The sequence below is a fragment of the Ochlerotatus camptorhynchus genome, unplaced genomic scaffold, assembly GCF_037179485.1.
Source record: "Ochlerotatus camptorhynchus isolate MF236.1 unplaced genomic scaffold, CSIRO-AGI_Acam_v1.1 ptg000443l, whole genome shotgun sequence".
Classification (NCBI taxonomy): Eukaryota; Metazoa; Arthropoda; class Insecta; order Diptera; family Culicidae; genus Ochlerotatus; species Ochlerotatus camptorhynchus.
The window spans coordinates 5,017,018-5,089,106 of NW_027040929.1; the positions used below are offsets into that span (position 1 = coordinate 5,017,018).

A 72,089-nucleotide genomic window follows, 5' to 3' on the forward strand; every position below is an offset into this window, starting at 1 on the left:
GAAATGGCTTTCATCCAGAAAAAAGGGGAACGAGTGATGTGCGCTAAGTGGCATATTCTATCACAATATAATCGTCCCCATGGAAGAGGGAATCTAGCGCTAAGCACTCTAGAGAAACCCATTCCCATAGCAAATACCCGAAATCAATCATGCGATCAATCATCGTTTAGTAGAAGAAACCCGAATGCGTGTACCATTTATCGGTGTTCCGATTCAGAAACCGAAAGCCAATGTTACAATTTTCACTGATCTGGCACCGTGTGCTGTCGTATGAGTGGTAGGCAAATCGTGCATTGCTTATATGGTAAGGCTATGTTATTTTAAAGACCGAAATCAATTTGAATTTGATCGTTCCGACAAAGTGAGCTGCCATCATGGTATGTGCTTTTACCATTTTACGGAAGGAGAATGCACGTGATTGATGGCATCTTTCACAGCCGAGGGCGAAGAAGGCTTTCAGGTTGATTTTATCGCTGACAGATTTGAACTTGTGTAGTTCTTAAGGGATTTACGTTGAAGGGTTTTTGTTTCGAGGGATGTAAGGCTGATTTTCCCATTAATTCTTTTTTGGAAGAGGATGGAAATGGATTCATACCGATATTTCAATCTTTCAGAGTGTATCAAAGAAAATTTATCAATTTTTATTATAAATAATTCCTGAAAGTCAATATTTTTCATTTGTCTCCAGAATTAACAAAATTCTATCAACACTCAAATTGGATAATTTTCATGCCAATCCTAAGAAATAACCACTCAAACTGAGTTCCAATTTTGACAAACAATGCGTTCGTTGATTTGACAGTTCTCTAATGTATGTAAATAATAACCACTTTTTGAGAAGATTCACTGTTCAAGCATTCGCCGAATCAACAGTGCATAAAGATGCACAGCTGAGAAAACCTCCCTTTCATCGAGTTTGATTACCCGGATCAGTAATTCCCTGATTCCAGATTTCCTTTCCGGAACGGGAAGTTATAGCACCAAAACTAACCGGGGAAAAAAACGACCGATGCGTGAAAAATTAAAAGTTATTAGGAGTCAAATTATCGCCAACCTTCTTCTCATCTTTTCCACACCAAAGAAAGTGCTGCTGGAGGTCGGATCCTTCCATCCGGAATCCCTCGAGCGAGCGGGGTGCAATAAATCGTTGAATTCGATTCGCATGGTAGGAATTTTAATTGAAATTAAATAACTCGAATATAGTGGAAAATTAATTCTGAAGATTTTCCACTGGGTATATGAACGGGGAATGGGGGTTGCAGAACAGAGGAAGTCACTTCAGCTATTGGTTGTGTCTTGGGTATTGTTGTTCGGGGGTGTGTGTATCTTTGTAGGAAGGTGACACAGTTGAGCACGGAATGGGATGTTCTGTGCGTTTGAATTAATGAGACGATCCAACCATCGAAAGAGGCTGTGTGCTGGGAGGTTTGCAGGAGGGATAATTAATAGGAGTGGTTGAAAGTTCGTCTTCTGCTTTGGAACGACAAAGGAGCTGAGGAACCTTCACCGTCGGCGGAGAAAGCTTTTGTGTGTTAGGATCAATTACTTTTCGATTGGAATTTATTTGTTAAACATGTACCCTTATTTTCCTTTTCATTTAACCGTTTTAGCTTCAATACCTTGGTTAATTGACTTTTTATTATGTGATGCAAATGGATCGTTGGTTGAGGGGGAAAAGATGTTACTTGAATATAAAATTAGTAAAATGTTACATACTGTATATAAAAACGATCGGTACACAAAACCCTATTAGCTGATTAATGACGTTGCACATCCATCAGATAATTGATCTGCTATTTGGTTTTCCTCTCTCGCACACGACCGAAAGATGTCTTGATTTCTGTCATGGAGCTTACACAGAAAAGTGGACGTAAATTTATTACCAGAACAAATATTATTTATTTACATTTCCCATTTCCCTCTCAGCAGCAGCAGCAGCAATTGTTGAGGTTAGTCTGTCTCATCCTCATTTCTTTCCTTTTACCAACTTCCGGCCCAACCGATTGAACAATGATAATCAATTCAATTAGGAAGAAAGGAACCATCCACACAGTTCCAAATAGGCGACAAACAATACGATTGGATCCTCCAGCAAATGCCATTTCTCTGAAACATGTGAGAACCGAACAATCTGCACTGCATCCTTATGGTCGTCGTCGTCGTCGTCGTCGTCGTGTTTGGTTGAGATTTTGACTGATGGGAGAGATTCCCATTCATTCCAATACCTACACTTATAGTAAAGGTCCTGCTGCAAAGCGAGACAATAAGAGCACAGAGCTTTTCATGCCGTCACCGGCGTCCGTTATTGTTGCCGTCGTTGTCATCTGTCTCATGGGAGCTGTTTACAGTCACTCCAAGATGCTAGTGCTTGTGCGGTGAAAGAAATTCCATTCTATCCATATTTTGATTGAAATCGCTCTCCTCGATTGGGATGTGTGTTTGTATGAGCTATTTGTAAAAGTGCTTCCTGTTTGTCTATTGTTCATCTCAAAATGCCAGAAACATTCGGAAACTATCGTTAAGGTTGTTGGTTCTGGGTGGTTGGATGGCTGGCTGGATTGATGGTCACCATAGTCTATGGGTTTGTAGTTGAAAGCTAGGGGTAAATAAGAAATCAGTGTTTTATTTTTGAAAAGTGCAATTGTGTTAAGCGTAAGCTGAAGATGGTTTTTGTTTTTCAAATATAGTTAAGTTCATTTAACAAGTTTTTACATTGCACTAGTGGATTTTAATAATAGCTTACATTCCAACTGGATGTCTGTTGAATACATAGAGAAGCAAGTATCATAGACCAGTCAGATTTCCTTCCTTCCTTCCTACTTACTCAATTTTTTATTTTTGGTACACGGCCCAACATCTTTTCCACGAGCCCTGTTCCCACTTGTTTGGCTGCCAAATTCCATTTCTGCTTCAGGTCCTTCAAGTCAATTGAAGTTTCCCCCTTTTTCTTCAGTATGTGGTTCACAATTGACTAGTATTCCTCAATTGGCCTTAGTTCCGGAGTATTTGCCGGATTAATCTCCTTGGGAACCATTGTGACGCCATTTTCGCTGTACCACTGTTTGGTGGAATTTGAGTAGTGCCAGCTTGTCAAGTCCGGCCAGAATAGACAATCGACCTCATGATGCTTCAGAAAAGGCAATAGTCGCTTCCGTAGGCACTTCTGCTGGTAAATTTTCTGGTCCCAGAAGTTATGAAAGTTTCGTTTTTCAGCTCACAACTGCAGCTGCTTGCCAGACAAGGAACTTTTTAGTTGATTTCGACTTCTTTTTGATTTTAATTGACTAAAATTAAGATCAAGAATCATAGAAATATTGTTTATATAAACAGTAGCAGCTTTATGAGCTCTAAAATTAAGTAAACATGTTGAAGTTGGATATCTCGAAATATTTCCCAGGCCTCATGAAACTAAAAAAATTTCCGAGCTACAGAATCATCAAAATTAAACGAAGGCTATTATGCTGAGCGCCTTTTGAAAAGTGACAGATTGTAGTGAATTTTTTTTTTAGAAACCTTGAACTTGAAACAAAATTGAGCTCTGTCTTGAACTTGGATGAAATCACAGGAAAAAATAAAAACTGAATGTCGATGATGACAATTTCAAAGAAATTGTGGTACAAATTATAACAAGAATTTTATGATAAATTCGAGCAAACTTTAGAAAAAAATTATGAGGAATTCTGAAAATAATTCTTAAGATGAAAAAGAAGAAGTTCCCAAAGGAGTTCCGAATTTTGATAAAAGATAGTGTCCACGATGAAATTGCCACACACAAAATTGATTCGCAAAATTCGAGTTTTCATCCGATTGCGATCAAATTTTCAGGGATTGAGAAATAACTATTAAACTTCATTTTACCATTTTACTCGTATTTTATTTACAGTCCATACGCAAATGCCCGCACCTTGGCCTTAACCCCGGCCATAAGATTCTGCACAACCTGTGAATCAACCGTTTTTTGCATGTAAACCCATACTTTCTTCAATTCCTCGACTGTCTTCACTACCTTAGGTCGTTTAAGAAGGTGCTGCTTCATAATCGCCCAGTACTTCTCGATGGGGTGGAGCTCCGGAGTGTTGGGAGGGTTGAACATTTTCGGCACGAAATTGACCTTATTGTCCGCATACCACTTCAGCACGTCCTTGGAGTAGTGGCATGAGGCCAAATCCGGCCAGAAGATTGTTGGGACGTTGTGGGCCTTCAGGAGAGGAAGCAGCCGCTTCTGGAGGCACTCTTTTATGTACACCTGTCCGTTCATCGTGTCCTGGGTCACGAAAGTTGCACTCCGCTTCCCGCACGTGCAGATGGCTTGCCAAACCAGGAATTTCTTCGCAAATTTGGACATCTTCTGAGTGCGGACATGCTCCGGAACGCTGAACTTATCCTTGGCCGTGAAAAACAGGTTGCCGGGGATCTGTTTGAAGTCGGCCTTCACATATGTTTCGTCGTCCATGATGCAGCATTCAACTTTCGTCAGCATGTTGAGGTACAACTTCCTGGCACGGGTTTTGGCGGACTTGTTCTGCTTCTAGTCACGATTAGGGGCCTTTTGTACCTTGAACGTTCGAAGCCCAGCCTTAGTTTTGGCCTTCTGGACAAAACTTCGGCTTAGGTGCAGCTTCTTAGCCACATCCCTAACGGAGGCGTTCGGATTTCGGTTGAAGGCCCCAACTACGCGGTTGTGATTTTTGGTGTTGTACGGAATACTTTTTCCTTCACTTCTGGGCTTCCGATCGGTGGTCAACCGTTCCTCGAACCGCTTAATCACTCGCGACACCGTGGAATTCGCGATTCCCAACGTTTTAGCGATGGAACGATGCGAGAGATCCTTGTTCTCGTGATGAATGCGCAAGATTTTATCATGCACGAGCTGTTCTTTCGACTCCATTTCCGCGAGTTTTGATCACAGAACTTTAAAACTGTAAATAATGCACTATGAACTAAATCCACCCAAATTTTCATTAAATTCTACCCAACGGTTAAAAAGTTAGAGCAATTTCATAGTGTGGCAATTTCATCGTGGACACCCTTTAGCCGCACAATCTCAGTCGGTGGGCTATCGAATGTGCACTACTGATCTTTAGATATAGAATAATTTCCTCCGAACGAGTGAATCATGAATTCTGATCAGAATCGAGTACGGTTTTCCACATTTTTCCGTACCACCGTTATCACTATTCCACATCAACACTGACGACGCTACCTGAAAATTACGTCACGCCATCTAGACCACAATTATTATTGAGTGACATATAGTGTTTATCTTTTGCATAGCCCGATATATACAAAGTCCTTCAACAACAAGTTCATAATAGATGTTGAGCTACTAGAAGAGTGCACATTATTAATTATATTTTACACTATCCCGATAATTTACTTCGATTCGTTAAATGCCGGCCAAGCCCAAACACTACATGCTCGATTATGATAGTACACGTCATCAAACCTTGTATTGACTGAGTTACCTGCATCTACCCAAGAAAAAAATTGAATAAAGGAGCTCGTATCAATTTTGTAACCTACTCTGATCACGCCTCATAAACCGGGGAAGTAAAGCCGTTGGTCCCCGGTTCATGAGTTGATGGGTCGATAGGTAGGGTAAAAGTTTGGGAGCTGCCTCCCTGGCGTCGGTAGCATTAGTGCTCAGTACGGAAAACAAGATCGACGGAAAACAAATAAAAAAATTGTAACCTTGCAATTAACTTCACCAGCATACGTATACCGCAGAAGCAAAACGTATGCAATAAACTATTTTAATTTAATTATCGCTAGTGCAGCTTGGATGGATTTCAAATACTTTCTTGCTTTTCACAATGAACTAGTGCATGGCGAGCTGTAGATAGAGTAACTACACTGCGCACTATTTATCCTGATTCACTATTCCATCGAACACTATTCTATATGGGTAGCACTTTGATCGTCACTCCCGGATATTCACCCTGATCCCAATCAGCAAAGTAGTAAGTCCAAACATTTAACGTTCGATCACAATCATCACATCTAAAAATGCACCACACGCGCACGACCTAACATCTGGCTCATCACACCATCCGAACAATAGATCACGTGCGATCGTGGTCATACCAGACAACAAAATCAAATGCAGGAGCACACATGCCTTTTGTTGTCAAGTACATATATCACTGCCGGGACTTCAGACTGATAAAAACTGTTCACACAACACTCACAGAGGAGTTGATTCATTTGGACATGATAACTATAGAAACCTTATGTAAATGATACAATACAAGTTTGGTGTTGACTTACTTGTCCTCTTTAATTGACTCATTAGATCTCTAACCATAGCTACAGATGATGAAGGTGATGGTCCCACCTCTTACCCCTAAAAACGTTTGAGCTGAACGAATTATCTTTAACATAATTAAGTATAACATTTTAACCACATTTTAACATTTTAGCAAACAAATACGAACTGATTACATTTACAGATATAAATTCATTTTAGATTTTACAGTAGCGTAAAAGCGATATAAAGGCTGCAACGTGCAAAAATTGGTCGACAAAATAATCGTTTCTTTCAGTCAAAATTCATGTCACAAAAATCTTCTTATTTTTCTTTTGGTAGTTCAATTCATATATTTAAAGGAAAAAATGTTCGTTTATTCTTTTGGTTTGCCAAATCCAAACTGCCATGCATTCCGCTTAACCCCTTCCATTAAATTTTGCACAGTGGTTTCATAGACCTTATTCGCTGCCGAACGCCAGTTAGATTCAAACTGCTGCTCGTTTTTCTTGGATTTATTAGTTTTTTTTTTCAGATTCCGTTTGACCAAGGCCCAATACCGTTCGATAGGGCAAAGTTCTGGGCTGTTGGGAGGGTTGTGGTATTTGGGTACCACAACCCCGTTGTTCACATCGTACAACTCGATTGCCTTTTTTCCATAGTGGCAGCTCGCCAAGTCCGGCCAGATCAGCACAGGTATATTATGTTGCTCTAGGAACGGTAGCAGCCGCTTTTCCAGGCACTCCTGAACGTAGATCTCTTGATTGATGGTTCCAGTAGTAATGAAAATGCCGGTTTTTAGACCACACGTGCATATGGCCTGCCAGAAGAGATATTTTTTCGGGAACTTCGATAGTTTGATGGTTTTGAAATTTTCAGCCACCTTCTATTTTCCTGATGCGGTATAAAACTCCTGTCCCGGAAGCTGCTTGAAATCCGCCTTCACATAAGTTTCGTCGTCCATGATGACACTATCGAACTTTGTGAGCAGATTCGTATACAGCTTTCGGGACCGCTGCTTTGCCGACGTGTTTTGTTCGCCACCTTCATCTTCTTAAACGTCGACAACCTGGATTGTTTCTTGGCCCACAGTTGTATGGGGAGACATTGAGCTTGCCAGTGACGTCCCGAATGAAGAGGTTAGGATTCCGCTTATATTTCACCGCCACTTTCTTCGCCGTCGCTGCCACGTCCGGATTACGATTGCCGTCGCTTCCAGGCTTCCTGGCGGTCAACAGGCCCTCCCGAACACTTTTAAAACGTTTGTCACGGTCTATTTGGCCATATCCAGCAATTTTGCCTACTTGGCGTGTGAGAACGTCGGATTCGCTTGCTGCGCGAGCAAAACTTTGACACGCTGCTCCTCTTGCTTGGACGTCATTGTGAAAACTGGAGAGCAAACTGTGAAAGCTCATCATAGCAACCATTGTATATACACTCAAATTTCAAATGCAGCATGCAATTAAAAAAAGTTATAGAAAAAAATTATGTTCCACTAAAATGAAGAAATCTAAAAAAAACACCAAAATATACCTCTCTCAAATTTTGATATTTTGTTTATCGAATATTGCTTAATTTTTGCTGAAAATGTCAAAATTGCGTTTTTTTATCGTTTTTTCAACAATGTCTTTGAAATTTGAAGCTTAATCCAGTATGTTTCTTTACAAAAGCTATTTATTTAATGTATTTGCATAAGAGAAAAATATAACATTATAAAGCTGTAAGCAAAAAAACCGAAACAGAAAGAAAAACCATATTTTCGACATTTTTTTCTTTAACTACATATAACTTGGAACCAGTAGACAGTTGAAATTTAACGTCTTTGAAAGAGCTGTTCATTTTGTCAAGATAAACAACTTTGCCCAAGACATTAAGTTTCCAAAACGTCAGAGAAAGAAGTTAGATTGTGGCACCATCTTTGTGGAAGAGTTTTGAACTATTTGTTTATGTCAATAGATGGTCCTTATTATGATGAGAAATTTTGCCGAAGACACCAAGTCGCGGAAATGCTTCGTTTCGGAGTTATTAATTTTGCTCCGCTAGGTTGTATTTTTGACCCAGTGTGCAATGTAAGCATCAGACATTTAAAGAAATTGCGCTTGGTGTTTTTCTTGCCTGCTGTCCTGTGTCGCCATATTGTCATTATGAAAATGCCATTAGCCTTGGAATAAAATCCAAGAAATTTCTATAAAATAATGGCTAAATAAGAGATCCGAAATGATTTCCAGTATGCATTGGTATGAATTTATGTATTGAGATCTATTTTCTGTAAAATTAAGGTGATTCCATCAAATTCATTTGATTTCTGAAACAATCTTTTTTGTTAACTTGAATTATTTTGGAGGCGCATTTATTTAACGCTCATATTATCTCAATATACACGATAACATTTCAAGCGCATATGTTTTGGAACTTCTAAAAAGTAGTATATTTTCTTTAAGATTTTCACTAATGTCGCCATGAAACAAAATTGATTGCATGGTGATCTTGACACCAACACTCAAACCTATTTTTACCGCTAAAGATTTCCATTTGAAAAAAAAAAAGTTTCAGCAGAACAGAACAACAACAAGCTAATTTATGGCGGTTGCTTTGAAGCCAATACAAATTAAATTGGCTTTATTGGAGGCGAACCAGCCTAAGGCTGAAAGCCACCTAAATAAAGCTAAATAATAATAATAATAAATTGGCTTTATAACTGATTTTCACCAAAGCGTAATAAAACTGTTTGGATACAATATTACTCTTATAGAGGCTATGAGAACCTTTTGTATGAGGCTTCCTGACAAAAGGTTTTAAGACAGCTTTATTGTGATTCTCAAACATGCTTTATAAACCTTATCAAGAGTGGTCCACTAAGCTGTATGACGATCTTATAGCGGTTATCAAAAGGTTGTACTGGAGCTATTAATTTTATTGGCGGTTTTATGAAATTGATCTCAATAACCACTAATAGAGTGTCATAAAACAAGAAATGCTACTTGGGCTATCACTTTAAAAACAATTATAACAGATACGTATTTCGTTTACTACTAGCAAACTTCTTCGGTGTCTAGTCAGTGTCTAGTACACATCCCGGGATAAAATGTGTGATCATTTTAGGAGATCAGCTCTCCCAAAAGAGATTTTTTTTCACACTCACATCTCAGGATTCGAGGACTGAGTATCTCCAAGCTAAGTTTTCAACTGAACAAAAAATCAAAAGAAATATTACCAAATCAATGATTATAATAGATTTCATTTATTTGAGACTTTGCAGCTATGCAAAAATGATACGTTTCGTTGGATATCAAAATAATATAACGAATTTTTATGCAGGGTAAACACAATTTTTGCGGAGTGAAAACATAAAAATAATACGTTTTACAATTTGACGCAAATGTTTATAAAATTACCTACCATCTAGATGAAACATTGTGGAAACATTCACGAAAAAAAAATCCTTTCTGGATTTCAAGAAAACAGAGGAGAGGGATCTGAAGTCTCAAAAGATCCAGTGTGTCCAGCCCAACGAACAATTCAGAGTCACAAATAAGCATACATATTGAATAAATGCTGTATAACAGTGTACAATGCTGAATAAAACAGGATGTCGCATTATGTGCTGAAAAATCCTCATTGAGAGCGATAGATACGCCTTTATTCCGTTGTTTGCTCTGATCTGATTAATTTACTATTTAAAAGCTATATAAACGTTGACTGTCTTCCAGATTCCACACCAGAAGTTTAATCTAATAACAAACTGAATAAGTGATATTTGTACATGAATTGACGCTTTAAATCAACTGTTTTCAATGTATTAATAACATGTAGTTGAAGGAGCTAATTTCAAATAACAGACTAAAGTAGTAATTTTCATACGATTGATGAAGAGATGAAAATATAGAATTGATAGTTCCGTTTAGAGTACGGCAGTGTGAAAATTGCATATACAAGTAGAAAACGAGCTAGACAACTTTTAGGAAGGTACAATTTTAGTTTTATCATCTCTCTTTACCAAACTCCCCCTTTGGAGAGGGATGGTGAGAGGTGTGTCCCCCCGCCACCACTGGCTACTTCAATCTGTCCATTTTTGTGTAAATTATAATTTGAAAAAAAGTTTCCTACAACCCTCTCCACTAACACTTTAAAGATGACATCAATCAAATAACCCTAACTTCATATTTTGCTAACACAATTTCTCATCAACCGTGCAATTATTGCAAAAATGCTATTCACCCTTGATGCCGGTCTAAATCTCTCAGTCCTGTCCAAATTACCATCTCCCTCAAGCACCACCCAGTGTGACCAGATTGCTCTCGTCCAACCCTGAAATAGTTTCCTTCCTGTGACGAAAAAACGATCCCCCACAAATCCCGCCCTAATGAAAGTGCATTTTCCCTAAATCCTCATAAACGGATAAAAAAAGGACCGACCTAGCTAAAACGGTTCCAATAAAAATTTAAATTAAACTTTTCCCATTTCTCCAACACCCCGGGCTGTAAAATTGCAACCCCTCGTGGCTTCCAGCAGGATATCATCGGAGAAAGCAAAGCATTTCACCCCTTGCTTACTCTTCAATTCAGAGCTAACCTGTTTACCATTTGCTACACCCCCTGTCCCTGGCAACCCAAAATTCATTTGTATTCATTTTCTTGATTTGTCAAATCGTCAAAAAGTCCAATCTTTTTCGCTTTATGTCATTTAACGGAACCATTAATCACCGCGTGGGGAGTCCCGCTTTCTTCGTCCTTTGTTCAATCTCATTCTCATTCCGGAATAAATAGTTTAGTCCCGCACTTGGAAGCAGGCTGGCCATGATAGAATTATAAACATGACAACCTTCCAAACGGTTCCAATGAAATGCAATTTTATTTACAACGAAATCATGGTAAAAGTACACACTCTTGCATCCAAAAAGAAAGCCAAACCCGAAACAGACACTCAATTTGTCAAACAACGACACTTTTGGTCAATTGCATATGTTGTTTGTGCCCTACCTTCCTTCCTTCGTCCATTCTGCATCTCTGCATTCGTCAGAAGAACGCTTTGTGTGCTCTGCTATTCTGTTTGACCGTTTCTCGTTGAAGTACCTTCCTATCCTCAGACTGTTTCTGTTTGTTCGATTCCGATGGGATGGCGGGTGGCCCCAAACTCTACCGTAGTCCACCTACAATATCTCCTGAAGATGATGACGACCCACAGCGATGAGAGTGACAGCGTGAAGTAGACGGACGATGATGGCCAATGTTTGCGATGCATTCGAAATAGACAGAAATAAAAATATCATCACTGTCGTCGGTTTGCAGCAATCGCAGGAATGATGCCGCCCCGGTTGATGGCTTGGAAATGTTTCCGCACCTGGGATAGGAAACGGTTTCAATATGAAGGAAGACAATCGGAAGTGCGCTTTTCAAAATCGGTAGAACACGTGGTACGTTCAATGTGGATGAGTGGAAGTTGTATGATGCGAGGCAGGGATGGAAGGTAAAGTGAGGTCCTATTATAAGGGACAGATGTCTCCGGTGCAAACAGTCGAAGTGGTATTTCATATATTGCTATTTGTAAGATTTGCACACATTCTGGCCACTGGAGATGATTATCATAAAAGCACTTCTCCCGACTACGTGTCAAAACTTGAAATTTCCATGACAAATGGCGATTGCAATTCATGATGATCCGATTTTGGATCGGAATAAACACTTGAGTGTGAGTGGAAAAGTTTTGATTTTAAAAGAGATTTATTGTTGACCAGTTGAAAATTCTCAATAATATACCTTTGCAAGTAATGTTATTTAATTTATCCCGAGCAATCCTTTCGCAAACCAGCCACCGGAAAGGAAAGCAAATCAATTCCATCGAAATTTAATTTCACGACGAATATCCTCCCAATGGAGCGTACCAATCACTTTGGGCAACGCTTAATTGTTTGTTTAGGAACCGGAATAAGTGAGTATTAATAACCTCTCTTCCTCTTTCACGGATGTCTGCTCTTTTGCCACTGTGCCTTCCGGAACGAACTAGGATCGAAGCCCGTAGCAATCGTCCGTCTCACAGACTGGGATCGTCTATTACAAACGAAATTCAGTAGCTTCTCTTACCGGGTCGATAGGCAATTCATTCACTCAAGAGGTTTGATATTTGACTTTTGTTTCTTCGTATCTACCTACATCCACTGCAGCCGTAGTTTCGGTTAATTTGGAAAGAATTTGTTCTTTCGCTCCCTGACTGTATGTTTGTTTGTTCTAGCTACCTCCTTTGGGTGTTGCTGCTGTTGGTTGATGGAGATGAAATGGTTCGAAGTTTGTTTGAGCTACCTACCTTTGAGGTGAGCGAGTAGCGATTAGGTGCAGGTCCAAGCTTGTAGGTTTGATCAAACAATTTGTCAGCGTAGGAATCTCATCAAGCGGCATGCAACTAGTCTTTGACTAGAATAAACAAAGGGTTTATTGTTTAATTAACTTGAAGAATAGGATCGTGTAGGAGAAGGCAACGGTTGACTTGGAAGTAATTTCGTTATGGATGAAGGAAGATGCAAATTATTCGTTAATTTTAATGGCCACGAAAGACGCAGTGAATTGCTTCATAGTTGTCAATTCATTAACACCCCTAGAAATGTCGTTCCATTTCACTTGAATTTACGGTTTGTTACTATCCCAATGACGCATCAAAATGCACCCTCAAACAAATGGCCCATTCTTAACAAAGCCTTACGCACACCTTTCGTTCTGTTTCTAATTATCTTTTTATCACTTAATTAAATCGGGACTAAAACACAACGAAAGCAAGAGTGCATTTTGGCCGTAGGGCCCAGGTTAGCTCAATTCTGGCGTTGATCCATCCAACACGGTCATTTCCTCGATGTGAGTGGAAAAAAGGTGCCGACGATTAATCTTGCCCATCAACGCATCGTATCGCAACGGAACGGCAAATAGGGCCTCGTTCAGAATATGCATCTTTTCACACCTTCCAAATTCTCGGAGGTTCCCTTTCCCTGTGATTATAGGGCATGGAGTGGAACATTCGCGGGTGCTGGACGATGCCACCGAGGGAAGTGATGCGTGTTTTGAGGGATCAGCCATTTTCTCTGGCTTGATAGTTAAATGAATAGTCAGTTGAAAGTCGAAAAAGTATTTGGATTAGCTAAAAAGTACCGACAAGCGCACGACTTCTTCTTCTTCTTATTTTTCACATTTCAAGCTTATTGCTTATCGCATATTACCTTATTGCGTGCTCTCAATTTAGTGGTCTATGATGCGCTTCCACAGTACCAAAATTGAGAGCTTTCGATGCCTGTACCATGTTTGCATTAGTATAATTGTATGGCAAGTACAATAATACACTATCTATGCCCAGGAAAGTCGAAAAAATCTCCAACACGAAATTGAAGCCAGCTACCTCCAGCATGGTCTTGCATTGTAGCTGCGCCTATACCGACTGAGCTAAGGGAGGCCCTCAAAGGCTTATTGAGCGTTGGATGCAGATCGGAAGCACTTTGGAAACCGTTAAGAAGACTTCAAATATACTTCAATAAAAGGTTTCCATCGTTGTATCTGATCTAGGAACGCAGAAGACAGGTCTAGTAAACCGTATGAAAAATAATTGTTAATCTCTGCGGGATACAGCGCACACGTGTTGTTTTGAAAGGAGACTGTGGGACTTCATGAATGGGTGCAATGGACTTGCACAATGGACAATGGGTGAATCATTGAAACTCTACTGCTTATACCCAATGTTCAGTAGTAAGGCACCTCTCGAGCTGTTCAAAGTCATCTTCAATCCAGGCTGGACCTCCGTACCTTAGTATCGATGTCGACACACTAGCCAGAAGACGCCTCTTGCTGCTGCTTGGACCAGAATTGTTTGGCATGATTCTGGCTATTGCGTTGATGACCGCCTTCTCGCAGGCATATTCGAAGTGGCTGTTAAAGTTTAGCCGGTCGTTGATCATCACTCCCAGATACTTCAGCACGCGCTTCAAAACAATGGTGTGCTCTCCAACGGTTATTTCTGCCCGCCGCACTGCTTTACAGTTACTGACCAACATCAGTTCTGTTTTGTGGTGGGCTATCTGCAGCTTCGCTCCTTGCATCCAGTTACCAATCGTATCTATCGTCTCGGCCGCCAGCATTTCCACTTCTTCCAGCGTCTCACCGGTTAACGTCAAGACGACGTCGTCCGCAAAGCCAACGATCTCAACTCCTTCAGGAAGCTTGAGCGTCAGCACGCCATTTCACATTCCGTTCCACAGCGTGGGACCTAGAATTGAGCCTTGTGGAACTCCCGCCGTGATTCTAAGCGATTTCTGCCCCGTGTCTGTCTCATAGAAATAATGCATCACTTCGATCTTTGATGACAAAGTATAGTTTGAAATCGTCAGCATAAGACAGCTTCAGGCAACGGATCGAAAAGTGAACGTCATTCAGATACAATAAAACTATGAACGGTCCCAGATGACTGCCTTGAGGTACACCAGAAGAAACAGCGAACGGTTGAGAAAAATGATCTCCAATCTTCACTGACATATGTCGACCAACCGTGAAAACCAAGTCGCTCTAGTTTGGCCACTGCAATCTCGTGATTGATTTTATCAAAAAAAGCAGAACAATTGGTGTAGATAGCATCCACTTGATGACCTCTTTCCATCTCGCGTATGATTGATGATGTGTATTGAACGAGATTTTAAGCGATCGACCTCTTCGGCATGAATCCGTGTTGTTCAGTCGCGATGTAACTAGAGTATGTGTGTTTTAAATAATCTAGCACCAATAGTTCAAAAAGTTTTGAGACTGCACATAAAGCAGCGATACCATGGTAGTTGGACACCAGCTGCTTATTGCTTTTTTTGAAGGCAGGGAAAACAAAAAAAATCCTTTTAGCAGTCGGGAAAGATCCCAGTATCCAAAGAGAGGTTGAAGATGGATGCTAAAGGTGCGGCCAGCACTCCAATACAGTTCTCAATAACCGCGGAAGGGATTCCGTCAGGGCCAGTGCTGAAAGAATTTTTCAAACGAAGACTCGCTCTACGAACATCATTAGTCGAGATAGGCGGATGCGGCTCAACAGAAGAAAATACGGGAACATCACTTACAGCAACGAAGACACTGCTGAATTGTGACATGAACCGGTCAGCGATTCCCGTATCCGTATCTGATTCTTCTTGATCCGCATTGTACATTGTAGAAGGTAAGCCCGATTTCTTCCGTTGATCGTTAACGAGATTCCAGAAGCTCTTGGGATTTGCTTTAAGTTCAGTTTGTAGATGGCGCTGTTGGGCTTAGTAAAGCTGTTTGTTGAGCCGCTTAGATTGTTTGTTAACGAGGTTGTACTTCTTCTTCGATGCATCCGTTCGAAGTTTACAAAATGTTTTCAAGGCAGCTCGTTTGGATGACTTCAGTCGCTTGAGTCGGTGGTTGATCCAAGGAAGGTTACTAGATATGGGTGGAGTTGTCATGGGTTCAAACTGGTCGATCGCATACGCGATAATATTCGAGAAAATAAACGAGGCAGCATTCGCGTCACGATCTCGGAGTTCATCGTCCCAGCTGAGGTTTTCGAAAAAGGTTGCCATTCCCTCGAAGTCAGTCCTACGGTAGTCATACGACATACGTTTTACTTTCTCGACTCTGTTAATCACTGTCCGAATTGTATCCACTGTCGATCACTCTTTCCGGAATTTGAACTGCCTCTCCGACAACCCATGTTCACTATCCGTGCATTTCGTCAGCCTGTTCAGGATAATCCTCTCCAAGAGCTTTTCGGCAGTATCCAGCAAGCATATTAGCCTATACGATGCAGGATCACCCGGTGGTTTTCCGGGCTGCGACAACAGCACAAGCTTTTGTACCTTCCACCTATCAGGGAACTGACCCTCGTCCAGACATTTCTGCAGCACCATCCTTAACATGTCCGGGAACGTCTGGATCGCCACCTTCAACGCGACACGACGTTGGGAATTCCATCCGGGCCGGGAGCTTTCTTCGCCTTCAACCCTTTCGCTGCTGCTAGGAGTTCCTCGTTGGAGACTTGTTCAACGTTGTCTCCATCTTCCTCGCCATATGGTGTAGGTGGTCAGGTTGTTGGGGCATTAGAGTGATGCAAAATTTAAAATTTTTGCTCCACAATACTTAAACGATTACAGTCGTTTCGATCGGATCCTGACTAACCTCTCAAAATTTGAACCCATTTGGTGAGAAACTGAGATGGCACAAACCATTTGAAGTTTGTATGGTAATTACTATGGTAAAACCAAGATTTTTGTTCATATCTTTCTAATAATTCACCATATCGAAATTTTCCCAGCTACAACTTTGCTGAAGGCCACTTTTTGATTAAATGCAAGGATCGAAAGTTATCAATGGTTCAATGCGCTGATGTCTTATGATCATGCTCAATCAACTGCTGAGCAGGCAACATTGGTGTTTCTGGGGCGTTGAATAGTACACAAAAATCATGGCTACTATGTCTTACTTACCTTACCAATCAGGCTAAGGCCTTGTTGTCCTCTGCTGTCCGAAGAAGTCGTCTCCACTCTACTCGATCCATGGCCACAGTTCGCCAGCCTCGTAGTCTGCGAAGGGTCCGCAGGTCACCTTCTACTTGGTCGATCCACCTTGCCCGCTGCGCGCCTCTTCTTCTTGTTCCTGTTGGGTCGCTTTCTAGAACCATTTTCACTGGGTCGTCGTGCGGCATTCTTACGACGTGCCCAGCCCACCGTAGTCGCCCAATTTTTGCAATGTGGACGATGGATGGTTCTCCCAGCAGCTGGTGCAATTCGTGGTTCATTCGCCTCCTCCACGTTCCGTCATCCATCTGCACTCCACCGTAGATGGTACGCAACACCTTCCGTTCGAAAACACCAAGGGCGCGTTGGTCCTCCACGAGCATAGTCCAGGTCTCGTGGCCGTAAAGGACCACCGGTCTAATCAGCGTCTTGTAGACAGTCAACTTCGTGCGGCGGCGAATTTTATTCGACCGGAGCGTCCTCCGGAGTCCAAAGTAGGCACGATTCCCTGCCATAATGCGTCTTTGAATTTCTCTGCTGGTATCATTTTCGGCGGTCACCAGTGAGCCCAAATACACGAACTCATCGACCACCTCGATTTCGTCACCGTCAATCTGAACTCGGGGTGGGAGGCTAACATTGTCTTCCCTAGAAACTCTTCCTTTCATGTATTTTGTCTTTGATGCGTTGATGGCAAGTCCAATCCGTCTAGCTTCAGCCTTCAGTCTGATGTACGTTTCCGCCATCATCTCAAAGTTCCGTGCCATAATGTCAATGTCATCGGCGAAACCAAGGAGCTGGATGGACTTCCTGAATATCGTGCCACTCGTGTCTATCCCAGCTCTTCTGATCACACCTTCTAACGCGATGTTGAACAGCAGACACGAAAGTCCATCACCCTGCCGTAACCCCCTTCGAGATTCAAAGGGACTCGAGAGTGTCCCCGATACTCGAACAACGCACGTCACTCGATCCATCGTCGCCTTGACCAATCGCGTCAGTTTATCCGGAAATCCGTACTCGTGCATAATCTGCCATAGCTGATCTCGATCGATTGTGTCGTATGCGGATTTGAAATCGATGAACAAATGATGTGTGGGCACGTTGTATTCGCGGCATTTCTGCAGAACCTGCCGAATCGCGAAAATTTGGTCCGTGGTAGCGCGGGCACCCATGAATCCCGCCTGGTATTGCCCCACGAACTCTCTTGCATATGGTGACAGACGGCGGCATAGAATTTGGGAGAGTACCTTGTAGGCGGCGCTCAGCAGTGTGATCGCGCGGTAGTTGCAGCAATCCAACTTGTCGCCCTTTTTGTAGATTGGGCATACGACACCTTCCATCCACTCCTCCGGTAATATCTCCTCCTCCCAAATCTTGGCAATTACCCAGTGCAGCGCTCTAGCCAGTGCTTCACCACCGTATTTCAATAGCTCACTTGGTAGTTGATCTACACCAGTTGCTTTGTTGTTCTTCAGCCGACCGATCTCCTCCTCAACTTCTTGAAGATCAGGGGCCGGTAGCCTGTCGTCTTCTGCGCGTGCTCCAAGGTCTGTTGCCGTGCCACCTTCGTTTTCTGCTGCTTCACCGTTGAGGTGCTCGTCATAGTACTGCTTCCACCTCTCAATCACCTCACACTCGTTCGTGAGAAGGTTACCGTGCAAGTCCTTGCACATATCGGCTTGCGGCACGTAGCCTTTGCGCGAACTATTTAGCTTCTCGTAGAACTTCCGTGTGTCGTTTACGCGGTACAGATTTTCCATCGCCTCGCGATCTCGATCTTCCTGCTGACGCTTCTTCCTTCGGAAAACCGAGTTTTGTCTGTTCCGCGCTTGTCTGTATCGCTCCACATTCAATCTCGTGCGGTGTTGCAGCATTCTCGCCCGTGCTGCATTCTTCTCCTCTACTAACAGTTTGCATTCGCCGTCAAACCAGTCATTTCTTAGGTCCGGGATTGCAGTACCTAGTGCCGCTACAGCAGTACTACCTATGGCTGAACGGATGTCCCTCCAGCCATCTTCAAGAGAAGCTGCGCCAAGCTGCTCTTCCGTGGGTAGTGCAACTTCCAGCTGCTGCGCGTAGTCCTGGGCAACTCCGGTGTCCCGTAGTTGCTCAATGTTGGGTCGTGGCGTTCGACTTCGACGTGTGTTATGCACCGTCGAGAGTTTTGAGCGCATGCATACTGCAACTAGGTAGTGGTCCGAATCTATGTTCGCACTGCGGTACGTGCGGACGTTGATAATGTCGGAGAAGAATTTCCCGTCGATTAGAACGTGATCGATTTGGTTTTCTGTGTGTTGGTCAGGTGATCTCCAGGTGGCTTTGTGGATATCCTTGCGGGGGAAAAAGGTACTTCGAACTACCATACCCCGGGAGGCTGCAAAGTTCACGCATCGTTGGCCGTTGTCGTTCGATACGGCATGCAGGCTGTTTGGCCCGATTGCCGGTCTATACATTGCCTCCCGTCCTACCTGAGCGTTCATGTCGCCGATGACGATTTTGACGTCCCGTTGCGAACAGCCGTCGTACACCTGCTCCAGCTGCGCATAGAACGCTTCTTTCTCGTCGTCGGGTCTCCCTTCGTGTGGGCAGTGCACGTTGATGATGCTGTAGTTGAAGAAACGGCCCTTAATCCTCAACTTGCACATCCTCGCGTTGATCGGCTACTATGTCACACTGTTGTAATACAGCTGCTTGATCATGTCATAAGTTTACCAATCTCTTAAATAATTGATAACTTTTTCCAGTCTCGTTTTACATAGAAACGATCTTGAGCAAAGTTGTAGCTGAGAAAATTTTCTATAACAATGGCTATCGAACTGTTTCGCAGCTCAATATGGAAAAAGATAAGAAGGCAATGAAGAAAAAGTTGAGATTTCCCATAGTTATTTACATGTAAACTTCAAATGGCTTGTGCAAAGTCTGTTTCTAACCAAATGAGTTGTAATTTTGGGAAACTAATTCGATTTGAAACCATTTAAGCACTGTGGAGCGAAAAAGTCAATTTTTGCATCAGTCTATTGGGGCATGCTATGAGAAAAGTCCCTCCACGATGACTTTCAGCTTGTTGGGACACATTTCAACCGGCCTCGTTGGACCTCTGATCTTCGCCATCGCGACTCAGTATGCGTTGCCCCAGGGGTTGGCATCAGCATCTCGGCACAGCTCCTTGAAACTGTTTGACTTGCTCGGCTTTATCTTTTGTTTTAGTGCAGCCTTCGCCGCTCGGAACACCACCCTGTGCTCCTCTCTGTCTGCTTCATTTCTTGCTCTCTGAACGCGCCTTCTGGCTAGAAGACAACTAGCACGGAGGGTGCTAACCAGGCTTAACTTTTCAATCCAATTAAATTCAACTGAGTTGATCATTTGACTTGCCTAGTCTAAACCCAGCTTCGATGAAGAGATGCTTATTGAATGCCTTAGTCTTCCACTAGCGCTCGCTTACTTTCATCCTCCGCATTTCCACCGGTGTCCGTTCGCTAATACTGTACCGGATCACCTAATGGTCACTATGGGTGTACTCTTCGCACACTCTCCAGTTCATGTATGTATGAATGTGTGTATGTATGTATGTAAGTTCGTATGAGTGTAACTCACTCAATTTTCAGAGAGATGGCTGGACCAATTTGAGTGGAGGAAGTTCCAGAAGATGTGTTTCTGATCTCCATAGATTGCTATTGATTTTTTTCCCGATCGAAATGATGGTTCCAAAGATATGAACAAAAATGTGATTTCCAGATTCCACTGGGGAATTTGCAAAAGATTGATATATCAAAAACTTATCATGCGACACCTCAAATCACATTACAATTTTACTTTAAGATCAATAGTGGACATATTCAGATCCAATGATTACAATTACCTCTTTCAGATGTACCGGGTCTCCCTGAGCTCAGTCGGTAAAGGCGCAGCTACAAAGCAAGACCATACTGGAGGTGGCTGGGTTCAATTCCCGGTCCGGTCCAGGCATTTTTTGGGTTGGAAAATTTCTCGACTTCCCTGGACTTTCCCGACTTCGACTAGAAGTATGATTGGACTTGCCACACAATTATACCAATGCAAAAATGGTACAGGCATCGAAAGCTCTCAATTAATAACTGTGGAAGTGCATCTAGAATACTTAGTTGAGAGCACGCAAAAAGCTGATTTGCGATATGCAATAAGCTTGAAATGTGAAGAAGAAGAAGAAGAAGATGTACCGGGTACTCTCGGGAAGTGGACAGATTCTGACATGCGCAGAAATGCATCGTGCGATACCTCAAACCACATGGAACTCAACATAATGATTAGTACAAGTATTGATATTGATTTTCCTTAACTTATAGCTTACCTGATCCTTTGAAAAAGTTCGTTATGGGTTCCCTTTGATTTTTTTCGATTTTTTTCCACATTTTTAAGATTTTTATTCAGGTACAAAACGGCGAAAATGGCCACTACGTTCAGCACAAAAACTGCATCCGGAGGTGGGTGTTCTTGAATAAAAAGATAAAACAAGATGGAAACACACTTTCCGTTTCATTCACTTTTTCACTGACAGTGACTACAAACAGCCAAAGTATAGACCGGCCAACGGGAGTTGACGTATCCAAACAAACAATCAAATCGTATGGAAAAGGTTCGTTTTGGATACAATATGGCAGCACATTGACAGGTCTTTAACTATGACCGTCTATAATAGTGACAGCCTGGGAGGGGGACGTGTCAAATCAGCCTACTGATCTTTCTTGCACACTTAGAAATAACTACTTTTACACGGGACGTAATCCATATTGGACGTACATCATAGAACGTAAACAAACATTTCATGTAAAATTAAGTGTTCTCAAACCGAAACATCAGCTAGTCGACGAAGAGAACGTTTGATTGAATTGATTTTCACGTTTCTTTCAACTGATTCTTATGTCAAAAGGCCGCTTACATGTGTCGGTCTCAGGGAACCGAAATTTACATGACTTTTTAGTAGTTTGTGTATGAAATAGATTCCAAACGTAAACAAACCCTGTAGGTTTCTTATGGCTTGTTTACGTTTGAAACCAGTTATGCGAGGTAGGTGACGATTGGTCGTATTTGACAGCCACCTCCCCCAGCGGCTCGTTTATGTGGTGGAATTAAAAACGTGCGAATTTCTAATGCGTGTTGCAAAATGCATCGCACGTAAAATTTGATTAATTTTAAAATTTTCCCTTGGTTTCAAAAGTCTGTAATTATCTGCGAAAAAACTTAAAAGTCTATAAATGTCTGTAACGAAAAAAATGTCTGTGAAAAAATTAAAGTCTGTAAATTCACAGACATGTCTGTAAATCTGGCATCTCTGCACCTGAAGGGCCACCGACAATAGTCCGTCACCGTCACCGTTACCGTCAGTGGCAACTGACAGCTTGGTTTGAGCCAACGCCATTCAGTTTAGCAATCCACAAACATGCGTTGCGCTCACTGTGAGCCAGTACTTAAACGCTGACGCTGTGCTAAATTTTGAAAATTTTCAACATTGACGCAGCTTAATGTTGCTGTTTTGTCACATCAGCGTAATTAGAAGCGTATGTTGTGTCGTGTTGCGTGTTGCTTTGAAAACATTGTGAGTAAGAATTTGCATTTGTAAGAAGGGCCAACCCGAATTCCCCAACAAATTCCAGTGTTTTTTTTTCAATAAAATACAACTAGTGAAATAGCTTGTAGCTATTGCAATGTTTTATATATCGTTTAACAATATTGTGCGAATACATGTTTGGCCAACACATTTCGGTTAACGTATGCAGATCGTGTCGCATTGTTGCCTCTTTGAAGGGCCACAGAGTTAATACATCTAAGAGGATCAACTAATGTACGCCATTCACCAGGTTCACTGACGTTCCCATCACCATCCCTCCTGGCTCTGGACAGCCGTTGATTGAAGTTGTCTTGAATTGGAGGTAGGTCAACACCTGGTTATGACCGGAGCAAGTTATTCTTAAGAGGAAATGCAGCACCCCCAACAATGAAATACGGCATCACTTCATTTGAGCCTGGTAGCTTGCCCGGTGCTGGAAAATCAAACTCGCCATTCACCAATCGCCTCCCAAATTCAGAATGTTCGAACTTTTTTTTTTTTAAATATTAAATCTTCTACCAAAACAAATGATTAAAACGAGATTATGCTACTGTCAAAACGCAACGCGTGACGCATGATTGTGCGCAAGCGCTGCGTCAATGCGTCCGTCGCTGACGCTGACGCTGACGCTGACGCTGACGCTGACGCTGACGCTGACGCTGACGCTGACGCTGACGCTTACGCTGACGCTTACGCTGACGAACTATTGTGGGTGGCCCTTGACTGTAGAAACAGTAATCAAAGGGTGTGTACTAATTGGTTTTTATTGAGTAAACCTATAACAGGTGTAGATTGGATTTCTAAAAGAACTAGTTTTGCATTTTATGGGTGTACAGTGGGTTTTTATTATAGGGGTTTAACGTACCGGTACTGAACTGCTGCCGTTGATTCTGCTCTGCCGAATGACTACGAGCCGGATGTGCGAACGCTCGCCGATGTTGCTACGAACAACGGGCTTTACGTCAGGTGACTCAAGCCTGACAGGGATAGTTTTATCGAGGTTTCAAAGCATTCTACAAGTCTAAATCATTGTCTACGGAACCCTCATAAAACCAAAAATGTTACCTGTGTGGTGCTTGAAATAGTTTGCTTGTGGATCGGTCAACAGATCGACTTGACTAAATGGTGAAATCTGCGGCCTCCAGGCGTCCAGCCTCGTTGACAATAATCACCAGAGTCCAGGAAAGGCTGAAGTGACTCTGCTGAGAGGGGTCCTCTTTTGCTTTTGGAGCCGTCTTGAACCGAGGAATGCACTCTTTGGCAATTTTGACTTCGCAAGGCTAGAGCGAAATGGTGTCCTTTACTTTTAGCATCAGTAGCCACTAAGGACCACTACCCTAGCAGCACACATGTCACTGAACAATTGTGGTTACTTGTGTGCCACTTATTCCAGTCACAATCAAGTTGCAGCAGCTTATTTCGATCGAAGTGTGCTGCTTGGGTAGGACATTATCGATTGGTTCACAAAATGGAACCACAAAAAAAGGTTCTGATTGAACAGATATGTATACCGGTGGTTCTACCCCTCACTTCACTTTACTTTAAGGACACTTAGTTTTAACGATCCGAAGCACACGAATGTCAGAAACTGATTGAGGAATGGTGATATTCCTTCCCGCTTTTCTCATCCCATTCCTCTTCTCGTGAGACACTTTCTTCTCTGCCACCAGAGGGAAACTAGAGCTATGGGTAGACAGCTACCACCACGAACAGCGAGCTTGTGGTATAGAGAGCTACCATAGGTAGTAGGCAGATGCCACAACGAACAGCAAATTTGTGGCACGGATGGTCATTGCACCAAGTCGGCTGGTACGGTCACCCCCAGTGAAGAAACTTATGCAATTAACCGATATTGGACTTCAAAACTTTGATAAAGCATCTAGTGGGGTAGCGAACCAAAAATAGAGGTCATCAGAGAAGGTAAAGAAAACTTTGGAGAAGTACATGAACGTTTTAGAAACGCCAAGCAGAGCTATAGAGACTTTAATTTTGCTTCAGAACTACAGAAAGTTTCTGGATACTTAGAAGAAAATTAGTAAACTTAGGGTAATGTCAGGTAATTTTAAAGTATCCCAGGAATTCGCAGAAAGACTATCAGCACTCAGAGATGCCCATCAAAGCTTCAGGTAAAGCCAACTTTCCTACCAGACTCTGAACATTATGATATGTGTAGCAGTGTTGCGGGTAATGGGGACATTTTCAAGGACATGCTCAAATCTACGTCATTCGTTTTTTCTAATTTCTTAGTTAGGTACAGGGGGAATTCGGTCAAAATAGGCCACTAACTCTAACGCAAACAATTGGAACTTGATGGAATCAAGTAGAAATCTGCTCAAATATGAGTGACATTCACTCATATTAAAGGGATATTTTTCTCAGTTCATATTATTTTCCACCAAAATGCGTGAAATCCTACTCAATCATAAGTTGGTCACATCGGCCGTGTTCATGTCGCTTTGTCGGCGGAGTTTTGTCGATTCCCTTTTCTAATACATTTTGTGATCTCCAAAAAATGACCAAACTCAATCGAAGTACATATTATTCCAAAAATAAGTTTAGTTCGTTCGCAGGTACCATTCACATTACTCCCGTCTTCTAAAAAATCATCACCTTCAAAATGGCTCAGTACCATTGCTCAACGTAACGAAGTATGTATGTAGTAGGTCTCCGCCCTCTCGGGGACCGCATATCGGAGGCAGGTGCCACTCGGATCCCTCGGTTTTTTTTCGGGCTGTTATTTCTTTCCACCTACCTCCTGATAACCGGTCGGTGGTATGTTGCTGGTCATTCGGCTGTAATTTAGATGCTACTAATTTGATTGTCTACTCGTATCCGTCGAACGAACCAACGAGGAATTGTTTAACGCTTTCATTGCCTGAGCTCGTTAGGTTAAAATTCTCCTCTCCACCGGGTGATGATGAGCGAAAATTATAGACCTTGGAGGACTACCTAATCCAACCTTTTCATTTTTTGTTAGCTCCGTTAAGGACGAAACTGATCGGACCGTCCTGGTTGAGGCCATCATTCTTTAGAAATTCATCCATCCGGATGTGGGAATCATTTATTTCTCGCATATTAGCACCTTCTAAATTGCAACATGATTGATTCCGACCCAGAGATCAACATCCCGACATGTGTTGGATGGCTTCTTTCGCCCTTTTTTTTAAATCGCTTGATGATTTGTGCACTGATGGACGATCGATTTGATGTATGGAAAGCGGGCCCGTTCGTGACGCTTATTGATGGTTGCAATTTTGAAACACACTTCTACCGTGGCTTGCCGACGACGATGACGACGACGACGAGGATGACGACTGATGATGGTGATTACCATTTTCTTTTTGGTTCGAGAACGATGTTTTGGTAATAGACTCTCGCTCCATTCGGGATGGAATTAATTACAGGGCGTTCTGGGGGCGCCAAACAGTCAGATGGTTGTCGGATTGTCGGATGGTGTTGTGGAGTGCGTGTTCAAATTTTCGGTAGAAGGTGAAATCTAAATGTTGACGATGTTGATCCGTTTTTTGTGAAGACATGTTATGATTGCGATTATCAAGTGTTGAAGAATGTTCCCAAATATTTAAAATAAATTGTCATAAATCACATAGCATTGCATTGTGCAAGTCAGCAAAAATGTATTTAAATATTTCAACTATTGAATGAAATCACTAATCTTGCTTACAACTTGAAAGGAATATTCTAACTAAGTTTACTTATTTGTGAAAAATAAATCATGGCTTGTTGCCCGATCGTTTTGGTCACATATTGATTAGAAGCTTTTTACAATATATTCAAACAGTTACTTTAAAGCTTAAAGCAAAAACGGTGAATATACATTCGTGAATAAAGTTTTGAAGCATCGTAGACCAGCAGTGGAATGGTACAACACGGCTTGATAGCTAAACAAATCCAATCCACATGACTAATCTTCAGCTTTAACGGTATCCACGTCATTACTGCCAGTAGCACTCACCAGAGTGATCTAAAAAATAACATAGTATGTGAAAAATAGTAACCTCACAATAAATCTCAAGAAAAACACATTTTTATCCGCAGCCTGGTTACAATCATTCGCCTTAGTAATCACATTGTAAACAACATCAAATATTTCAAATACGCCTGGAGATGGGCAGCCATCTACAAGTCTTTTGAAACATTCTCGGGATTCTTCGAATTCTCTGAAAAACAAAAACTTTAACCGTTGAATGAAATAGCAACATGTTTACGACTTACCGAAATTCTTGCTCACCAAACCTCAAAATGGGTGTATTACTAGTTATATTCGATAACCCACACACACTCAAACCATTATTAATGCAGAACATCATACAGGCACCGAACTCCGGTGTTTGCATGTCTATAAATATAAACGTTCAGCAGTAGCCAAAATTTATTTAATTCGTTGTCACTACCCAGTACCTAAAAACATTTGACCATCATTCTGACACAGCAGATCCAAAACGCCGTAAGCTATTTCCGTTATCATTTCTTTCACCTGTTCGGTATCGTTAATAGTGCACTTAGCCATCGCTTCAAACCCATCATCTAGACAACTCATCGATTCGTTAAACGTGGGACAATATCTACAAAACAGAAACATGTTCACAGATCGTTTCGCTACAATTGTTTGGCACTACTTGATGAAAACTGCTTGCTTGTTGATTCTTTGTTCAGAAGCGTCATATCGGACTGAAGCTCTGTCAAATTAAATCTATCTCGTACGCAAGATTCCATCGGTTCAATTGATACCATCAACTGACGATATCCAGCATCAGATCCAGTATTTTCAATACATGATTGTTGAAAACGTAACATAATTGCAACAAGTTGTGGAGACATGTCTTGATTAGCTGATGACAAATTGAGGTGATGCAAATTAAAATGTACTCAAAATTCAATTACTTCCATATTTACCTCCAATGAATGCTGCCGCAGAAAGGATCAATATCAGCTTATTAGCACTCATTGTGAAGTTTCCGCGAGAAACTGTTACTGCAATGCGCGAATATTTAACAAGAAATGAAGCGATTAGAAGCGTGACGCATCCTATTAATCAACACAGATGGATTGTGTGTTGTTTTTATTTTTATAGTCGGATGCATCCTCTTCTTTGTAAAATATTTTAACTGATAAGGACGAGCTAGTTCTAGAAGACCACATTTGATAAGTGGAAACGCTCCTATAGTCAGTATGTTAGAAGCGTTAAGTTCCTATACTTGTGCATGGAAACTCAATACACAACTATAGGAACCTAACGCTTCTAAGCCAGGTAAAGCAGGTGCATAAGAACGCTCGTCAACGGTTGCTGGGCTCTGCCAGACGATCGGCGACTTGCGATATCTGTGCATCTGAACTCCGATTCTTACCTCCACGCGGTGCTCGGTGGGGTTGCTGGCTATGATGTCCGAAGGTTTTGAGTGTGTGCAGGATAGGACCAAGTCATGTCTTAGGCCAATCCGATTACCGTGCTCAGCCCTTCTGGCGGCAGTCAGTTGTCTACCGGACTTTAAACAATTGTAGATAGTGGATTTCGTGTGGCTAAAGTTTGTTCAGGATGAATACATTCTGTAGGTAGAGTGTATAGACCTACTTCTAGCGTCCACGTTTGAAGCAACGGAGCGATTCGGGCTGGCTGATGGAACCTCCCGTCTTAAGTGTTTCCGTTCGGTGTGACAGGGGAGAGGCACTGTCCTATATTTTTTCTCCAAAGGTTTGCATTGGGAACAGACTCCGGCGGCTTATGCCCGAGTGGGTCTCTCCCGTACGAAATAGTTGATAGTCGACGGACCTTGGCGAAAAATTAACGCAGCGGGACGATTGTTCTCCTCATGGAGGCAATCGATGGAGGGAAGAATGTAGTATGGAACCATCTCGATGTGGCTTCAGCGGTTCAGCGTTCTGCTGGGCATACTGCCCGTACAGATCGGGGTGGTTCGCGCTACGTTTTAGAGGTCAGTGATCCTGCTGATGCTGAAAAGCTGGAGCAGATCACTGAACTAAGTGGAGGGTTCAAGGTTCGGGTGGGTGCATACCCTACCTTGAACAAAATTCGTTGCGTGATATCAAGTGTAGATATCATCAGCGAATCGGAGCAGGTTCTGAAGGAGCATTTTGCTACACAAGGTGTAGTAGATGTCCACAGAATTTGCAAGGGTAGTGGCGAGGGGAAAGTTAACACCTCATCCGTTATGTTAACTTTCGAGGGGACCAGCTTTCCGGAAACGGTTAAGTTGGGTCTTCTCAGCATTAGGACCCGAGTGTACTACGCCTTGCCCTTGCAGTGTTACAACTGCTATGGGTATGGGCATGGTCGCGCGGGTTGCAAGAACTAGACCAGGTGCAGGGTCTGTTCAGGGGTTCATCCGGTTGCTGAGAAATGTGGAGCAAAGGCCTTCTGCTCCAATTGTCGAGGCAATCATCAGCCGACTAACCGTAGGTGCCCTACCTACGTGAAGGAAGCTGATATCCTAAGGATTAAAACCAGCCTTGGTGTCTCCTTTGGGGATGCCAAGAAGGATTATAGTGACGAGCAAAGTGGAAAGTCCTACGCAGCGGTTGCTGCTAGGACGGCACCTGTTGACTCTGGTAAGGGTCAGCAGGTGCCTTTTTTACCTTTGAGAAGAAGAAGAAGAAGACCAAGCGAAATCGAACCCTCAGGGCAAGGGAACAGATGGAGCTTTATCAGCTAAGGGTGCAAAGACCGGTAAAAAGGGGACTACCCAGTGCAAGAGTACTGGGGTGGTGCTAGTCCACCTGCCGGTCTTACGCGAGATGCTGCCAAGAGTGGAAAAGCTACTGGTAGGGAGGCAAAGTGCTAACCCAAGAGGTTGGCACCGACCCCTTGCCTGATGCCGAAACACCAACCAATAAAGACAAACAGCTCCTGGAAAAGTTGGTGGAATGTCTGCGTATGGCGGTCGTCAAAGACTCGCCTTGAGATGGAATGTGCTTCCCTTGTTGGACAACTCGAAAGAGTTGGCGTTAACTTCGACTCCGATGAGAGCGAGGTTACTGCACCCGTGACCCGTAGGAAACGGAAGTAGACCGCCGGCCTCGAGGACACTCATGGCCTGAAAAGCCGTAAAAAAGGAGAAAACGTAGCACCTTCTCCCCCTATGGACTCGGTATCGGAGCGCGAAAGCGATGCTGTTACCGATAAAAGTAGTTACCATGTCTGATGTCCCACAACAGAATGGTAAAGAGCCATCGAATGTAATACTGCAATGGAATGTCCATGGGTTGCGATCAATGTTATCTGAGATCCAGCTATTGACAAAGAAACTGAACCCTTGTGTCATCGCTCTCCAAGAAACGATGGCCAAGGTAGCAGATCTACCTCCAAACTATCTCAGTGGTAAATATAAGTGGTATATTAAGCCTCACATTAATGCCTACATCCACGGCTCTGGATTGGCTATTAGAGAAGATATACCACATAAGGTAGAGCAGTTGAATACTGACTGGAGGCCACCGCGGTCACCATTCAGTTTCCGTATAAGCTAACTGTTGTTGGCTTATACATGGCTCCGAGGAATAGGTTTGGCAAAGAAGTGAACGTCATCGGCAAACTGCAAGATCTCATCTTGCAGCTGCCTGTCTTTTATGTGATAGTGGGCGATCTGAATGCGCATCACCCCTCTTGGGGATCACATAAGACTGACGTTCGTGGTGAGAGGTTGTTCAGTGCTGAACGATAGCAGACCGACTCGGTTCGATCTCACCACCGGGGTAGAGTTCGTGATTGATCTGGCCATAGCCTCTTGAGATGTAGCCAGCCAGTTTATCTGGCGGGTTGACGATGACTTACACGGAAGTGATCATTTCCCTATTTCATTGTCACAGGCCGTAGACCTCCCGTCTACTGTGACAAGACTTAGATGGAACCTTGAGAAGGCAGATTGGAACAGCTTTGGCAAAGAAGTCTGTCGCCAACTGCCTGATGACACGATATGAGACCAGGTGACTGTACCCAAATCTTGAGTAATGCCGCTCATCGTCACATCCCAAAGGCTGGAGGGAGGGGAGGTATGAAAACTGTCCCTTGGTGGGGGACAGAAGTTCATACGGCGATTAAGGCTAGACGTAAATGTCTAAGGGCGCTGCGTAGGTTGCAGCTTGATGATCCTTCTAGGGCCGATAGATTGAGGGAGTTTCAGCTTGCTCGATCTAAATCTAGAAGCGTAATCAAAGCTGCAAAGCAGGATACATGGTCTGCTTTCACCGCGGACATATCGGAAACCACTAGCTCTGGTGAGCTATGGCGAAAGGTAAAGTCTGTCGGTGGTAAGAATAGACATGCTGAGAGGGTGATTAAGTTGAATGATGATTACACGAAAGATCCAGGACTTATCAGTGAGGCCTTTGCTGATCAATTTGCCAATGTGTCGGCAAACAGCAATCACAGTGATGAGTTCCTGCGTGTAAAGTCATTGGCTGAGGGGGAGTACCGCTACTCCCGTGACAGGCAGTGTAGTCTTGTTAAAGACTACAATAGGGTATTCGAACTTGAAGAGCTCAACTGGGCCCTGCACCGCGGCATTGGTAAGGCTGCGGGTCCTGACGACATTGGGTATCCCTTGCTTAGGAGATTACCTCTTGTCGGCCGATTGGCTCTTCTTGACACTATGAACGAAGTTTGGTTTTCTGGCCAGATTCCGGACGAGTGGAAAGAAGGGTTGGTTATTTCTATTCCCAAATCTGGGAAGAATAAAACCCTAACAGATGGCTGAGCTGCATGGGAAAAACACTCGAGCAGATGGTTAACCGTCGTCTGTCAACTGAGTTAGAGAGGCAAGGACGAATCCACCCACAGTAACACGCATTTCGATGCGGCTATGGATCGGAGACGTTCTTCTCTGAGCTCAATCATTTATTGAACAAGGCCTCGTCGGAAGATTTGCATGTAGATGTAGTCTCCCTCGATTTGTCCAAGGCATACGATATGGCATAGAAGCTTCCTATCTTGACTTCCCTCAAGAGCTGGGACTTCCAAGGATTTATGTTTAACTACGTAGAAAACTTTCTACAGAACCGTAGGTTCCGAGTATTGAACGCTGGCGCAACCTCTTCCTCGAGGTTGCTGGAGAATGGCATCCCGCAAGGGTCTGTCCTCTCGGTTACACTGTTTCTCATTGCGATGAACTCAGTGTTTGAACGCATTCCTATGGAAGTATACATTATTATATACGCCGATGATATTACCCTTATCGTGTTAGGTAAATACGGTAGGGTGGTTAGGCACAAAATGCAGGATGCAGTGCAGTCTGTCGTTGACTGGGCAGATAGTGTTGGGTTTGTGATTTCCCCAGAAATGTCCAAACTGTTGCACAGCTGCTTTGGTCATCATCACAGACCGAGTCTGCGATTTGTTAGTATCGGTGAGCATGCGGCCAAGGCCGTGCGAGAGACGATACTGCTTGGTGTGACTATTGATAACAAACTCCGATTTGTTAAGCACGCCAAGTTGGTGAAGGATAACGTCAACAACAAGTTGAATATCCTTCGGACCGTAAATGGTCGCTTCTCTGAAGCCTCTCGTAGTACATTGACCAAGGTTGCTAGGGCTCTGGTTGTCCCTAGGATCCTTTACGGGGCGGAACTGTGGAGCAGGGGTGGTGTCTCCCTGATCAAGATTCTGGAACCTAAGTACAATGAGGCGTACAGAATTTGTAGCGGAGCGCTGAGGTCTTCACCGATAGCTTCTCTGTTGGTGGTTATTAGAAAGGAATCCCATTCTCAATGACAGGCCCACGGTTGCAAGGGCGAGAGAATGCTGGAGCGACTTGACGGGAGTAGATTTTCCCACGTTAGCCCAGCGAACTAGGCTGTGGCAACGGGCATGGGATGCTACTGCCCCAAAATTTGATTGGAGGGTTAAAGCTATGTGCGGGGCGCGGGCCAGCTATGATGTGGCGAAAGCTGCATTTAGAGAGGTCGCTGCCTCATACGAGGGAAGGCCCATGCTATTTACGGACGGTTCATTAATCGAAGAGGAAGTTGGTTATGGTGTGTCTGGGGAGGACATAAGCCGCTGCGGCCGGTTACCCAGTCTCTGTGGTATCTTCTCAGCTAAGGCCTATGCTCTCCTGCAAGCTTGTAGGCTAGCAAATGGGTCTCGGGCCGTTGTATTCTCTGACTCTGCGAGTTGTCTCTCTGCCCTTGAGCATGGGCAGGTCGGACACCCGTGGCTGTTGGAGGTGCAGCGGTACGCTAACATAACCTTTGTATGGGTACCTGGACACGCAGGTATACCAGGGAATGAGGCTGCTGATAAACTAGCTAACCAAGGTCGTCTTGCTCAGCTAGAGGCCACTCCGGTGCCCTATAGTGACGCTACCCGCTTGGTGAAGCAGACCTCGCGATACGCATGGAATGTGTGTTGGCATAACAACCGTCATGCATTCCTGCGTAGAATCAAGAATACTACACAAGAGTGGAAGGATGCACCTAATTCTCGAGATCAGAAAGTTCTGACTCGGCTGAGGATTGGTCATGCACGGCTCACTCATGGACCTCGTTTAAGCGGCAGTGTGGCCTACTGCCAGGGATGCGGTGCGGTTTTAGATGTAAATCATCTATTGATGGAGTGCCCGGCAAGAACACAATTGAGGGAAGAAATGGGTGTCGTTGGTTCAATCCGTGAGGTATTGTTCAACGACAGGAGTACAGAACAAACTGTACTCAATTTCTTGCGGGTGGTTGACTTATACGATATGATATAAGCATACGTAAGTTGAAGTGGCATTGGAAAGAAAAAGACTTGTATAGTCACTCCACTTCATTCGACAAGAAGCAGTCTTTAAGGTCCTAAAGACCATGGTGTGTGAAGGAGGATGACCCAATGGGGGATGATGAAACAGCTGCAGTTGGAAACCCGTCTCGAATGAACTAAATTCTCCTCTACCAGGGGAACAGTTTAAAGAGACGTTAATAAACTTAGCCTCAGCTAACGCTTCTAACGTACCGCAACTATAGGAGCGTTTACCCTAGCGATAGTAATGATCGTACTTTCTGTGTCAAACAATGTCGACAAGAAGTGCAGCTTGTTTTATTGAAAATTCAATAAAACTTTAGAACAAGTGCTAGTAGGATATATAAACCATTCTTATCAAATGACTCGAGCAATCTCCCCAAAACATCTCATCCCTCATTCAACGATTCAAATTCCATCTTATATTTTTATTCAGCTCTTTTTTATTTATTTATTAGATAAGCCTTAATTGAATAAACTTTACAGAGCCGAGGAATCTTGTTCGCTATACAATACATCTTAAAACTATACTCGAAAGGTACAACACAATACACACTTTATCTTTAGCCTTCTCCATCAGAACGGGAGCCGCTTCCAGTGGTTTCATTGTATGGCAGTATCGCCAACGGGAGCCAGAGCGCTTCCACTGCAGCAATGATCGCAAAACTTGTTCATTACTCACACACTCATCACGAAACGGTTGCTTTCCAAAAATGACGATGCATCGACCGAAAGAACTGCTGATGAAGAACAATGAGGTGTGATCATCAGAAATTCAGTGCCAACATTTCAAAGGGGCGTAATTGCATTTGTAAACAACGGCTTTAGTCATCGATTTCTCGCGAGTGAAAGCACACTCATGAAAAATGAATAACACCAGCATGCAGAGGTATGTTTCCTGTATCAGCTAGCATTTGTAATTTGAAGGGGTGGGTTTTCATTTGCGAGAAATCGACGTCTAAAGCCATTGTTTACAAAAGCAATTACGCCCCTTTGAAATGTTGGCACTGAATTATTGAAGAATAAAATTCTGATGCCCGGAGGGAACTCCAAAACAGTTAGGTATCGTTACATGGCACATATTTTAAGCAAGGTTGCAAATACTCATTTCAGCTAAAATAATGTTTTTCGGAATAATAAAACCAAAAGATGGTATGATGGCATGTTTTACTTGTAACTTACAAGAAGAGGTTACAAAGTATGCGTTGGAAACATAAAACCTGTAATTTTTGCTTTCTATGAGTCACAATCAGCGATTTTCTGATCGCTGAGTGAGTGAGTGAGTGAGTGAGTGAGTGAGTGAGTGAGTTTGTGAAAAATCGCTGATTGTGACTCTCATGAAGTGCAATAAACAGGTTTAATATGTCAAACACATTCTTTGCAACCTCTTCTTGTATCCTACCAATTCAAAATTTGATCATGGCATCTAATTATTTCATAATTTAGAAAAACATTGTTTTAGCTGAAATGAGTATTTACAACCTTGATTTTAAGAAATCCAGTAACACATGAAATAATTCTCAGCTTAACTTTTTGTATGAAATCATTCCAGCATAGAAGTAAATGAGTTTTTTTTTCACTCCAAGCTCATTGAGTCCAGCTGCCTTGTTGCAATTAATCGATCGAAGAAGGAAGCCACCGAGAGGGATAGATAACCACTTTACTCTTTTTAACCCCCCTCCCACAACTCTTCATCGTCGGCACTTGAATCCGGATCATGGAACTGCCCGGGGATGTTGCTGCCCGCTATGGACCGGAATCTCCGGAAAAGGCAGCTACCGATCGATACTGCCGGGCTGGTAAATATTTGCACAGGAGGTGTGCAGTGAAGCTCTTTGTTTCGCCGTTGTTGGTCGGTCGGTCGGTCGCCATGCCAAGAGGCCATATTGAATGGGGCAAAAATTCAATAACTTCCACCGTCGGCAACGTGTGTTGATTTTCCAACGAGATGGGCAAACGACGGTGTCTAATGTGTTTGATTTGGCTTCCAGTGATTATTGTCTCCGGATGTTCGATGTGCCTTCAGCTGCTAAGAAGGAAAGGAAAGGAAAGGTAAGAATGATTTTGTTATTATTAAAAACAAATTTCAAGATTTAATTTAGCAGAAAACAATGCTTCTGTTTGCTCACCAGGACCAGGGAAGGAGGGCGGTGTAGGGGTTTGGGTGAACTTAAGTGATCCTTCTAATTGCCGGAAAGGTGTGTTTACTTTAGTGTTTCGTTCGTTGAAACTTTGAGCCGAGAACGTATCGGTTCGTCGAAAAAGGATTATGTTTCACGTGTGGGGAACATGTTTTCGATGAACGTTGGCAAATTTGAAAGTTCGAAAGAAATGGTGTCACGTATCTCCGTCACTCCGTCCGGTTCAAGTGTTTGACCTATAAATCCAGGTTGTATTCAAAATGGTGTGAAGATTTCTTTTTATTTTCGAAATTGAAATCTCCTAGCTGTAAATATCAATCAGAATCCTTCAAATGCTGCTCACATACAAAGTATGTATGTACTCATTGCCAATTCAGTGTTCTTACAGGCGGATGCATTCATCGCGCATTCGCACGTGTGTAGTTCCATCCATCCATCGAAATGCACTTGTTCTTTTGTCTGACTCTGAGCGCGTTTCCATTGGCTGTGGAGCATATCGAGAAATAATAATCAGGAAAAAATCCATTCTCGCGTTGAAGTACGTGTTGCCGTTCGTTCCACAGTCTCCATATCGTACGGTGGAAGCGCACCGCAGTCAGTCAATCATTCTTCGTTCAGGTGAAACGTGAAGAAATCAGACTCACACCCACCCACTTGCGAGGAGAGCACTCTGGAGGTCCCTCAGCTGAACTCATTCGGATGATGGTGATGATGATGATGCTCATGAAAATGGAAGGAAATGTGCTTTCAAGCCATTGCGATGTGATTATGGCGGTGCAATCGACTCGTTGCAGAAATGATGAAGGTGGCGTTGCTCTTTTATGAAGAAGCTCAATTTCCTGGGTGCGCTCGATGGCTCCTCAGCGTGAAATTAAATCTAATTGATGGATTGCAGGGTGTCGAGATGAATGGTTAAATAGTATGATTTTGTTCGAGTAAACTGATTTTTTCTGATTAACATTGTCGAAGTGGCATACATTGCGTAGTTCTTAAAATATTTGTATGACATTTTTTCATGAAGGTGTATTTCGTAGACTGCTTTCAACTGGTTAACAAATTTGAAGGATATTTTTCGACACAGTAGTCAAACAGCACTGCCATTATTAATTAAAGTAAATCACTCTGAATCCCCTTTTTTATTCAGAGCTGACTTCCAAACTGAGAACAAATCAAAAAAATTGTACCCATGCTCTGTCCCAATTGATTACGGCGCATGTTAATCAGTCAGTTCAGCACAGACAACGATTCCTTCTCCACTATCAAAACAAAACAAACCATTTCACAATCCATTCGTGCTGATAAAAACGTTTGCAACTCGCTTGTAATTGCTTCACTTAATTTCAAGTGGTTGGGTTTTGCAGTCACAGTTCCTCGAGCAAACTTCACCATGAGTGTCAATAAGCTGATTGTGCTTCTTTCTGTGGCATATTTTATTGGAGGTAAATATCTCCAAATTAGAGGTTTAGTACATTTTAATTTACATAATTTAAATTGAAATCAGCTGCCCAGGGGTTGCCACAAGAATCAGTGGCAATAATGATGCAATTCCAACAGACATGTATCGATACAAGTGGATTCGATGAGGGATATCGACAGCTCCTGGTATCACTAGAACCGGCAAAATCCTGCTTACTGAATCGTCTGAATGTGCAACAACTCCAGTTAGATATGAAGCTAGTGGTCAGCGGATCAAGGAAGCAATTTTTCGACAAGTTAGCGCCATTGGATTGCGGCAAATTGATCAATGAACAAGTTTTTTGTTTTGCAGGTATTGTCCTCAGCTACACGAATCGTTGAGCTGTTTTGAAGATGCATTTGAAGGTGTGGCCAAGTGCGCTGGTAATGATACTGATCAGGTGATGGTGCTTATAAAGGAGATGAGCCATGGTTTTTTGGATGTGCTGTGTCGAAACGATGGTCAAATGTTCTTTGGTACAGTGCAGAGAAAATATTTAATGATATTTTGGTAAATACTGAATGTTGAAATTTACAGACATTCAAAAGCCGGAAATCGGAGCGTGCATTGGAGAAGTCGTAGAAAATAGTCAAGACTGTGAGGTGTCGAACATAACTAGTAAGACACCTATAACAGGATTCGGTGAGCAGCAGTGTCGGTGAGTCGTGAACCTGTTATTATTTTGGAGAATGGGTTTGCAATAAAACTTTGTTTTTTTTTTCTTTTTCAGAGAGTTTGAAGAATCCCGAGAATGCTTGAAAGGAAAAGTAGAAGACTGCCAAGTTCCAGGTGTATTTGATGTTTTTGACGTAGTATACAGTACGATATCGAAGGCGAACGACTGCAACCAGGTTTGTTTGACATTTTTATTTGATTTAGTGATTTATTTTTACGTTTATTATTTCATTTCCAGTATACTATAGTAAACGAAATCACTAGCAATGAGGTTGATGGTATTTAATCTGAATAGTAGCCATAAGGATTTTCGCATATTTTTTTTTTTCAAATTCAAATAATCATGACATAAATGCTGGATTTATTCACACCCTATTCAAATGTGTCTGGAATATAGTGTGACTTTGACGAGCAATTGAAAATAAAACAGTTATTGGTAAAAAATATGGCTTTCAGAGAGCCACCCAAAGTACAGAAAATTTCAATAAAATTTACTTACCTTACCAATCAGGCTAAGGCCTTGTTGTCCTCTGCTGTCCGAAGAAGTCGTCTCCACTCTACTCGATCCATGGCCACAGTTCACCAGCCTCGTAGTCTGCGAAGGGTCCGCAGGTCACCTTCTACTTGGTCGATCCACCTTGCCCGCTGCGCGCCTCTTCTTCTTGTTCCTGTTGGGTCGCTTTCTAGAACCATTTTCACTGGGTCGTCGTGCGGCATTCTTACGACGTGCCCAGCCCACCGTAGTCGCCCAATTTTTGCAATGTGGACGATGCAACTGAAGAGTGAATTCCAAAATCAAAATAGGAGCAACATTCTACACACACACACCTTCAAAATGAGGGGTGTTCAGGTTTTTAAATGCAAAATTGAAAGAAATACGTCAAGTTGATATTGACCAAATTTTGACCGTATCACCCTTTAGTATGTGCTTCATTTTGATTTGAGATAAGTGTTTGAACTATGGTTCGGGATTTTCACTGTGGCGTGCTTCTATTGTGTAATACTTACTCATACCTATTTTTGTGGTGCGACATAGTGGAAGCGTGTGAGCATAGCTGGAGCATATACCCTATATAATTTAAAAATCAGCTGGGAAACTAACTTCAAGGTGAAGCATTTTTATATGGATATTGCAATATCTTAATATAGCATGAGTTATGATTTATTAGGTGAATTAGAGTTTTCAATTATTTATTTAATTAGACTAATGAGATATCATAATCATCAAACGAACTTAAATGAGAAAATTTAGAAAGTTCAATAACATTAGGAAGATTAACAAAAAAATTAGGATGCGGAGGGTCCGCTTAGGGAGACAGCTAACCTTTAAAGTTGTAGAATAAATCTTCCTATTTAGTCTTGAACTTCAATAAGAACACGCAAGCAAACCAATAGTATTTAGCAAATTAACAAGGAGAGGTTATTAGTTTAGGAAATAAGTAAAAGTAGAGGTAGAGGAAATGTCTCTTATGTTGGCCTATGGATCTAAGATTGGGCCCATCGCTAAAAACCTGATATTTATCAATTTTATCTAGATCAACGCGTTATTGAGATGAATATTTGTGGTTTATTTTGAAAATTTAGTCGATTGCTGATTTATGTAATTGCGCCCTTAGGGACACTTAGGCCAACATTACCTGCATTTCCCCAATGTGACAATTGATAACTTTTAAACTTTTGTAGGTATTGTTTTCCCCTGAATTTATTGTACCCGATAACTATATTATTCTCTCAATACGCGAAATCTCTGATATATACGGTTAAAGCATTTGATTTAACTTATTTCTTAGTGTTCAAGTACTTACTAATCTAATCTAATCAGCCAGTACGAGAAAGTATCCTGGAAAATGATTAGGTTAGGTCTGATCATTTTTCTTGTCTAATTGATGTTTACAGCATATCTGAGATATCAAGACCAACGATTGAAATGGCCTTAACTCCATTTTGCAAACAAACCTTGCTAGGTCATTCTTTCGCGAACCGAAACCTTCATTCGCAAACCTAAACTACGTCGCGTCCGGACCAGATTTTTCTTGCTCCCGTGGATCACGCGTGTTTCTATGTTTCCGGTTACACATTTCCAGCCGCAAGTGAAGTAGTTGAAAAATGTTTCTACGTCGATGACGTATTGACTGGTGCTGATACACTTGACGACGCAAGACAGCTCCAGAAAGATTTGATTGCACTGCTGCATAGAGGAGGATTTCAGCTTCACAAATAGTGTGCGAACGACGAGGCGTTACTGGAAGACATTCCTATATACGCTCAGGAGAAGCAGCTGGACTTCAACGACAGCGAAGCCAACGGAGTAATTAAGACACTTGGAATATTGTGGGATCCCTTTGGAGATGAATTTATGTTTCACGTGAACGCAGTAAGCGATTGCTATGAAATTCCAACGAAGAAAATGGTGCTATCTGAAATGTCAAAACTGTTTGACCCCCTCGGCCTACTAGCACCAACAATACTCATCGCCAAACTTGTCATGCAGCAGCTATGGCAACACAATGTGGGATGAAATGATCCGATTCCGAAAGAACAGCTTCGAACTTGGAACCGATTCAGATCCGAGCTTTGTTGCTTGAATTCCTTGCGGATCAAACGGCGGATAACTGTTGATGACACAATTGCTTTGGAGTTGCACGGGTTTGCTGATGCTTCCAAGGTAGCGTACGGTTGTTGCATTTACATTAGAAGCGTGAAGCGTGATGGGACAGCAGAAATTCAGCTGATTTGCGGCAAGTCGAGGGTCGCCCCGATAAAAGAGATACAACGAGACATCAAGGTGGATGCAACGCCGGACGAGATGACGATCCCGAGGCTTGAGCTATGTGCTGCGTTGCTGCTAGCTGAACAAATGGAAAAAGTGCGTGAAACCTTAGCATTAACAACCACAAAGGTTGTGCTTTGGTCGGATTCGAAAATCGTGTTGAGCTGGTTGAAGCAAATGAAGTCAGGTACTCCCGTGTTCGTTAAAAACCCCGTAATGAAGATTCGAAAGCTGTTTACATCCACCAAGTGGCATTACATCTCGACGCAACATAACCCTGCGGATTTGGTGTCCCGTGGAGTCTTCCCGGCAGATCTAATGCGTTGTGAACAATGGTGGTCTGGTCCTTGTGTGCTTCCTATTGCCGTCGAGGAGGAAGGTGAACTTGAGTTGGTGGAACCGGAAGAGGCTGAGCAGGTGTCTATCCATCAAATTGCAACAGTTACCGTACCGCAGGAACTGATTGCTGGAATTGCACCGGAAAAACAGCGTGACCCGTATCGTAATCCTGAACCACAGCAGTTATCGCAAGTTGCAGCGTATTTTTGCGTACGTTACCCGTTTCATTCATAACTGCAGCTTGAAGGGTAACAAGACTAAACGTAGAACAGGAGAGCTTTGCAATGAAGATTACAACGAGGCACAGAGAGCGATGGTGATCATTGTGCAGCAGGTGGTCTTCAAAGTTGAAATCGGTTGCATTCAGACAAGGCAAGCAGTCAAGGGGAAGCTGCGAAACTTGAATCCGATGTACGACAACGACGAAAGGCTGCTGATAGTTGGCGGTCGCATACGGAACTCTGACTTACCCAAAGATCAGAAGCACCCGATGATTTTGCCTGAAAATAACCACTTTACAGAGATCCTCGTCGAAGCCTTGCATCGAGAGCATCTTCATGTTGGATTAAATGGACTCCTCGCAGTGGTTCGACAAAGGTACTGGCCAGTGAATGCAAAACGAACCATCCATCGGGTTTTGAAGAAATGTGTACGCTGCTTCCGGATGAACCCCAGAGACATACAGCAGTATATGGGAGACCTCCCGAGTTGTCGAGTTACTGCAGCCCAACCTTTTGCAAGAACCGGAATGGACTATGCGGGACCCTTTCTTATTAAGGTCGGACGAATGAGAGCAAAGGTGAAGGTGTACGTATGTCTGTTTGTTTGTATGGCCACCAAATCCATTCACCTCGAACTGGTGAGTTCATTGACAACTGATGGATTCTTGGCGGCGCTCCACCGGTTTGTTGGTCGACGTGGAAATCCAGTGGAATTGTTCTCCGATAACGGAACAAATTTCCGAGGAGCAGATCGAGAGCTTTTGGAGTTATTTAATTTACTGCAGTCGCAGATTTTGAGCGACAAGGTGAACGAGTTCTGCCAGCCGAGAGGAATAAACTGGAATTTTAATCCCCCCAAGGCACCTCATCACGGAGGGATTTGGGAGGCCAACGTGAAATGTATGAAGTCTCATCTGCACAAGACTTTGAACGAGAGTTACCTGACATACGAAGAGCTGAATACTTTGCTGATACAGATAGAGAGCATATTGAATTCAAGACCACTTGTACAGCTGACTGATGATCCGTTCGACTATGAAGCACTGAGCCCTGGACACTTCTTAGTTGGACGAGAATTAATAGCAGTAGCAGAACCGCTTTACGAGGACCTGAAGGAAACGAGTCTGTCGCGATAGCTGGTGCAGAAACGGATGCAGCATTTTTGGCAGAGGTAGTCAAATGAGTACGTGACAGGACTACAGAAGCGTAGCAAATGGTACAAGGATCCCACACAACTGCAGAATGGGCTGCTGGTGGTCTTGAAGGAGGATAACATGCCACCTAAAACATGGAAACTGGGTCGCATCATCGAAACGCATCCAGGAAAGGACGGGATTATACGTGTGGTCACAATCCGCACAAGCAACAACACGTACAAGCGATCGACGACAGATTGCAGTTTTACCAATCGATGACTGCATGGATCAAGTGGAATCCAAGGCGAAGTGAGGCCCTTGCCTCACCGGGGGCAGGATGTTACACTAAAAGAAACGACAAATGTATTGTTTCAGTGTAGACGGTAATTGTTAGGAGTTGTGGAGAGTTTGACCGTCAAGAGCGGAAACAGAGAGGAGACTAGGAAGAGAAAAATGATAAAGGTAAGAGTACTCGCGCGGTGAAGATGTGTTTTCTTTTCAATAAAAATAAAGATTAAATTACAGTCCATTTGCCTTTCTCCAGTGAGTATCCGAAGAACACCCTCCGTTTTTGACCCTTCATACAATGGTAAATTGAATACAACCAGATATCGATCTTGATCATGTCGTACGAGGTGGACAGTTCGCTGTCTAATGGCTGTGCCCTGTATCAATGAATTGTATTCTTTACATATATGCATACATAATGTTGTCCTTTGGATCTAAATATTGGGTCCAAATCTCCTGTTGTTTAATTTATCTTAGAACAATGCGTCATCTTTCAACACAAATTAATATTTTTGGTTGTTAGTAATTTGACAAAAAATCCATTCCTTTGAAATTGGAATGTTGGACCAATATAAGGGTCATTAAGGCTGACGTTAGGGTCAGCAACCCTATATAAATAAAGCTGCTGCTATTTGCACTGCTGTAATATCCATATCTAGATGATTATTCACCAATTTGTTTTTTTTTTGGCGAAACTTCTCGTCTAATCTGTCAAAAGAAAACATTTGACGTTATTAATTTAAATTTTGGCAAATTGAATTGGCTGCATCTTTTGTAGTGCTTCTCTTCGCATCAGCCAAAGTGAGCTTTAATTTATGAGCCTATTGATTCCGTTTCGCATTTCAACTGGAGCGCAGACATGTGAAGAAGAGATAATTCATGTTTCGGGAATAACTTTTTCCCCTGATCAATTTATTCATTCTTTTTTTATGGCACGTCGATGACGATTTCATACATATGAGGTTCACGAGATTGGGTTATGGGCAAAGACAGCAAATCGCTACACTCAATTGAGACATGTTTTATGATTGTTAGATTGGAACGGGGAAATAATGGCAACATGTTCAATCGAGAAGAAGAAGAAACGCATCATTCCTGGAATCACTTGAAAATCACGTACACACCTGCAGCAATCCAATGAAGGCAACAAAGCTCAAATACCTGGAGATGGCGCGATTAACCTAATCCACTGTTCGAGGAAATACCTAATGCTTTGTCTGGTGCCACACAATTCCTTATTCGGAGCGTTGCTTTTCGCGTTCACAATCCCTTTGTTATGATATTGTTGTGAGCTTGAGTGGCGGTAGGTACGTTGGACCACTTTGGGTGCTCTTGTACAAATTCGTCTTGATGGAGGAGGCACTGAATCGCGTTTCACCTGTTTCCTTTTAGAATCCATGAAGGAGTAACATTGAGTGAGACATTTATAGAATTTCATTTTTGTGATCTCGATATCGATTGCGGTTGGTGATCCGGAGTGTGTCAAATTTGACTAAGATTACTTTCGTTTATAAGGTAATTCGTACTTGAGTCGATGAAATCTTAATTATGAACCTGAGAGGTTCTGATTCCATGCAGAAAAATGTAACATTTTGTCCATTTCATCTCACCTGCCTAATCCATCTTCGTTCCCTAGGTCAGTCAGATCCGTTACCCAGAAGAGTTTCTGCGTACTACTTACCTTTCAACTACAATGAAACCGACAGCCATAACCGTGCAGCTGATGACAAAGCGAAAAATTACTCTCTGCCAAGTAGTCTCCAGGTCGGCCGAATTGTGGAATCCCGCGGGAGTCTCTATGGACTGGCCAGGCAATAAGTCCATCATCGTCAGACCCCTTTCCAAACCTCATTTCGCGCTGCCGACCGACCATCGAACTGACGATCGGACTGGATTGGGCTGTGAACCCACTCTAGGAAAATGATTTGGACATGATAGAAACACTTTAATTTCGTTTCTGCTGCTTTTATTATATTTTTAATCACGTATGAAATTCCATCATGAGCGTTCTCGAGTCCATCTTAGCATCCAGCACTGGAAATGCTCATCGGCAGGTGGAAATAGGTGCGGGGGAGACCGGTGAAAGATTGATAGTCAGCGAGAGATCTCGGGGAGTGTGGATAACACGCACTGACTGGTCATTTTGCTGTCTAAAGGGGGCGACGCTTGCGGAAGGTGGTGGGGCAGCAATGACTGACAGATCGTTTTTCGGATTCACACATTATCCCTAGCGATGGACCGGGCTGCCATTGCTATTGGTTCTCTCTCCCTATAGATTCTGACATTTTATATATAGTAACTTGAAACACTGCCTACGGGGCCATCGTGAACGTGCCTGAGGCCCGTGTCGAGCGTGACTTCAGATAACCGACCGGCTGGCGGCGCGGTCTTCGAAATAATTCAATTGAATATTTTCCACGTTTCCATCTCCTTTGCATCTAGTAAATCGAAGGTACAAATTTCTCGTCATCCACTCCGACGAAGCCGACAAGCAGCTCCACCTGAATAGACAACCATCGCTTGGTCCGCCCGGTTGGGTGGAGCATTCTGAGCCCATATTTTATTCAAATTTGGAATGTTCAAAAACGCAGCGCACCACTTAATATACAGGCAGGGGGATCGACTTCTAATTGACAGTAATTGTTGTTATATTGGAAGCTGGAGAGGGCTTGACGGCAGCGGCGGTTCGATTGTTGGTGGATCGAGCCCGAGACCAGCAGGGTTCGGATTAATCAATCCCTATAATTAAATTCAATCTACCAAGAGGCTTCTGGAATAAACAAAAACAGGTCTCTCGAGGCGGGATGCGAAGCTGTGGCTTATGTCGAGGCGGACGGATGCTGAAAACAAGTGCGGTCATCATGTCATGTTCCCCTTCTCGGGGGTCGTTGAAATGCTTTTGGGTCGTATTCTCCTGCCAGCAATGGACAAGGTGGTACGAACATGTTTGAAGAAATCTCGAACCGTGTGCGTTACTGTGTAATTATTGAACAACGCACCGGATCAAGGGATGGTCCAGTTTGACAGGGTGTGGTTGCATTTGTTTAGTTCAATGTAAAAAAATAATGTCGATGGGAACTACCATGTCTCTCATGAATCTGTGGGATAGTTCTGAACAGTTGTACTAAGTTTTATTCGTCATCGTTGGCGTAGAAGTGGAAATCAGATTCGTCGGATACGCAAGATGATAGCAGTGTTATTAGATTAATTTGGAAGATTCGCGTGATGTGTGATAATTTTCCAATAAGACGGTCACTGCATAATTTACAATTCCCAGATTTAAAAATAATCAGGAATGAGAAGCTTGACAATTTTTCAAGGTTTCAGTTGGCTAATTTTATAAGAATTGTCAAGCAAATTACACGGTAATTCTCAGGGAGTTTTGGGAAGAATTGAGCCATACCGAAAATTAAATCTAAGGATTCCTTTCAAGTTAGTTCTGAGGAACTTCAAATTTCAAGTAAAACCTAAAGAGAATTACAAGAACTACCATGTAGAATTTCAAGACAACTGTCAATAAAATTTATAGGAACTTCTGAGATTTACTCTTAAAGAATTATTTACGAGGAAATTTGAAACATAATTATGGAGATGATGTCATGATTAGTTTCAGGAGAATTTCAAGGAAATTCTGATGATAATTTTGATAAATTTCTTGGAGTATAGAAAAGGTATGCTAACCATGGAAATTTAGGGTATACTAAGAAGCATTACAATTCAATTAGAATGAAATTCCAGAAGATCATCAAAGAAATAAGAACGAGGATTTCAAAAGAGTTTAAACTAGTATCACAGACTACTTTTGAGAAAAATTGCAGGCATTCGTGATCTGCATGTTAATTCTTTGGAGAATTCTAATTTGATAAATATAATTCGAAGGGAAGTCGTAAATTGTGAATAGAATGCAATGAACATGCGGAGGATAATTAAAATTTAAATTTAAGAACAAACTTTGAAATTATTTCCGACCTCGGAATAGGGGCCTAGATGCATCAACAAAGTGAAATCAATACCTTACTGAGGACAATTGATGGTTTCTTGCTTCATGTTACGTTACCAGATACCGGTTCCGGTGGCTAAAATCAACTTTCTCATAATAATGGTCGCGCGACACTTCAAAACACATAAAATTGAAACTAATGAAACGATTCTTTGAATATTTTGCCAATATTCCGGTTACTAGTGGCTAGTGGCCTAATCCGAATGTTACGGTGGCCACAATCAACATTTTAATAAGAATGGTCATGCGACACATCAAAACATATTAAGTTTATACGTATGAACCCTGTTCGTGGACAGTGACCTAGACTGTATGTTCTGGATACCTGTTCTGATGGCCACAATCAACATTTTCATTGGAGTGGTCATGCGACACATTAAAACACTTAAAATTGATGCGTCTGAAACGATTCTTTGAATATTTTATCAATATTATAGTTCCTAGTGGCCATTGACCTAGTCCAGCTCAAGTAACAATTCTGGTTTTTTTAGGGTTCTATAGACCATGATTTAGTATTTTAGAATTCTTTAAAACTTTGATAAAAATTACATTGTTACTTTGGAGATGCTCTGGAGATCACAATTTAAATTCACTAAAAGAAGGCCATAATGCCATTTATCCATTTCCTTTCGAGGTCAGTGACCTAAATCGGGTGTTCCGGATACTGATTCTTGAGACCAAAATTGACTTTATCATAAAAATAATAATCCAATACAGCAAGACACTTCCAATTGGGTTATTTAAGGGTATATATTGAGGTTAATACCTATTAATGATCTGCATAAAAAATGGAGCTGAAATTCAAAATTTCTTTAATTTTTTCACACTGGACCTATTTGTTAGTTTAAAGTCAAACAGTGATGTTACTATTTTGATTTAAATATTGATTTAAAATCGAGAGAAAAGTCTATGGGTTCGAAAAAAAAAGTGGTCCTTAGAAAACAAAGCTCTTTCAGATGGCGTAAAATTTGAAAATTATAGAATCCAATTGAAATGTCTAAATCGAAACTACGAATATAATCATTTGGCTAATTACTTATTGCCATAAATCTAATATGAATATTATGGATACCAGTTCCAGAGGCTACAATCAACTTTCTCATAAAAATTATCATGGCGCATGATATTGATGCATGATAGTGGTCTACCACCCATTATAGCACAGAATCTAAGTTCGATAACATTGGGCTCTCTTCTCTGGTTGACTTGATCAAGCTTAATAACCTCTGATTTTCCTCAACATGTCGCTGTATGAAGGACCAAAACGGATTGGGTGGATCGATAGGCAAGATCGCCTATACGCATCTACGGAACAGTGAAGAATCTCCTTCCAGCAACATGATCGCACAATTGGTCAAAAAGACAGTAAGTGGGGAGAAGAGCCCGCCCTTTATCCACGGAATATTATTAACAGGCAGTTGGCATTCCCACTCTTCCCGTTCAAACCGCTTCAATCGAGTGCCCTGATGGTGCCTCCTTATCCCTATTGTTATATATATTTAAAACGAACTCACCAGCTTTCGCTGTTTCTTCACGTTTTTGTTCAATATTCATGCCTGTTTGTGAACTCGTTGTCCTTCCCTGCATCACTGCTAGTCACTACTAGTCTTTCATGTTATTTTTTATGTGTTCTACCACATTTTAGCGTCCATTATCTTTGCCTGATGATCTTGAAATTCTAGTTGCGTCTTATAAAACCGTAACAACAGTACGGAAAATCAACAGTGTCTCCGGGTATTTTCTTACCGAGCATCGCTCCATTGTCTTATTGCATGTGCGCCATTTTGCAGCTCTTCTTTCACGACGCCTCACACGCTGAGTTGTGGTCTTCTACCTAGACGGGGTACGGCCGTCGCATCGATGGTCGTCACCGTCGACGGGAAACTGTGGAAAGTGATTGCCGCTGCAGATGAAGGTCACCGGTTCGAAACCAGTGGGTGTTGCTGCTAACTGTGCCTAGGGCGCGGGAAAACTTTTTGCTGCCCTCTTCCGGCCTCGGGTACCACCGGGTGCCCTTGATGCTGGAAAATAGGGTCGAAAACGGTCGTTGACTGATGTGGGTGGTGTGACGAGCTTCGCAACGTGCCACAAATCTCGATTTCAAAACTTCTTTGCACACTCCTAACCAACGAACTAACGCACTAAGCACTTTCTGCTTTAATTTCGAAAACTAACGAGCTTTAATTTCCCACCACGGTGCGATAACTAAATTTGGACCGTTCTCGCCTCTTTCACAGACCAGAACGAAGTGCAAGAGTCAAGTCTGAAGATCCTCAGATTAGGCACAAGAATTGCAATTTTCGTCGCCGGAAATTACGTGAAGTAGACGAAGTTGATTTTCAAAAAGTTCTAAAAATCGCCTTGAAGCATACTAGTTTTAACAGAAATACGAAGGAAAGCATTCTCCTTCTATCAAGTTAACGCATATGCCAATTCGCTTCCCAGAATGGGACGGGTCAACAAATCCTGAAAGCAGAATTGTGCAGGTCGATGTCCTTGCGTTTAAGCGTGGTTTGCTTAGACTCTTCGTATGGCTATCGAATTACGCTTTGGCACCCAAAATGGTACAGAGAACTCATTTACCATCTAATAAACATTTCGGTGAGTGAACTGTTTGAGAACGCTTCATCCGTCAGAACTAAACAAGGGGTAATTCGATGGGGTTTGGAAACTTTCAATTCATGTACAACTTTTTAAATTTGATTTTTATAATACATGGGACTTGCCACAAGGTTGTTAACCTAGAATTGTCCGGTAGAGAATTCCTTTCATGAGGTTATTTTATTAATTTATTAATTTGCTATTTATTTATTTTTTTATTTATTTTTTTATTTTGTTTTTCTTCATTGAACTTAACGTGTCTAAATGAAACCTGATGGGGAAAAACCTAGAAAAGGCGTAAAACCCCATATCTTTTCGAAATACATGAATCACAATAATACAATACAATTACATCGAACATTAATCAAGTCTATAGTATAAAAAAGTTATCCTCCTATGGCATAGAGTTGTCCGTGAATCAGGTAGAAGTCCTCGTCATGCAGTTGAAGCGGAAACAAAAAATAAACAGGTAGCACAATCCTTCACGTGTACATATAAATGGACAGCTACTCACCTTCTCAGAAGTCTGCGTTGAATACGGTGACGAAAGGTTTCCGCTGCACAGTTGAAGTCGAAAAACTCGTAAAACTCGTTGAAACGCCTAGACATGAACCGTATTGGGTCATGCAAGCTGTAGTTCGCAGCACGAGGTCCAAGATGCAGGAAACTCCTCGACCGAAGAACTCGATCGGGTGCGTAGATTTTGAATTCAGCCAAGATTCCTGAAGAGTAGATATTACCAATAAGTACTTTCGCTGCGAACACGGCCTGACTAATCGTCCGCCTATGTTCTAGTGTTTCAAAACCCAGAAGTTAACAACGATCTTCGAACGGTGGAAGGTTCACAGGGTCATTCCAAGGAAGGTGACGAAAGGCATACCGAACAAATTTCCTTTGAACAGATTCAATCCTCGCTATCCAAACTGCTTGATACGGGCACCATACTATCGAGTTGAATTCCAAGATCGATCGCACTAGAGAGCAGTATAGATCTTTTAGACAGGCAGGATCGCGAAACTCGTCAGCGATCTTGAAAATGAACCCGAGTTGCCTGTTAGCTTTCGCAACGATGCCCGAGTACTGAAGCTTGAATGTTAAGGCGAAGTCCAGCGTGATTCCTAGGTCACGAACATTGTCCACACGTTGCAGAAGTTGGTGATTTATCGTATAGTTGAATGCCACTGGTTCAAGCTTGCGATGAAATGAGATAATGTTACATTTTTGTACATTCAACGTGAGATAGTTTCTTGAGCACCACTCTTCGAAAGTATCGATTAGGTGCTGAAGCCGCAAGCAATCGGCGAAGCTACGAACAATCACATAGATCTTCACATCATCCGCGTAGAACGATCGGCAACCAGTTGGGAGGATCAGTTCGGCCTCATTCACAAAAATCGAGAATAGCAATGGTCCCAAGTTGCTACCTTGAAGAACACCGGAGCTGTTTGTAAAATAGTCCGATTGCTCTGATCCACAAAGTTCCCGATTGGTCAGATAGGAGGACTTGAACCAACGAGTTAAACCCGAGGATACACCGAGTTTTTTAAGTTCAGCTAGCAGTATGGAGTGGTCAACCCGGTCGAATGCAGCCTTAAGATCTGTATATACAACGTCCACCTGCGCTCCAGCTTCATACTCCGAAGACATAAAGAAATGAACGGAGCTAGATTTGTTGAAACTGATCTCTTGGGATAAAAACCGTGTTGGTCAGGAGAAATGTAATTTCTGCAGCTAGAAAATAATGCGTCGTTGATGATGATTTCGAAAACTTTAGAGCAGTCACTGAGTGATGTGATCCCTCGGTAATTTTCGACGTTTCTCTTGTCTCCTTTCTTGTAGATCGGGAACATGAATGGCGATTTCCAACGCGTAGGGAACTCCCCCTGCTGTAATGAAATATGCTTCGAAAGCGGTGTTGTAAGCTCTGAACAGCATCGCTTCAGGATTCTTGAGGGGATCCCGTCAGGGCCAGCAGCTTCTTGATGGCGGATTCGACGAGGTCTACTGTAACCGAGGTAATCGAAAAATTGAAACCATCACTGGGAGTGTCCCTCACCGCTTCAGCAACTTGGGACAACGAAGCCGTAGTGTCATTGAAAATGCTTTTGAAATGTTCTGCCAGAAGATTGCATTTCTGAAGGGAATTGCTGGCGATTCTATCACCCAGGTGAATTTCGACTGGTAGCCCCTCCTCGTTTCGTTTGGTATTCACGAATGACCAGAACTGCTTTGGATTAAGCCGTAAATTAGCCTGCATACGCCTTGTGTAGCTCTTGTAAAGAATGCGGTTATATGTGCGATATTCGTTGCTCGCTGTTGAAAATAATCGTTTGTTGAATGGGTTACGAGTACGACAGTATTTACGGAGGGCCTTCGATCTCAGACGCTTCAAATTCCGCAGTCGAGCATTGGACCATACCATAATAAAATAAGAATGAAATATATCGAATCCATCCGCCAAAAACTATGCCAGTAGCAAAACGATACTGGTCGACCTGACTTTGGACGAAGGTTTCGCTTCACTTTCGTCCGAACTGTAGATTGCAGTGGAAGTGTTTCATTTTGTTCGCGTGATAGTTTCGTTTTGTAAAGTGAGTTAAAGTAACGTGGTTGTACTTTTATACTTAAATGCTAATTTCTCCTAGTTGATTGTTTAGCTATAGTTATAAATCAATACGTAGTGTGCGTCTTAGGCTAGACTTTGTGTGTGCGGAAAACAAGCTAGACCAGGTAATGTGCTCGTTGAAGAAAATCTGTGCATTGTGCTTAATGTTCTTTTCACCAGCCGACGGCTACGTTTACGTTTCCAACGTCATCATCTACATCCCCGGGGTGAATAATCCCGGCAGCCGTCACCTTGTCCGGTAGAAAGCGATCCGCAAATACATCGCTGAGCGGGGCTTTGTGGTTCGTCCACCCACGTGGAAATCGTTGGCCGTACACCAACGGTCGAACGCGCATCGATTGAAGCGTCACCGCGCCAGTAACAGCAGCGCAGCAATCAACAGCAGCTAAATCCACTGGTCCGTTCTGTTTTTTTCGTTGAGTGTGGCATCCGGCGAGGGCGCCACGGAGGACCTTTTTGCCGACCATAAGGTCGAAGAGCATGAATTGCTAATATTTGGATTAGTCCAATAATTGTAAGGTTGGGGTGTCGCAAGACAAACGTGCGCACGTATCGTCGTATATGGATGCCCACTCAACCCATCAATGTTAGACCCCCGGGTGCCAAACTTTGCCGTTTCCCGCTTGCTGCATCGTCGTGGAATTCATCAGGAAGAAACACAAGAGCACAGCACAGATAGAAGGTAGTTACGCACAAAATAATAAGACAAAGTAGAGAAAGATCATAAAGAGGAGTAGAAAGATAAAAGCAATGGAAATTTCGTGAAAGCACGCTCTAGTTATAATAAAATCTAAGCTTACCGTTTTCCGTTGTGAAATAAATGTTTGATTTGGTTTCGATGTAATAATTTCCTATTAAAAATTAGAATGAGAGGAAGAAAGTGTCTTCACGTTGTTTCGGGTCCGTGTAATTCTGTTGTTGTCTTCCGCGTGGTCGAAGTTTGACTTTATGTTGCGTACCTCTTTTGCTGCAACTGCGCCTCTGGTGGAAATAGGTGGAACTACCGATGAGGAAAGCTTGACGTGAAACGTCGTTGTAGGTTTGTGTGCTCTCTTACCGTGGGCTTTGGGGAAATATTTCGAGGTGTGAGAGATTATGCTGTTTTTGCAATAAGGGTTTCTACCCGTTCAAATTCGGTGGTAGTGAAGCTGGCTCGATCTCTTTTTTTTAGGAAGATTTATATGTTTCAACAAATCTTAACTTTAAAATGACTTATCTGATAAAAATTGCATCTGAGAAGAAGTTGTGAAAAAAAATACACTAAAAGAAAAGAATTAGTAAATTCAGTAAATGCTTTTACTGACTCGAAGAGACACAATTTTGGAGAGTGGATTCTTCCCGTCATTTTGAGACCACTACTGAAATGTTTCACCAGGGAAATTTTTCTTGTGAGCGAACTGATTCTCATCCCTTTGAAAACTTTTGAATCGAAACTTTTTCCAAATAAAAATCAAAACCAATATTTTTTTTAAAAAAATCGATCATCTCTCTCCTAGAACGGCTTGCAACTTGCAATTTCCTGCTTCGGGTTTCTGTTTGACATAAATACCAGTCTGTAGTGGACACTAGAAATACTTAGAGGGAGAGATGGGCGGAGTGAAAGTTTTGAGCCAAATGAACTGTCAAAATCTGAGCCAATCGAACATTCCCATTAGTATTTTTCGAGGATTTATTATTCTCATTACATTAAATTTGAGAGTATTGCAATCGAACAGATATTCAATCACCTTTATGTTTCGTGTGCTTCTCAAATTCAACTAGTTTTTTTTAATCAAAAACAATATTCTAACTCTTTTGATTCATTGATCTTAATTGGTTAATTAATGGCAACAAGAAATATGCAGAATATTGCGATGCACTCAATTATTGTTTTGCACGTAAATCGAATCAAAAGTAAAAGTCATGTGAAATGCCAGCTCTAGCAAGGGTTGCAAGATAATTTAGAAACAAATCCCTGGTGTCGAATTGTATTTTGTTTTCTCCGCTCATCTCTCCCTCTGAGTATTTCTAGTGGACACTTATGATAACAATGATCAATCTTTGAGTACATTACGTTTTGTAGTTACATGATGAAACTATTTAAATTGAAGTAATCAGCAGCAAGATCACTTAGTCAAGTGGATTCAATAATAATTATAAATAAATAACCGGTACTTTCGTTCACTGTATCACTTTGCTGAATCAAATAACGCAAAGCCTTAGCGACGCAGAACGTTCAACTGCTGCCATATAACATGATAAGAACGGTACAAAGTGATGAACTTCTTGGATCGTATTGGTCGCGAGATTATATCAAGGATGTGTGAAGGAGACAACAATATATAAGTATGGCTGTTCAGTGTTCGGAACGATGGTTTGTTTGGCTGGTTGTTCGTGGGTTAGTAGCCAGCCAAGGTTCATCGAGGGATTTGTTCACGACACAGTCTTTCTGAATTGGAGCTCACTTTAGAAAGTTAAAAAGCGTATTCAAAATAATTGAAAACTAGGGAACAGAGCACAAGACCAATACATGTTTTCAGAATTCTGGCTTGGAGTTGGAAGATTGACTTTGGTGCACTCATGAGAACCCCACATATGTTTGGCCCTGGGGACACAGCGGGGTGACTTCGTATAAAAAGCGATCGTAATGAACATACTTTTTTAGATATTTGATTCTGAATTCGCGTTTTGCGTTCAAAATTAGGTATATAAAACTTTAATATTCTAGAGTGGATCTATTTTTTTTGCAAATATCATGTTGAAAACAATAATAATAGCATCTTTTTCAGGGTTTTCGGCACACGCGCTCTATATTAAAACATTTTTTCATCATTAGAGTAATTTTCAGCTGGTTCGTTACTTATTGGTGCCCTAGAGTTGCTCCTAAGTTTAAAAAAATTGATCTCTATGAAAATTATCAATTTCAACACAGACGCACTAACTTAAGCATAATGTGGAACGGATATTTGTAATGGTCATGGAAATCCGTTTCAGACAGTACTTACTCCATATTGAAGCAATTAGGCACATTTTTGTTAAAAATTATGATGAATTCATAATAGTGATTAATAAATATCATCTTGCTTATTCTTATCGGCCAGCCATACAAAACCGCAGAATGTTACCTTGACCCAGTAACCGCTGAACAGCTGCCACAATCAAAACACGGACGACAGCGTTCAAGAAAGAGTTTCCTCCTCCCGCTGCTGCACTCCCACGCAGCAGAACAAAAGTTTCTAATTAAAAAGGAAAACTGTTGTTTACGAAGTTAAATTATCCACGCACAGTTTGAATATTAATTTATCTTAACTCGGTTTCTCGCCTTTTCGGCATGCACCGCACCTATAACTAAGGGCGTATGGGGGAAGATGCACCCCCCGATGTTCTTACTTCTTCGTTCAATGTTTGCATTAGCAATGCTGCTAGATAAATCCGTGACAATGTTTTGGAATTGTTTTTATAATTGGCAAAATGTCGTTTTTCCCAGCGGGTGAACTTTACCCCATGTACCCCTATATGTGTTTTATTTTATTTTTCCACACCACTTGAACTGACTGCTGCTGCAAACAGTTCTTTCAAGAACACGGAAAAGTGTTAATGTATAGAGTTTCACCCAGTCGGTGCTATATATTAGGACCAAAAGAAACACGAAAGAAGTAATTTTTCTCCGGACAGCTCGAGTATCCTGCAGTGCATCTTGAATGGGGTCTAGGGCTGCTGTTGCAGCATTCCGGAGAGCTTAGAAGAAAGCGTCTAGAGTGCTGGGTACAAGCTCATAAATTAGGACGACACACGTTAAAGACAGAGAGAGAGAGAGTGTGTTGTGTGGGACATCAGAAAGGGGTTCATTACTGCACCGCTGCGCGCATCTTGAAAGTGTCCTAGAAAAGTGCATGCCGACACACTTTCCCTGCTGCAGCTTGGTAGTTATAAATTGCTGTGAAATTATTAAAACGAGACTCACGTTACCGCACCACGTGACTTCATTAGGACTCGAAGCCTAGAACTTCCCCGGTGCGCTGCGTTCAGAAGGTCGTGGGGCTTTTCAATACAACTTTTCAAGTATCCTTCCCAAGGCGAGTGTGAAATCAGCTGCTAGATGAAAACACTACAGCGCTCATTGGAAGACGGCACCCTTTCTATGAGGAACAATAAAGAGCGCACTTTGTTGTAAAGTTCAAGGTAATCAGATACTTATCGCAATAAACGAGTCTAAATATTTTGGAAGCGGTAAAAGTTTTCAAGCACCACTCGATGAGCTCTCCTGGATCTTTTATCTGGAACGAGACGAGGTGAGCCGGGATACTTCTACTGTTACAATTTCCAAAGTGTTCCGTTGGAGGGGCGTCATATGGCAATCGAACGACGACGACGGAGGAACGCGAAGCTGTTCTGTTTTGTGGGAAAATGTCATCCCCCTTTTTTATTGGATATTCAGTCACGATCGAAATTTGATTCACGTCGAGTACCAGCAGCGGTTGCCCAAGTACCGTTTAGAGTCGTTTGTTGGGCCGTAAATATTTTGCCACCGTAATGATGTTGACATTGATTGATTGATTTCGATTTCGAGCTGAAGTTCAAGATCAGACTCAGTTAAATATACAAAAATCGAAAATTAGATCCTCCAGATTGGGTTTACTGTAACCACAATCCATTGCACTCTGCTGGGACAACCGAGCTCAACGGATAAGTATTGAAAAGTTTGAATTTGGTCACCATCTGGACGTCGAGAAAGTAAACTCGTATGACTGTGTATTCAAAGGTCTGGTTCTGGCGGTTGATTGAAAATACTGGCGTAGGCAGGTCGGCAAGTTTTCTCATTGAAAATAAAAACAATTTTAGGCAGCAATCTGTCCTCAACCGGGAAAAGTAAGATTAAATTACAGATTTGAATACAAATTATGCAGGATTGGCCATGTTTCACTGAACAGATTCTGTAATGTGGTGGTTGGGAGGTTTTTGTTTTTAAATCATTTTATTATTTTTATGTATTCTAAATTTTATAACAATGTTTGATTACTCAAAAACACTAAACAAATTTTACGTGAAGGTTTTATATGAAAATATTCATTCTGCAAAAACTTGCGTGCACGCTTGTCCACTGTAAGAACTGCCACCAGTAGTGTTGTCATGGTAAATTTAGAGCTGATTACTCACTGATTTCTTAGATGTCGCGCCTACATCAAAGCCATGCAGTTCCTTGCAGGAGTGCCCAATATAAGAATGTATGTAAATCAGTTATGTACCGGTTATTAACAATTACAAATTCTTTATTCATCAATACTTAAATCTACCCTGAGCTATCAATTAAAAAATGCTGACCTAGCATCATCATACCTGCCGATGTTGGTCCAAGGGTCGTTCACTGTTGTCCGGACGTTTACTGCTGATGCAGTCCAAGCGTTGTTTGTGGTTCCATGTCGTTGTTACCTGGTTTCTGTCGCTGCCAATTCTACTGATGAGGTCTGTTGAAGGATTTTGGAATGTCACAGGGCTCACGCTGATGGTGGAGTTGTTGGTATCTGCTGATGAAGTCCAAATAATGATTGAATGATGCTTGTTGGTTTCTTGTCGTTGCCAACTGGGATCGTCATGGTGGCTTGGTTGGTAACTTATCTTCATGTACATACAATTTAGTTCCCCCAAACTGACGCTGAGATATGGGTAAAAATTATTCGCACTATCTGAGACGTAGTTCAAAAAACTGTGCTGTAGTTCACGTAACTGCCCTAAAAATCTGTAAACATTTGTGAAATTCTCTAGACTTCTACAAAGTGTAAAGGGTTCTGTTACATTCTCTGAACTTCCTTGAATTTCAGTGGAGTCCTTAGAACTTCTTAAAAGCTATACAATGTTCCTTGAATTATTGGAACTGCCTTGAAGTTCTTCCAAAGTTTACGAAAATTAAGTAAGACCTTGTATCCAATATATGATGTGTTTATTTTTCCAGGTTCATTTACTGTAGCTTTGCGGAGCCGATATTCATACGTTGTATCCAAGACATGACCGTAGATTTGACATAGGATTACGTGCTCGGTATCCATATTCGGCAACTGTGTTATGGAAATCATTTTTCCCATTATGGAAACGCATTGTTTTCTGATATAAAAATTACACATTTTTGTGCACAAAACGCACAGAATTTTTGGTTTATTCAATAGATAATAAAAAAGCGAAAATTGGCAATCGAACGTTCAATGAAAATTAACTTCTCCTGAAAAGATCCATTTTGTCGTGATGGTTGAGTAATGCTGAGCTATTAGGGTGCTCAACACGTATGAGAAGGGCGAGCTGTATGCTGTTTGGAGCGAGGGTGACGCGTTTGGCATATATGGCCACAGCGCACAGTGGTGCCAAGGGTATCAAAACACGCGCTTTTTTATTTACGCTGAAATGGTTGATTAAAGGTACTAGATGTCTTCTGAGAAGTTTTACTCCTTCTTATGGTAAAAGAAAATAAAAGATTAATCCACCTAAAAGTGAGATGCAAAATTTATTTTTTTAATATGATGAGATACAAAATAATTGTTTTCGGTAAAACTTTACTTACCGTTTCTATTCCGTAGCTTTCAAACCTCTCGCAGTTAAGGGGTTACGCCTACCTGCAAACTTTAAAAAAATCGATTTTTTTTTATTGTCCTAATCGAAAGTATATAAAGTTAAGAATATTTCCTCAAAAGATCAAGTTGATCCGATGAAAATTGTAAAAGTTATGCGACGTACAAAAATATTCACTTATAGTGGATTAAGCCCAACTTGAAACTTTAAACGCGATTATCTCGGAATCATATTTTCAAAACCGGTGCCAAAAATTTCTCGAAATGTATACATTCGATTTGTCCGATTCATTTTGATTTCTGTTGAGTACTATTTTGTGCAGTCCACGATCGTTTGGATTTCGTCTATCATTTAATTTCGATTGTTTACAGCCGATCAAAGACAAATTTTAAGGATCAAAAATCGGCACTTCAACTTTGCAAGGCTATTTTGTCCACGGGGAGCAGCCGTGCGGGGCACCACGACCTCGTTTTTACAGCATCGACTGATAAATGTACCATTTAATGTGTGTTCAATAAACGTCAGAAAACCGATTTTCAATATGTTGCGTCGTTTTCGAGAAAAAAAATCCAAACTTTCGCTTTTTTTCGGTCTTGTAGGTAGGCGTAACCCCTTAATTCCGTTTGACGTTTTGATCCCGAGTCATTTTTTTAGTCATTAGAAATAACCCAGATTGCTTGGTTATTCATTTGTATGCCTCTTTTCATACCTGCTCGATAGCAGTCCCGTAGTTTCACAAAATCGCCATTACAAATTATGAAAAGTGACAAGTTTCAATGCAAGTATTTCGGTTAAGGGTCACGTGGGGGCGGTCTGGTTTCTTCACCATTTTATTGCATTTTCTTGTACTTTTAATTGCTCAAAGAATGGCCTGCTCATTTTTGCCCGTTTAGAAGTTATTGGGATTGGAAGTTGGGAAATTTTCAACCAAAAAATGTGAATCACTTTTCAAATATTAATGATAGCAAATTGCAGTCTTCTGAAAAGATATGTAATTTAATATTTCTAACAACTTTGTAGAACATGCCAGACATGTAGCAACTTTTTAGAAAAAGTTACAGATACAAAACTTATTTTAACGATGTCTCCACAAAAAACCTTTATATCTCAGCAGTTATAAGAGATAGAAAGATATAATTAGCAATGTTGTTCACAGTAATGTTCTCTACAGCTTTACCGAAAACAATTATTTTGTATCTCATCATATTAAAAAATAGATTTTGCATCTCACTTTTAGGTGGATTAATCTTTAATTCTCTTTTACTATAAGAAGGAGTGCTGTAACCCAAGAAACTTCTCAGAAGACATCTAGTACCTTTTATCGACAATTTCAGCGTATATAAAAAAGCGTGTGTTTTGATACCCTTGGCACCACTGTGCAGCGGCTCACGACGAGCAACTGAATCCGATCAGTATTGGTGTGGCACTTCCTCCTTCTTCGGTGAATCAAGGATTCTTGAGGGCAGCCTTGATAGCTAGCTGTTTGCGGGGGTCGTTTCATTGTGTACTGGAGAAAAATATGCAACGCCAACCGCGAAAAGCGCTGCTGCTGCTGCTGATGACGACCGACCGAATTAAACTGTAAATCTGATCAACCTCAGAGTAATATTAGAATTATTTAGAACTAATAAAATCTTTAAACGGCGCCGGTGGTGCAGTAGTAAGCGTGATTACCTCTCACCCCAGCAAGCCTGGGTTCAATCCCTGTCGGCGCTGCCGGGATAACATCTCTGATCACTCCTTCCTTCGGAAGGGAAGTACAGCTGTTGGTCACCGGTTCATGAGTTGATGGGTCAATAGGTAGGGTCCAGGTGTGGGTGCTGCCTCCCTGGCGTCGGTAGCATTGGCAATTTCCTTAACGATCATTTATCATCTTTGAAGTTCCCATAATTATAATGGAATTCTAAGAACGCCCTGAAGACTTAAGAATTTCCAAGTTCTCGAAACTTTCTTAATTTTTTTGTAATTTCAATGAAATTAATCAAACTGTCCTGACTGGTTCTCTGATCACCCCTGAAGTACTCGGAACTTCTCCAAAGTGCTCCAAATGTTTTTATGAGTTCTCTGAGCTTCTTTGAAGTGTCCAAAAAATTGCTGAAGGTTTTTAAACATCTCTGAATTTCTCTTGACTGGGGTTTTCTTGAAATTTCCCTATGTTGTTGTGAAATAAATAGAAAAGGACGCCACAGAGCAAGTCAAACGCGCACTTTTTTGCCTGTTGATTTGAAGAAATATTTCAAGTTTTCTCATCCATTAACGTATGAGTATGGTAAAAAAAAAAGTTTGCGTTTGACTAGTCCTGTCGCATTAATGGCCCTATGCTCATTTTCAACTTCTATTCAATTTTCATACTGCCGTACTCTAGCGGAATTATCAACCTACACTTTTCAGGCTTTTCTCTGCCGAATAAATTATCACATTAAAGCTTCATGTTAGACATCATTTCCAACCAACTTACGGAACGTGTTTTAAAATGTTTTACATTTACCTGATCAGAAGTTTTCTGATCTTTGCTAACGATCTCTGGAATTCTATGAAGTTTCCGCAGTTTTCCTGAAATGTATAAACTTCCCTTGAGTTCATTGGAACTTCTTGAAGTTTTTGAAAGTTCTCCAAGTCCTCGCAATTAACATCAAATCAAAATGAAATAATAAATGTCGTTCTAAGATTTTCACTTAACTTCTCAAAATTTTTATGAGGCACTTGAATGCAGTATATGAAAAAAAATGTTATTTTAAAATTTCCCCAATACTGACTTTCCTAATGTTTAATGTGTTTTCTTTACGTTATTGGGACTTCCAGAAAGACCTCTGCACACTTAGAAAATATTACCGAACTCGGTTTGATTTCAACCGAGTTTTTATCTGTTGAACGCTCGGTAGTCTGTTCGGTTCATAGAGGAATAACCGAGCTGTCGCTAGTTATTCTTGTTACCTGCACTCTGTCAAAGTTACCGAAAATCTCGGTTGACGAAAAATAAATTTAAGCAGAAATAACCGAACATCGGTTTACTCAAGAACTACCGAACACTGTCAAACGAACCAACCCACCTGTTGTAGTAACGGAATTCGGTTCTCTTGGGCAGCGCTCGGTTTTCAATTTTTATTAAAGATACGTTGCTTTGAATTTTCATAAAAATAAAACCAGTTTTGTCAAAGAAATGTATGAAATATATTTATTTAATTTGTTTTGGCGAATAAAAACTTCTGGAACGTGAGTAACTACGTGAAAAAGCACAGTCATAAAAATATCACTGACTTTGAAGTCATTTTTATTTCAATGGTTTTTAAAATGCCTTTGCAAGCCATAACCATGTACATTTTCACGGCAGTAGAAATAAACTATCGCACAAGATGCCTGCAAATAAAATCAGTTAGTTTCAAATACTTACAAAAGATTTCCATCAAACGTGCATCGTCCTGTTGCAGCTGCTCCAGAACTTTTTCCATTTTTACTAAAGTTTTGCACACGTCTGACGTGAATACGCAAGAAAAAATGGCTGACTAATTTTGGACTCAGTTTTCGGTTAAAATTTCCGTCGCGAAGTTGAGCGCAAGTGGAATGTTTGACGTTTAACACGTTTTAGCGAATATTCGGTTCAGTTTACCGAGTTTCTTGGTTTTCACGTAGCGAATTCGTAAATGTCGATACTTTACCGTAATTTTCGGTTCAGTCTGCATTTCTATCTGTCAAATTTACACTATTTCACCGAAATTCGGGTCTGCTTCGATAAAAAAAACCTGAAAAAATATTTTTAAACCATTGATTCGGTTTCTCGTTGGTAACCGAAAAGGTTCGGTAGAAAATTAAACCGAGTTCGGTATTATTTTCTAAGTGTGTGAACTTCCCATAAGTTTCATAGACTTCCCTGTATTAATAAATTTGTTTTAAAAGAGCTTTGAGTATGTTGTTTTATTCCATTCAAATTTCGTTATAACTGCTTATCTTTTTACAGATACACGTATTTTGTCTACTACTTGCAGATTTCAACAGTGCCAAGTACTCAACACCACGCGTATCTGTCAAAAGATAAGCAATTATAGCTGAATTTAAAGGGAATAAACCAACACACTCAAAGCTCTTCATAAAGGAATTCCGTTAAGAGGATCGACATATTTTAAAGAATGTTTTAAAAATTCCAAGTAATGTTTCAGAAGTTTATTTAATTGCCTTGAATTTTCCTTAAGTTTTGAAATTTTTTTAAAAGCTCACGGAACATCACCGAAATATTTTTTTTTCAGAACTTCTCTAGGCTTCCATGAAGATTCCTTAATTCTTAGAATATCGCGTAATTCATTTTAACTCAATGAAACTTCCCGTTACAATCTTTGAATTAATTGAACTTTCCGGAATAACGGGTGTCCACTAAAAAATGAGGATGAAAATAATGGGTCAGGAAAAAACACCAGTGAGGTTAAATTCAAACTAATTTATTTCATACAAAGGGTTAACTTAAGTCTTCCAACTGAGTTTAGTAAACATTGGCATACGGTCCGTGGTCCGTTGTCCTTGTATGCCATGGAGCTCAAAAGACGACAAAATTCTCGATAGAACAGCACTGCACAGTGTTCACTCGGCTGTCGACAGAAGCAGGCCACTCTCGATGTGTGTCACACGATCGTCTGTTTACTCGGCAGCAACCATTGTGTGGTCCTCCTCATTGTTCTTCATCAGCAGTTCTTTCGGTCGATGCGTCGTCGACTTTAGAAAGCAACCGTTTTGTGATGAGTTTGTGAGTGCTGGCCACGTTTTGCGTCCATTGCTGCAATGGAAGTACTCTGCTCTGCTCTCCCCGTAGGCAATACTGCCATACAATGTAACCACCGGAAGCGGCTCCCGTTTTGATGGAGGATGATTTTTGGATTGTGGAAGATGAAGTGTTTATTGTGTTGAAACTTTTGACTATAGTTTTAAGATGTGTTGTTTAGTGAATAATAAACCCCGGCTATGTAAAATTTTGGCACATATGGTATATTTTGGCTTTCCTCCATAGCTTCGGGTCATCCAGCGGCATTGGGATCTCACGGTTTGGATTTGCTCGCTCTACACACTATTCTCTCCTTCTTTAGAGTCTTGCAGATGTGTCACTTCGAACAACGGAACCACTTTCCGTTTCCTAGTAGTTCTAGACGATCTTGATGTTGTCCGTTCTACAATGAAATTTTTGACACGTCGTTGAAGTTCTTCTCCTTAAAAGTTTCCCCAATTTTTCTTTTGCTAAAGGAACTCTCGCACCCAAATCGACCGACCAAGATTAATACATTTGAGAGTTATTCAGAATAACTGTCACCGTTTTCACAAATATGCATTTCTCAATGGGTATACGTTTAAGAATTTTTGTTTTAAAGTGGTGGGTATAAATATCAGCTTGTATTGATAGTAGGATTTTAAAATTTCAATCGTTTGCTATTTCAAGCACCCATGGACGTGAAAATAACGCGTGTCATAAATCTGTATAAAATCTAGTGTTAGTTTTTAGAAACTGAAATCTCAATGCTGGAAGTAAAGCATGCGTGCTAGCTGCGGTTAATTTTCGTGACAAATGTGGCTGGTAATTAAGGTAAAATGGGACAGATTTAAGTTAATGCTAAGTTGAAGGTTACATAAGTAGTATATCTGGAATATACACAGCACAAAATAAATTTCGATATTACATACAAGAGGATGCACTTCAATCATGTCGAAAATCTCATATACTTTTTATGGCCTTAAAAATAAACAAATGCAGTAAAAGCAGCGTAATTTCAGTACATGCTCACATAGTAATCTGGATAAGCACCCAACAATTGATTTTAGCTAAGGGCATCTTACTCTAAACTTTGTATTTTCCCTCATATTCAAATAAAATTCTTAAAGATATCTATGATATCTGAAAATACCTCAAAGTACTTAAGAAATACCTAGCGTTAGTTTATTTGCATGGTTGCTATACCGATTTAATGTATTTGTTTATCCAATGTCAGGAGATTTGTGTGGATATTGGTGAATTACTTATGAAATTAACATTGATTTTATTGAGAGAGCGAGCAGAGTAGCTGTATGCCAAGAAACGTTTCCGGTGTAATCTGTTTGACTGGATTCAGAAAGCGTCCATTATGATCTGATAGACAAGGGGACCTTTTTTGATTGCTCGTTTGGTTTGATTCATTTGTATACTCTATGTGAGTATTCCCAAGTAGCATTGCAAATTTTATCGTAGTTTTTCAGTCTAAATAATGGTCTTCAGAACCCTCATAAAACCCAAGTTGTTACATGGGATGTTTTATAATCGGGGATATCTAGATAGAGCTGGAATTAGGGCGTTACAGCCTTTGTAAACAATGACTTCTCTCGTTGATTTCTCGGAATTCAAAGCACGCCTACACAAACCAACATATCCATCGGGTAGGAGAAATCTTCCTCTACTCGATGGTGATGTCGATTTGCCAGGGAGGGCCATGGCTTCCGAGAAATCATCGTGAGAAGTCATTGTTTACAAAAGCTGTTACGCCCTAATTCCAGCTCTATCTAGATATAATAGTTCTTTTCGTCCGCTAGGTTCTTGCCCGTCAAACGATAACTACGGGTATATAGCCTTAGCAAAATCGGAAGTGGTAAAACCTTCCACAACATACTATGTGGACCCGGATCTCGTAGCTTCTCACCTTCTAAATGTAGAACATGTTTATTTCAGAAGATAAAAAAATCATCAAGGCTGCTGAGCTGGATACCATCGTAGCGTGGAGCGTGTTTGAAACTAATTTTAATCATTTTTTGTTTTCAGCACAGCTGTCTTTTTAACGTTTCAGGAGGATATGGGTTATATCCTATATAGATTTTGGACTCCATACTCTCGTTGTATGATATGGTGACTAGAGCTATTCGAAGAAATGGTTGGAGTATAATGGTCAAACGATACCATGAAACGATTATGCACGCAAACCAAAAATTTATTACAATGAATGTTAGTTCCATTTCCTATCATCCTCTGTTCATGAACATCGCAGCGAATGTTAGAAGTTGACCTTACAGGCGATGTTATGGTTTTTTGCCTTTTTTATTTCGTGTTCTGTCTGTGCTTTCACCTACACAAGCAAGCATTTGCCTTGATTTTTATGTATAACATGGTAGAACGACGCACACACTTGCCTCGAATCTCTCCATCAGAAAAAGCATACGAAGTCAAGTGTGAGAGGAAATGAGCGCTTGTTGTTTGCTTTTAGGCTATCCATATTTAGAAGCATGGAGATAGCAGTGGAGAAAGCACAGGTCTGATAATCACAACGTTCGTGGTTCGAGTCCAGTCGGCAACCTTCTTCCTATTTTTTTCGACATAATTAATTTCACTCACTAATACACTCCACATTTTTCGGTCTCCAATTTTCTTGCATTGGACCTCAGCAAGGTATATTGCATCTTCGGTTCATGCGGTCTCCACTTACATCCTCTGATGATGAATCCCACATAATTGTAAGCGAATCTTACATCCACCGGTTGGGTGTGGGAATGATTAAAATAGTCGGATTTATATTTTAAGATTTCCTACATAGAAAAGAAACAAGAAATATAATGATTAAATGTTATACTTACTTAACATTCGTGCGCACCTCCAGGGGTGCAAAGGGCCTTTGTGCAAGATTTCCATCCTGGGCAATTACTAGCTTTGGCCTTGGCCTGTGCCCAAGTCAAATTTCGGTCAGCGTTCTTAATTTCACTGTTTAGGCTCTTCTGCCTCTGCTGCGATGTCCTGCTGGATTCCAGCCCAGTGCTTGCTTGCAGATTTCGTTTTCGCTCCGTCGTAGTGTGTGGCTGACCCACCTCCACTTCCGTTCACGAATTTTTGTCTCTATCGGCTTCTGATGGCATAAACGATGAAGCTCGGAATTGTGGGGCCATCAGGCACGAATTATGTAGCGCAGGCACCGGTTGATAAATACCAGCAGCTTCTCCTCTGATACACACCATGTTTCACTGGCGTATAACAGCACAGACTTCACATTCGAGTTTAAAATTCGGATTTTGGTGCGTCGACTGATCTGATTCGCTCTCCATACATTTCGCAAACTGGCAAAAGCAGCCCTTGTCTTCTTAATCCGTGCACCTATGTCGCTTTTGGTGCCGCCGTCCGACGCTATCTGGCTGCCAAGATATTGGAAGCTATCGACTTTCTCCACTGCCGCCCACCTACCGTGAAATTGGAACGGTTTTCAGTGTTGACTTTTAACGATTTGGTCTTGTTGACGTTGATGGTTAGACCTGCTTCAGAGGAGCGTTCTACAAGGTCGTCGTACTTACTCTGCATGTCAGAGCGCCGTTTTGCTAATAACGCAACATCATCAGCCAAATCGAAGTCGTTGAGATGCTCCATAGTAATAGGCTGCCACAGCAACCCACGGTTCGGTACACGGTCAACGGCTCCAACCATGATCTCGTCGATTACGATGAGGAACAGTAGCGGTGATAATATACATCCTTGCCTCACACCCGCGATTACCTGAATCTGGTCAGGCAAACCTCCGTTGTGCAACACTCTGAATGAGAAAGCCTCGTACTGCGCTTCGATGAGGTTGACGATCTTATCAGGGACTCCCTTGCGTCTCAGAGCGCCCCACAAGTTTTCGTGGTTTAGTCGATCGAAAGCTTTTTCGTAGTCAATGAATACCAAGTACAGGGACTCTTGGAACTCATTGAACTGCTCCAAGATGATGCGGAGCGTGACAATATAGTCCACACAGGATCTTCCAGCACGGAATCCTGCCTTCTGTCGTTGGAGAACCGCGTCGATTTTCTCCTGTATCCGATTGAGGATAACTTTACACAGAACTTTGAGAACAATATACAGTAACATGATGCCTCGCCAGTTGTCGCATACAGTTCGATCCCCCTTCTTGGGGACTTTTACTTTTTTTTTTAAATGTAATAGGTATTAGAATTTTAATAGGACATTTTCGTTAAATGAGAAACCCAATAGATCGATAAACTTTATTTCTGCTTTCGATCAGATGTTTTAACCCTCCAGACGCATTTGCACGTCTTAGGAATATTATGTGATACGATTTTCTCGACATATTGAGTTTAGTTTTAGTTCCTCAGCTGTACTGCAAAAAAAAACTACTTAGTCAGATGATTCGCTGCTAGGAAGTTAGGGGTAGTGTCCATTTGTGGAAATATATATTCATAAGGTAGGTTCTTTGTCCACCGAAGGGGTTTAGGTCAGCCAATGAACAATCTGTGTTCTCTCGATCATTAGACACCTTTTAACTTGTACTCGTTTGCATCTTATGCCAAGGATTGCAAAACATCGTTTTTTTGTAGCTATGTCGATCTTGAGCTCTGCATTTTTACATTGTGAATGGCTGAAAAATATAAATTAGTTATAAAAATTTTTGATTTCACTATCATTCTTCGTTCAGTTCCGCCATCAGTTGGACCTCCACATTTCATTTAATGTGCCATAACACATCAAATACAAGATCGCCTCAGCCCCCTCTCCGCTGAGATCTAGCCTCGCCCATGCATCGAAGAACTCCGCAGACCAAAATCTAGAGCGACACTATTTTTGCGGTTAAAAAGTTTACCATTGCAGCATCAGCAGCGGCAACATCCAGCCGTTTTTATCTCCATCTATCTCAAGTTGCCAGCCACCGGTCAACCGTCCGGTTGGGTCGTGTAACTTTATACCCCAACTGGAGGTCATTTCAGACTTTCAGTTTAAAAAAAATAGTAGTAAAACATGGTCTATGCTTCTGACACTATCCGACGAATATCGACACAGCACCATCGAACCCGGGTTGGGATGCGAAGGCGAAAGTTTGGGTAGCGAAAAACCTCAAAGTTCGTGTCACTGTCAATGAAGGAAGGGATGCGGAAAGTCGATGTAAAACGGATAAGGTGTCGGATTTCCTTTGCAACATTTGCACAAGTATTGAACAGCATGGTGTAATGGAATCGTTTCCATTGCTTGGAAGATAAATACTAATTCATTGGTTTGGGCAATGTCATCGAAGTTAGTCTCTCCAAACACGATCAACGAATTTTCTACTTGACTTAATTCAATCTGTACCGAATTTATCTTCCCAAAAAACCGTCCCTAATAGCATGTATCGGTCTCGCTCGGAGTATTGTTGAAAAATAACATGTACTCAAAAGCCTTATCAACATGCTCACATATTTTCTCGTATGATACGATGTGAAGGGGGAGCACGAAATTCCCATACACACGCGTATCCTGTTTCGACCCCAGCAAGGACAAAAGAAAATAGCGAAAGAATCCTGCTTGTCCTCCTGCTCGCTCAACGGTCCTTCCAATCCACGTATTTTTCGAAGCTTTAGAACCTGCCGCGGCGGCCGGTATTGCACAAGATAAGCATCCCGAGCTATAGGTACGGTATTATTCATATGTTCGACCGCCACAGGCACAGGGCACTTGGCTTTATATTTAGAGCGGCCAGGAGGAAGCGATCAAGGAGCAAAAAAAAATCGGACGTGAAATGATCCCCTGCAATAAGCGCACACTCGATGGGATGAAAGGAAAACGGCTAATCGAGCATGAACTGGAGGAGAATGAAAATATAATAAAACCAGATTATGCGGAGCGCTGAGGATATTCATAGGCGAAGCGCCGCTGCCACTGTCGCATACTCCGGGTACGGTGGTGGTGGTGGTGGCCGTGACCATCGTAATCGAGTGCGCTGGATGCAAGGTACCTATATTCCAACTGACCTAGGTTCAGATTGGGTCTATATGAATGGAAATAAATGTTCGCTCATGCTACATATTTTTCCATTGCAACTGACGAAAGGAGTTATGACATTTCCTTGAGTTGACAACATTTGGCTATGAGTTTCTCATTAAATTAAGGTTTATTCATTTGAATCTTACGCTTCAAAATTTTTTTTTACATGTGAACAGTTAATTTAGTTATTTAGTTGACCTTGCAGACGATGTATCTTTTTTATTTAGCGTTCTGTCTACGCTTTAAGCTATACAAGCAAGCATGTTATTTATAACATCGTAGAACGTTGCAAACACTTGCCACGATTCTCTCCAATTTCCGTTCAGCAGAAAAAGCATTTTAAATCGAGTATGATAGGAAGTGAGTGCTTCTTATTTGCTTTTAGCCTATCCATTTTCCGAAGCAGTGGAGAAAGTACCATCCCTCGGTTGGGCGTGTAAATTGATCACGGCGGTATTCCTTACCCAAAGATCACAGTATGATTTCAATTAACTTTCCTTCATTTCTTTTAAATAACAGCATGGCTGCTGAGACTAACTTAAAATTGAGTAGAGTTATTCTTATTTTGGCAAAAACTTCTGTTTTCACTCAAGAAACTTTTGACGTAAGATTACGTCTTTCGGCAACATATTGGGGGTGCAATTTAAAAAACCAAAATTGACCGCATTACGAAAAGTGGTCAGGTTTAGACTTTATATAACTCTGTCAATATCGGATAGATTTTAATTCTAAACAAGCCAATGGATTAGAAATTTAGCTACGAATCTTCTAAATGGAACACTTTATTAATTTTCAATAGGTCACTAGTAAAAATTACACAGATTTCCAACTATTGCAATAGTGATCAAAATGATCACCGATTGCCTGTAAACAGCGCATTCCCTAACACAGATTTCAAAATCGAATTCGATCCTGTCCGAATCACCGTGTGTGGTGGTGTCCGGTCGGTTGTCAGTAGCAACAGCAGCAGTGCTTTCGCCACGTGGCGTTGACCATTGTACCCAACGCAAGGCTGCCCGCAAGCAGCGAGCTGCAGCCCACATGAGCGTCCATTCACCGAAGAAGGAGGAAGAAGCCTCACCGCTACTGATCGGAATCCATCTTCGTGAGTCGCTGTGGGCCATCTATGCCAAGCGCGTTACCCTCGTTCCAAACAACAGCCTCATCCGTGTTGAACACCCTAATAGCTTAGCATTACTCAACCATCACGACAAAACCTTCATTTTCAGGAACATTATAATGAGTTTTTTTTTTACATTTTCAAGCTTTACCCGGTCCTAAGTAACATTGATCGATTATCTTCGCTGACTTTCTCTTTCGTTAATAACTTGACCAGATAACCGTTTATTTTTGTATTTGTTGTATTAGATGCTAGATAAAAGCTTCTTTTACCGATCAGTGTGCTGAAAATACCTGGGAATGTAATTACATACCCGTGGGGATACAAAGAGAAAGTTGATGAAGAGAATTTGTCAATGTTACTTAGGATCTATTGCAAAGTTCAGCTTGATTTGTCATGGTCATCAATCGAATATCAGGTCCCATATGTTAAAATCTAACATACCATATATTTTAAGACAACATTGGGGGTGCAATTTCAGAATCAAAAGCCGATCACGGCATGAAAGTGGTCAGATTTTGATCCAGAGATGATGGATTTTAATTCTGAATACACAAATCTTAGGAAATTTTTCTACGAATCTGCTTAAATGGACAATTTGACAGTGAGCATGCATAAGGGTGTAATGAATCGAGATCGATGAGTTCTTGCATTTTTTTCTTGTTTCCTGGTTGATTCCTTGTTGTTGTTTTTTTTTTTGCATCCGGATACGTCGTTACTCTTCACGTTTGGTGCACGTTTGCACTTTCAAACAAGCTCCTTCAATGATGCAGTGTTAAGTGATATTCTCTTGGGTGCAAAAGATACACTTTGGCTTGAAGTTGCAGTTCCGAGTGCCATGTCCAAAGTTTAATCAGCGCTTGCACTGCCGGACACTCCGGTTGGGTCATTTGTACGCCTCTCATTTGATGATGACATTGTTGATCGAGCGGATAGCTTGCAAAGCACCGAGTATTGCACTGCCTTTGTCAAAATGTACCAAAAACAGGCAATCACGATACTCTTTGTCCTGATTTCGTTGGATCATGGGAAAAACCGCCAGTCGATGTAGCTTGTAATTTGTCCTTGGTTTCCATGATGTGTAGTCCTCTGACCACTGCCTTGAATGGTTTCTCGGCTGCCACGTCATGCGTATAGAACTCTACACCAGCCTTGCTCAGGTACGTCTTGGATTTGTTGTATTCATTACGGGGTGATGTGACAATTTTGACGTAGGACTACGTCTTTGATTTCTATATGGGGGTACACTTTGTGAAAACCGAAAATGGAACATGTAACAAATTAAGAAAGATTTTGAACGTTAATAACTCAGCTGCCCCTGGTCCAATTTCAATAATTTTATCACCATAAGATCAGAAATATGGCTACGCATCGATAACAATGCTTTCGAATGTTGATTTTCAACTAGAAACTATTGATAAACTGGTAAATGTCCAGCATTGTCCAAAAGCGTCGAGTTAACTAACAAATCCACCAATTACCTACATGCATATGCTGCTTCCCCAGCACAGTCGTCAGAGAGTAGTAAGTAGACGAAACAACTCGAAGTGGCATTCGCCTCCGATCCTCGGGCGCGTGCAAATAGGGAGGATGGAATTGCGTAATATTTTGCACACTCATCGCCATACTCAGAACCACACGCTCCCAATGACCACACCACTGTCTGGTGGCGTTTGGTCGTCGAAATTAGTAGCAGCAGTAGCAGCAGTAGCAGTGCTTTCGGCGTGTGGCGTTGAAAATTTTTCTCCAGTAACAATGAAAGGCTGCCTGCAAGCAGCGAGCTGCAGAGCCCACATAAGCAACCATGTCAGATCTGAACTGTACGATTCCCTTCGGGCTCGAGGTAGGCAACCAAATGTTCCAGTTCGAGATATTTTGGGTAGACGCGATCTGGAGTTTATGAAACTTATATATGTTTTCTTTAAGAATATTAACCTTAGGTTGTATGTTTGAGTAACCTTCTGTTTAGTTTTTGTTTTGTTCGTGTGGGTTCTTTTTTTATTGTTTGTTTCTGTAATAATTGTATAATTACATTGTAATTAAATATTTGTATCGTAAATCATAACTCAAACCACCTCCTCCTTCTCCCCATCCATAAAACTGTAAATCTCTACTAACCTCGAGATGACCGCGAGTAATCGGTTTAGTTCCTTTAAATCTAGATTTAAGACATCAATTATGTATAACGCAAATGATAACTTGGCTCTGTAAAGTTTATTCGATTAAGCCTGTACAAATAAATTAATTATAAAAAAAAACATGAGCAACCATCAAAGGAAGAAGAAGCTGCACCGCTATGCTATGGATCGGAATCAGTAGCTCTTCGTGAGTCGCTGCGGGTCGGTCATATATGCCAAGCGTGTCACCCTCGCTCCAAACGACATATAGCTCGACAGCCTCA

At 41.6% G+C, this 72,089-nt stretch overlaps 1 protein-coding gene and 1 pseudogene across 1 annotated transcript; one reads left to right on the forward strand and one right to left on the reverse strand.

The window, feature by feature from the left end:
• Positions 1-25,937: 25,937 nt before the first annotated feature.
• On the reverse strand, positions 25,938-27,313 carry LOC135711918 (uncharacterized; annotated as a pseudogene).
• Positions 27,314-36,563: 9,250 nt separating this feature from the next.
• LOC135711919 (27 kDa glycoprotein-like) lies at positions 36,564-37,696 on the forward strand. Its single transcript, XM_065234896.1, has 6 exons — positions 36,564-36,644; positions 36,707-36,917; positions 36,974-37,137; positions 37,199-37,319; positions 37,392-37,512; positions 37,575-37,696. The coding sequence occupies exons 1-6, from the start codon at positions 36,593-36,595 to the stop codon at positions 37,620-37,622; spliced, it is 717 nt and encodes a 238-aa protein (XP_065090968.1). The 5' UTR covers positions 36,564-36,592; the 3' UTR covers positions 37,623-37,696.
• The last annotated feature ends 34,393 nt before the right edge of the window (positions 37,697-72,089 follow it).

Bases quoted from the DNA above. Each gene is read 5' to 3' on its own strand.
- LOC135711919 (XM_065234896.1), top strand. From the start codon at position 36,593: ATGAGTGTCAATAAGCTGATTGTGCTTCTTTCTGTGGCATATTTTATT. The intron at 37,138-37,198 runs GTACAGTGCAGA...TGAAATTTACAG, and splicing joins CGATGGTCAAATGTTCTTTG to ACATTCAAAAGCCGGAAATC. The intron at 37,320-37,391 runs GTGAGTCGTGAA...TTTCTTTTTCAG, and splicing joins TTCGGTGAGCAGCAGTGTCG to AGAGTTTGAAGAATCCCGAG.